The sequence below is a fragment of the Tachysurus fulvidraco genome, chromosome 20, assembly GCF_022655615.1.
Source record: "Tachysurus fulvidraco isolate hzauxx_2018 chromosome 20, HZAU_PFXX_2.0, whole genome shotgun sequence".
NCBI lineage: Eukaryota > Metazoa > Chordata > Actinopteri > Siluriformes > Bagridae > Tachysurus > Tachysurus fulvidraco.
In genome coordinates, this window is record NC_062537.1 from 18,435,436 (window position 1) to 18,491,265 (window position 55,830).

Consider the following 55,830-nt stretch of genomic DNA (forward strand, 5'->3'; position numbering starts at 1 on the left):
TCTATAACCAGAGCTCTTTCAGGTTTCTGTTACAAACCTGAAACGGACGAGTGGTTGCTTTCCTTTGCCGCAGAACCTTCACCCAGCTGTAAGGGCTCTAAAGCTGAATTTTGGAGAACCTAGCATGTATTAATTCTGCACAAGACATACAGACTTCCCTTTACAGAAACCATGCTGCTATCCTGCTCATTTGGATCTCTGCCGCTAATGCTGCAATTGAACAAGACTAGTGTGAAATGTTCTAAGAAATTTCGGTATAGATTAGCTAGTCATCACTTATGCTGATGATTTCTTGGCCACCATACAAGTGGGTAAAGCATTCATTTCATGTCTAAACTCAAGTCATTATCCTCAACTGTTACATCAGACTTACCTACTTTTTCACCAATTGTCTATGAGGAGTTACAGTTTAACATTCAGTTAGACATTCCCTGGTTTGCTGTGTCAAAATTCTCTCACTGATCACAGAGGAGACCAGACCAGATGAGTCACTAGACTCGTGGAAGATCTTCTCAGTGCCATGACGAATGCTGTATTATCCCTGGTAAGTTTTTTTTTGCTATGTTTTCATACATCTATTCTTTGTTAATCAAAAACAGGAACACTTTGGATCCAGGCTTGTTTTTTTTTTTGTTTTTTTGTGATCAGCTGAAGAACCCTGTGCTTGTTGCAGTCATTTGGGTCACAGGTATCGGGGGAACCTTCCAATATGGCTTCCACATTTCCGTCCTCACTGCACCGTCAGCCGTGAGTAACAGCGTGTGTTTCTGTTTGCGCTAGTTTGGTTAGTTAAAGGTGGTATGAGGGAAATGCTCAAGGATCTGTTATGGACACGTCAAGCATCCTTAAAACATACTTTATAACTTTTCTCTTCTTAAAATAATATTAAGTGCTTTTGATTTAATGAATTTACTTCATTTTACTTATATTTATATTATATATACTATTACATAGTTTAAAAGTGGGGTCATTTCTTTCTAATGCAAAGTTCAATTCAGGCAGCAGCAGGCACTACAAATTACACACTGCCCCTTTTTTTTTTTTTTAACAATCTAATGAATCAATCTGCTTTTGTTATCAGTACATTAAAGAGCTGGTGAACAGCACATGCGTTCAGAGATATGGCCTCTCTCTAGAGCACTGGCAACTCTCGCTTATCTGGTCCTTCATTGTCTCCATGTACTGCATCGGGGGTCTGTTGGGCACCCTGTGTGCCGGGCGAATCGCGGCAACCTACGGCAGGTAAAAATATACTGTCACGATATCAATAGTGTATATATGCTCACTTTTTATTAATAGAACAAAATGAAAATCTTGAATAGGAATGTAAATGATAGATATGTGGTGGGGTTTTAACTGGAATTAGAGCTGCAAAGTCGGCTAAAACGATCATTTTTCATGATTTCATTCACTGACATTTATTAGATTGCAGTGGTGTGGGGTCTCATCTGAAATGTACTAAAGATCTCTTTGTATATCCCGTCCTTTACCCATACAATGGGTGTGGGTCATTGTGATCTAAAGCTCTAGAATCCACTGTTACACATATAATAATCTGCTTGTCTCAGGACTTGGGCTACTGATTAGCCTACTTCTAATACTTTTGTTTATTAAATATTATTACAGAGCCAAGGGACATAGTTGAGATGAGTGTGTGATTAATAACACTAACACATTGCTAAACTGATGGCTTTAAATAGTACCTGCCTGAGCTGCATAAAGGTTTACTGTCATTTTTAGCTGAACTGCACCACTAATGTCATGTGAACTGAAGGGTGATGGTGGTGGTGGTGGGGGTTTATTACTGAAATACTATTCAATCAGAGGTTCTACCATATCAGAATGAATGACTAGCTTTGCAAGATTCAAGCAGATAAAGCATGTGGAAGATATAATAGCAGTATAAATCTGGAAGTTCAGAGCTTGTGTGTGTGTGTGTGTGTGTGTGTGTGTGTGTGTGTGTGTGTGTGTGTGTGTGTGTGTGTATGTGTGTGTGGGTAGACACAGTCGCATTGATAAGTTACAGACATCTTATAGTAAGTTTGACAGGAAGATAATTAAGCCGATGTGTTAATGTGTGAATACAGTAGCTCTGCCACTCGGATACGGTTTAGCAGCTCTCCTGATTCATGTCAGAAGTGACAAGGTGGCGTTTAATTGTCTTTCAATACTGAGAAGCACAAGAAAACATCCACCAGGTGTTGATCTGTCCATCTTAGGCAAATCGTCTCAGATTTAACTGGCTGCAGGTTAGTTATTTTGGTGTCATGGTTCTTACAGTTATTCACAGTGTTTCATCAGAAATGTAACCCTTACCACATTTTAGACATTTTCTGAATAGGGTTTAAAAGGTTTTATGGAAGAGTTGTCCTACTTTTTAAGAAACAACATTTTATTAAAACATTTCTTGTTTTATATACATGGATGCTTTTACAAAGATTTTGTAATACAGTTTTCTTTAATTTTTAATTCATCTAACTCTATTCTAACTCTTACTTCTCTACTGTAAATGTTTAATTCTGTGAAGATGTTACGACCTCAGAGTGGGGAAAATTCAAAGACAACACTTTCTCAGTTTGGAAATACTACTCGGAAACTCAAGGAAAGTCTAGTCAACCCCTGTGTAGCATCAGATCAACATGGCTGCTCGGAGCCTCGACAGTAACATTGCAGCACTTCCTTACGTTTAGAAGAGTTATGATGTATTTATGATGCATTAGTTATATGTATATGTATAGATATTTACTTTAGCGCAATCGACATACAAACATTTTTCACTTTCAATTTCACACGTGAAATAGTTTCCCTGGGTTGAATGTATTGGACAACTAGGATTGGATGAATCCAGTGATTGTCTGTTTTAGATAACATCTTGTCTCATGAGGAAAACTGTTAAACAAAATGTCCTCACTTGGCACTTTAAGCTCCCTGAGATGAACAAAGGCAATACAACAAAGAATTAATAAAAAATATACGACATTATTATAGAGAATAAATTATATATCAGGATATTACCTGAGGTAGAATCATATGCATATTTTTTTAAAATTCCTTTTAAGGATGCAAAGTGTTTTTATTTAAATTGTTTTTATCTTTCCTGTTATCTGACTGAAAACAACACCCCCACCCCGCCCCCCACCTTCAATAAAACACTAAACTATACATTTAAGTACTTTTATTTTATGTTGCACAAAAATACATTTCTTTTATATAAGGCAATAAGCGGAGTTTGGCATAATATTAGTCCAGTTATGGCACTTTTCTGGACCTTTTAAATAAGTTGTGGGATAAATTTGGTGGCATTTTAGCTCTTGTCTTGCTGACATCTGTGGATTCTGGCACGGTTCTGGGCCAGTTATGGCCGATTTTTGGTGACATTGTAAAGTTGTGGCTGAGTTTGGTCTGTTTCTGGTATTGGTCTGGTTAACCTTTGGCATTTGGGCCAACACTGGGCCGTAATTTTATGTGTAATGTGGGACAAAGTCAAAGCCGAAATCTCAAAGCCAGATCCGACCCATAACTAATTTGCTATCACTTGTACAGTAGCATCATTGTTTACCACTTCTTCCACATTTAGAAAATCATGAGTTGTTCCCAGGTTTTGCAGCCCAATATGGAGTCAACATTGCAAAAAGGGTTTCATAACCCTGGGTAGAACACAGTGATTTTAATTACCAAAACATCACTTCTTTATTATGAGTGTAAAGCTTTGTTCCTGGGCATGATGGCTTAGTGGTTAGCACGTTCACCTCACACCTCCAGGGTTAGGGGTTCGATTCCCGCCTCCGATTTGTGTGTGTGGAGTTTGCATGTTCTCCCCGTGCCTCGGGGGTTTCCTCCCCCGGTCCAAAGACATGCATGGTAGGTTGACTGGCATCTCTGGAAATTGTCTGTAGTGTGTGTGTGTGTGTGTGTGTGTGTGCCCTGCGATGGGTTGGCACTCCGTCCAGGGTGTATCTTGCCGTGATGCCCGATGACGCCTGAGAAAGGCACAGGCTCCCCGTGACCTGAGGTAGTTCGGATAAGTGGTAGAAAATGAGTGAGTGAGAGTGAGTGAGCTTTGGTCGTTTACTTGGGGTTAAAAATAGGGTTAATCTCAGTGTGAAAAGCCTTTTTGACTAAACTAAGCTGTTTTAAAGAATTAAAGTAAGTCAAACACTGAGGCATCCATGGTGTTCCCCACTTTAACTTTGTAAACAAAATCTTTTATTTAAATAGCTTATCGAGGTCCTTTCAAACAAGTAAGATTTGGCACGGGAGCTGTGGACATTTTATTGAAGTATTTATTAAATAAATAAGATTACTAGCACTTAAAATAAGGAAAGGGAGGTTTATTCATCACTGATATGTACTCAGTTTCTTAGGCCTACATATGATATTAATGTATAATTACTGACTTTAAAAATGTTTATTGACAAAAAATGAACTGAATATCGTCCTTCTTTATTTTATATACAACTGTATGTCAAAAAGATAAATTGTGTTTTTTATATTGCACCACAAGACCAGAATCCTGCTGTAGAGAATCTAGTATCTATTTTAGTGTTTACTGTTTATGGCTTCTCATTCTGTTGCTCTGTTATCAGGAAGAAATGCCTCATGTTGAACAACTTGGTGGTCATCTGTGGAGCCGTGCTGATGGTGCTGAGCAAAACGGCACGCTCGTTCGAAATGATCATGGTGGGACGGTTCGTCTACGGCATCAACGCAGGTCCGCTGCTGCAAAAACATATTCAATAATCTCTTTCCAACAGTTTGAAATAACTAGCATTTTATTGTTTTCAGAGCTCTTTGCCTTTTATGGAGTTAAATGGGTTTGACTAATGTCATTGTCCTAAGTAGTAGACAGAAATACAAAGAAAATTTGAGAAAGCTTTGTAAATCAAGAATCTGTAATACATCTTCATTCATTCATTTTCTACCGCTTATCCGAAGTTCTCGGGTCACTGGGAGCCTGTGCCTATCTCAGGCATCATCGGGCATCGAGTCAGGATACACCCTGGATGGAGTGCCAACCCATCGCAGGGCACACACACACTCTCATTCACTCATGTCTTTAGAACGGGGGAAGAATCCGGAGTACCCGGAAGGAAACCCCCGAGGCATGGGGAGAACATGCCAACTCCACACACACAAGGCGGAGGCGGGAATCGAACCCCCAACCCTGGAGGTGTGAGGCGAACGTGCTAACCACTAAGCCACCGTGCCCCCCTGCAATACAACTTAAATACTAAAATGTTAATTGTGTATGAATGTTAAGTGTGTGTGTGTGTGTGTGTTTCAGGTGTGGGTCTGACAGTCCACACCATGTATGTCCTGGACTGTGCCCCAAAGAGTTTAAGAGGGATGGTCGGTGCTTCTGTGGGCAGCTTCGTCTCACTGGGGAAGTTTTTTGGCCAGCTGCTTGGCCTCAGGTGAGTCATGTGACATCATCATCTGCTACAAGCACATATTACTTTATCTATTAACAAGTTTTCCCATGTTGTTTAAAGGCAAATGATAGATAGAATACAAGTCTTTATTTTGTCACAAATACATTAAAGCACAATGAAATACTTTCTTCAAATTTCCCAACTTTGGAGTTTGGGGTCAGAGCACACAGTCAGCCATAATACAGCACTCCTGGAGCAGAGAGGGTTAAGGGCCTTGCTCAGGGCCCCAACAGTGGCAGCTTGAATCCTGATTTTTACATTAAATCAAATTTACAGAATTTAGCAGATGCCCTATTCCAGAGCGACTTACATTTTTATCTCATTTAATACAACTAAGGTTAAGTTGTATTACGATCCAAGTGGCAACTTCTTGTACCTGGGATTCAAAATCACAATCTTCTGATTGGTAGAGCAACACCTTAACCACTTGGGCCACCATTGCCCCAAATATTGCAATATGAATATTATATTTTGCGGCAACATAATAAAATATGGTTTGAAAATTTTAATCTTTAAAGACAGGGTCTCCGATGTTTGAAAGCCAATGTCGACATTTGAAATCACCAAAACAAACACGCCCCTAACCCAAATGGGTCCCACCCCTGTATTGATACAGTAGCTCCGCCCACACATACATACGTAACCCAGGTGTTACCCACAAAATGATAACATTAAGCTTGATATTGTTTGTTGTGTTTTCTTTTATTTATGTATTCCTCTAGTGCAGAACTCACAATGTACACATTCGTTGTTGCTGTAGTTTAATTCTCAGAATTTGTTGTTTTTGGTTGTTTTTTTTTTTTACATTTATGTGTGTATACATGTGTACATGCGTGTGTGTGTGGTCAAACTGAAAAACACAAACAACTCAAAATTACTAAAGCAGTATTGCCCACATAACCAAATGCAATTTAGAACTAAATGCAATTTAGAACTAAATACAACATATATTGCATGAACATCCCGACAAAAAATACAAACCGGCAAACGTCTAAACAACATATATATGCATTAGCATTAGCCGTTTAGGCGCTTCGGCGCTAATTACAAATAGCGAACTAAATAACAACTCAAAAAATATCAATTCACTTAACATAAATCACTCACCACGCTGGGGAATATATAGTTTTGTTATTATTTTTAAACTAGAATTTTACTATTGGTCTAGCAAGGTTTAATATAACAACATATCTTTTCTCTCAGTGTCCTTTTTTTCTCTCTAACTAACTTTTTTTTTCTAATCAATCCCCTGAGCACACTGTACTAGCGTCCTTAAAGGGGCAGCACCCAACACCCCGGCCCCAATGACCCAAACAGGTCATTCAAACAAAGGAAGGGTGATGTCTCCATCAAGCTATTTCAACTGAGAAAGTCAACTAAGAAGCCTGGCTTCCAGGAGGCAGATTTTGTCAGCCGGACGGTTGAAGACACCTGTCTGTGTTTTCACTTCCACAGTACGCACAAGTCCATCTGCACCTGGATATACTTGAGTAATCAGACCTAATGGCCAGTGATTGCGTGGTGTGTTTTCATGCAGAATAAGCACAAGATCTCCTATTTGAAGATTCCGCTTTGGTTGTAGCCATTTTTGACGCTGTTGCAATGCAGGTAAATACTCCTTGAGCCATCTGCACCAGAAGACATCTGCCAGATATTGCACCTGGCGCCATCTACGTCTGTAGTTGTCTTGTTTTATGAAGGCTCCTGGAGGTAGAATTGGACCAGAACGGAGTAACAACAGATGATTTGGTGTGAGTGGTAGAGGATCTGTTGGGTCGTCTGAGAGTTTAGAGATTGGTCTACCATTGACAATAGACTCAACACAGCAAAACAGTGTTGTCAACCCCTCATCATCTGGTGCCTGCTGTGCTAGGACAATGCTTAGAATGGAACGGACGGTGCGAATTTGTCGCTTCCAAACACCACCCATGTGGGAGGCAGCAGGTGGATTAAAGATCCTTTGTACATTCTTCTAATCAGAAATCCTTTGTTGATTCCATTCACTAATGGCTTTCCGCAACTCTCGTAATCCACCGACAAAATTAGTCCCGTTATCCGAGCGCATTTCTGTGGGTGGACCTCTCCTAGCGATAAATCGCTGTAAAGCATTGATGAATGAGTCAGTATCGAGAGTGTGCGCAACTTCCAAGTGGATGGCTCTCGTAGTGAGACATGTAAACAAACATCCATACCTTTTGAGTTCACTGCGTGCCTTCTTAACCAAGAATGGCCCGAAGTAGTCTACCCCCACACGAGTGAATGGAGGCTCACCTGGTGTTGCTCTAGAGTCGGGCAAGTCTGCCATTTGCTGGATTTGTGGCTTGGCTCTTAACTTGCGACACTGTAGACATGACTTGAGAGTTCGATTAATGACAGCACGTCCCTTTATTATCCAGAAACGTTGCCGAATTTTCGCAAGTACCCTCTCTGGACCTGCATGACACAAGCGAAGATGGTAGTGACTGATAATCAGCTGGGTGACGTGATGATTGTTAGGTAGGATCACTGGATGTTTAGCCTCAAAAGGAATTGGGGCATGTGTTAGTCTCCCTCCCACACGAAGGAGTTGGTTATTCTCATCCTTAAAGGGTTTAAGCTTGAGAAGGGAACTGGTTTTGACTTGAGAAGATCCAAAAGATGCAGTTTGTATCTGGTTGAGAATAGCTAACTCTGCTTGTTGGAGCTCACAAACAGTGATGGGGTCAGAAAGATGCACTCTTGTTTTCTTGCGTAACAAAGCCTTGACACGCAACAGGATAGCAGCAGCTTTTTTTAATCGATGCCAACTGGAGTATCACTCCAGTAGTCTGTCTATTGCATTTTTCATCACTTGGTTTGGTTTTACGTTAGCTGCATAGATTTCTTTGGCTCCTTTGATCTCTGCTTCCTCCGACAAATCATTTATGATCGGTTGAGCAGGCCAGTATTCCTCCTCAAGTTGTAGAAAGCGCGGACCAGATACCCACTGTTCACTCGACAAAATCTCTCCCATGTTCATTCCTCGAGAGACATCATCCGCAGGGTTAGAAGCAGAATCAATGTGTCTCCACTGGCATGGTTCTGAACTCTCATGTATTTTTGAAATGCGGTTTGCGACGAAGGTCTTAAAACGACAATGCTTGTTGTTGATGTATTGAAGTATGATAGTACTGTCTGTCCAAAAGAAAGTCCTTTTAATTGGAATTTCCAAGTGGCGCTTGATATGCTGATCCAGCTCTGTAGCAACTACCGCTGCTAGTAGCTCCAATCGTGGTATACTAACTGGCTTGATTGGTGCAAGTCTGGCCTTTGACATCACCAGCCTGCAAGTGCCACCAATCCTGATGTATGAAACAGCACCATAAGCCAGTTCTGAAGCATCGGAAAAATGATGGAGCTGGGTAGCTAACAAGCAACTAGTGGATGTTGGTCTGAGACATCTTGGAATTGTCAGTGCTGACAACAGAGGCAAGTCGTTTAACCATCTGCGCCACTGTGCAGCCATGTCCAGCGGTAACTCCTCATCCCGGTCGACTTTCATGCGGCACAACTCTTGGAAGATCGCCTTTGCTTTGAGTACAAAGGGGCTTGCAAATCCTAAAGGATCATAGATAGAACTGGTAGTGCTCAATACTCCTCTTTTTGTTACAGGTTTGTCCACTGCCTTGATGTCAAAAGTGAAGCAATCTCTTTGCACATCCCAAAGAACGCCCAGTGTTCATTCAAATGGCAAATCCTCTTGGTCTAGGTTTACCTCATGCAGTGATTTTGCCCAGTCCTCGGCTGGTATTGATTTCATCACTTCCTTGGAATTGCTTAACCACTTGGTTAATCTAAAGCCTCCACAGGCGAGCATTTCCTGGAGTTCGGAAGCAAGTTTGATGGCAATCTCCTCTGTTGATACCGACTTAAGAAAATCATCGACGTAGAAGTTTCGCCTCACCGTTTCCACAGTGACATCAGAGAAGTTTCCAGAGTTGTCTTCAGCCACTCGTTGCAAAGCAAAATTTGCGGCACTAGGACTCCAGACACCTCCAAAAAGGTGTGCAGTCATACGATGTTTAGGTGGTTTGTCTGGGTCGTCATATTCCCACCACAAAAAGCGAAGCACATCTCTTTCAGCTGGTGGTACTCGGACTTGATAATACATGCTCTCGATGTCTGCATTCAGAGCAACTGGTTCTTGCCTGAACTTGAGAAGAACTCCAAGTAGCTTGTTGGTAAGGTCTGGGCCTTGGTGAACATGATCATTTAATGAAGTACCTTGGTACCCTGCTGCACAATCAAAGACAATACGAACCTTCTCGGGCTTGCGTGGATGTAGCACTGGGTGATGTGGCAGATACCACACACAACCCTCTTCTTTGTCGGGGTCAATGACCTCTTCTGCGTATCCTTTCAGCAAAGAGTCTCTGATACCTTCTGTATATTTCTGACGCAAAGTTGGGTCTTTCTTTAACCTCTTTCCTAAAAGGTCTAATCGATGTTTGGCCATTGTGTAGTTATTAGACAGTCGTGGTGGATGTTCTTTGAAAGGAATTGGGAGTGTGTAGTAACCATTTTCTTTGACTGATAGCTTGTTCCATAAATCCACAACTTGCTCATCAACTACTGACAATGAGTCAGTGTTAACATGCACTGGATCATCCAGTTTCCAAAACCTTTCAACAGCTTGTTGTAGAGAGTGGTCAGCTTGAATGAAATTGGCAGAAATTGATGTTGGACCATCAACTACTGGTCCATGGAGTGTCCACCCCAGGCCAGTCAAAATTGCATAAGGCTCGCCTGACTCACCACAGCGTGTGTCACAAGGAGCAAGTATGTCTGGTTGATCTAGACCTATCAACAGGTGAACTTCAACTAAATCAACATCAGGTAAACTAATTTCATCGGCAATTTCCCTCAGATGTGGCCACTGCAACGCCTCATGCTGTGTGACTAGGTTCTCTAGACTTATATTCAGGTGATCCCGACAGAGTACTCCCTTCATGAGGTAAGAGTTTCTTTGTTGAGCATCTTCAACTTGTAGATCCACTGCTAGCGTGACTACATTGAGATTTTTGGTCTCCATGGTGTTCAGTTTAATGTTCATTTTGCGTGACTCTAGCTTAAGAGCATGAACTAGCTTCTTAGAAATAAAGGTTCCATTAGAGCCACTGTCAAGCAAAGCAAAGGCGTTCATAGAGAAACGGTTATGTTTGTCTGAAACCACTACTGGCAAGATGGGAAGTGCAATCTTCTTTCGACTGACTTCAATTAACTTTCTGGTAGCATGTGCTTGAATGGAGTGTGGCTGGTCAGCAGCTGGCTCATCTACAGAAGCTTGATTAGTAGATTGGCTTTTGTCATTTTTAGAGGCCACAATAGCAGAGTGCAGCCAACTGTTGTGTTTTTTTCCACATCCAGGCACTTTACATACCCAGCTGCGAGTACAGACTGTGCTGCGATGACCTTTCATGAAACAGTTCAGACAGAGTTGGTTTTGTTGAACAAAGGCTAAACGCTCTTGAACAGACAGAGCTCTAAAGGCTTGACATTGGTTCAGAAAGTGTCCCTCAGAGCATTTTGGACACTTAAATCTTAATGTTGTCTTTGGTGTAGACGACATTGTGGATTCATTTGTAACAGACAATGTTGCGAATGTCTGCCTTTTATTATTGACACTTGACTTAGTACTTGATTTAAAACTTGTTGGAGAGTTTCGAATGGCAGGACTAAGAAGATTCCTGAAGATAGGATCTGCTCTCTTGGCAGCTTCCGATTCAACAAGACTGACTATGTCATCCAACTTTGGCAAACGGCTGGACTTGATGATCTCATAGTTTATTGTGAGCCATCGTTTCTTTAAGTCTTCAGGTAGCTTTTCTACAATCTGCAGCAAAGTGCGTCCACTATTCAGCTCTTCCTCACACTTCATTGCCTTTAAAGTGTCTCTGCAACTGCACAGAACATCAGCGAAGCTTTGCAACTGCTTGCTGTCTTTAATGTCTTTGTAATTAAGCACCTTGTCAACCCATGCTTGTGATATTGCATATGGATTGCCAAACCGTCTTTTCAGAATAGCCATAGCTTCTGCATAGCCCAGGCTAGAGTTGGGGTTGTACAAGCAACGTGAGATAGCATCTCTAGCTTGGCCGACAGTATACTGATGCAGTCGAGTGAGTTTCTCTTGATCTGGCACTGTCTCTTTATCTATCACAGAGGAGAACAATCTCATGAACAGCCAGTATTTTAAGGGTTCTCCATCGAACTCAATGATGTTAACAGGTGGTAGATGCATGGAATCGATGTGTGACTGATATTGTTGTCTTGACAGCTCTAGTAGTTGGCATAAAGAATTCTCATTCACTGTTGAGAAGGATGGACGAAAGTTAAGGGATGGGTTACCTGAGACAGGAGTTGAAAAGTCTTTATTTATTGTTAACTCAGCCTTTCGACGATTTTCCTCCATCTCAGCATCTTTGAGTTTCAGTAAGCCTTTCAGTGCATCCATTTCACATTCAACATGCTGAAGTTTAATTTAAACTCTGCACGCAGACGTTCATCCTGTTGAGCGATTAGCATGGAAAGCGCTTTCTTTTCTTTCTGTCTTAGATTTTGAAGCCCTTGAAGCTGGGTAGATGTTCTACAGAAGACATTGGAGGGTTAACAAGTTCATCAAGCACTGGCTCTTCCTCTTGGAAATTAAGTGCATCTGATGATTCAATGCTTGGATCCTCCATTGATGGCTTAAAGTCGTCTAGCCAGATCAAGACTGTATGTTGCAGGTCTTGAACATCACGCAGGACTGATGTTAAATAGCCCTTAGAAGCATCAAGGTCATCATCATCCTCTAATGTTTGTTGGTATGTGTTGTGAATCTCATGAAACCCTATTACAGCCTCATCCAAAGCAGCAAGTTTAATTTCCACCTCTTTGGGCTGGTTACAGTTAATAAAAGTTGTGATCTGTGTCATCAAGCGTGTCACTGCAGCCTTTGCAACTCCACGTTGACGCTTGAGACATGTTTGTTGTTGCTCAGGTGTTGTAATTGTTTCTGAATCTTCCTCCATGTTGTCATTAATCTTCTTAATTCCTCGTGTTTGACTTTAATGTTACCCACAAAATGATAACATTAAGCTTGATATTGTTTGTTGTGTTTTCTTTTATTTATGTATTCCTCTAGAGCAGAACTCACAATGTACACATTCGTTGTTGCTGTAGTTTAATTCTCAGAATTTGTTGTTTTTGGTTGTTGTTTTTTTTTACATTTATGTGTGTATACATGTGTACATGCGTGTGTGTGTGGTCAAACTGAAAAACACAAACAACTCAAAATTACTAAAGCAGTATTGCCCACATAACCAAATGCAATTTAGAACTAAATGCAATTTAGAACTAAATACAAGATATATTGCATGAACATCCCGACAAAAAATACAAACCGGCAAATATATAACTAACTTTTTTCCTAATCAATCCCCTGAGCACACCGTACTAGCGTCCTTAAAGGGGCAGCACCCAACACGAGGCAACTAATGGAAAGAAAGCTGAAGGGAAGAACAATACGATTGCAGATAAACAAAACAGCAAAAATGCCACACAAGCATAATCATGTAAAGGACAAAGGCATATATTAGTTCTGTGTAACAAAGCAAAACCAACGTTACTCACCTATCGAGAAGGAAAAAAGCGCCTCGGCGTCTTAAGTAAAGTCGGCCACATATTCACAGGTCGGAGTTTCCCGAGTCAATAACTCCTGAGCTAAACGGCGTTACTACACAAAACGCGGTTGTAGCTGCCTCTCTACATTACTACGATAGAAAAGAGGTGTTATTTGTGTAGTAACAGCGTTTAGCTCAGGAGTTATTGACTCGCGAAACTCCAACCTGTGAATATGTGGCCAACTTCCTGCTCCTTCAGTTCTCTCCAGCGCTGGAAAGCTGATCCTATATTAACACGACCTACTTCTTGCCTTATCGTAAGTCTTTCTTCTCTTTCTTTCTTTATTTTTATCCTCCATGTCAATGTTAAAACCGCTTTCTGCTAATGTCACACATGCACACTGAACACTCTCTCCGCCGCATATTGACAAGCCCCGCCCCTTTCTGTTCATTGGCTACACCTTTGTTTTGAATTTTTTATTATTTGGCCTGACTCTCCGATGTTTTCTGAAGCATTTCTCAAAAATCCCTTCCTTTAACATTAATTGAGAAATGCAGATAACCATAAGAGATAATTGTTTGTTTCTTGTCATCACTACATCATTAAATCGTCATGCACATCATTATCATATGATCTATTTCTCACACCATACCCTGTGTGTGTGTGTGTGTGTGTGTGTGTGTGTGTGTGTGTGTGTGTGTGTGTGTGTGTGTGTGTGTGTGTGTGTGTGTGCGCGCGCGCGTGTGTGTGTAGTGAGATAATGGGAACAGAAGCTTTGTGGCCTTTTCTGCTGGCCTTTAGTGCTTTGACTGGTCTTCTGCAGCTTGTCTGTTTGTACTTCCTACCTGAGTCTCCACGCTTCCTGCTCTTAAACCAGGGAGACAAATCTGCCTGTGAGAAGGGTGAGACACACACAAACACACACACGTACCTTTGTGGTGAGCCTGTTTAAATTTGACCTTTGTGTGTCTGTATGTAGCTCTACATCAGCTGCGAGGTTCTAATGCTGACTGCAGATCAGAGGTGGAGGAGATGTTAGCAGAGTGTGTGGCCCTGCAGACTGTGAGGAACCACAGCGTGCTGGAGCTTTTCCTCGCCCGCTCCGTCCGCTGGCAGCTATTCACCATCATAATTGCCTTCATCACACTGCAGTTATGTGGTATCAATGCTGTGAGTCTTAAACACACACACACACACACACACACACAGCCATAATGACTTAATGACCATAATGACTGTGCAAAAGTTTTAGTCAGGTGTGAAAAAATGCTGTAAACAAAGAATGCTTTCAGAAATATAAATAATGAGTGTTTATTTCTGTCAATTTACAAAATGCAAAGTGAGCAAACAAAAGAAAATTCTAAATCAAATCAACATTTGGTGTTAGTACCTTTTGCCTTCAAACCAGCATGTGATGACACGTCCCCCACTGAGCCCTGATCTCAACATCATCCAGTGTGTCTGGGATTACATGAAGAGACAGAAGGATGTGAGAAAGCCGACATCTACAGAAGATCTGTGGTTAGTTCTCCAAGATGTTTGGAACGACCTACCGGCCGAGTTCCTTCAAAAACTGTGTGCTAGTGTACCTAGAAGAATTGCTGCTGTTTTGAAGGCAAAGGCTGGCCACACCAAATATCGATTAGATTTAGATTTCTCTTTTGTTCATTCACTGCATTTTGTTCATTTATGAAAATAAATCTTTAACACTTCTATTTCTGAAAGCATTCTTTGTTTACAGCATTTTTCCACATCTGCCTAAAACTTTTGCACAGTACTGTAAAACTAGAAAAAGTAATCTGAGTAAACATAACATGTGGTTCTAAAATGAAATTTCATCTCACGCTAGTCCACTGTTTCCGGTTCTGTTTATCTCAGTCCAGTATGTGTTGTGTTTCTACAGGTTTATCTCTATGCCTCTGATGTGTTCCGTGCTGCAGGAATCCCAGCACACAACTTGCGCTACGTGACTTTGGGAACAGGGTTGTGTGAATTCTCCACCTCAATCGTCTGTGTATGCTCTTCAAACTCACAACACACACACACACACACACACACACACACACACACACACACACACACACACACACACACACACACGCACACACGTTTCAGGTGTAAATCATGAACATATTAACCAGTTAAAGTGTGAAACCTCCTTGATTCAGCTGAAAGGTGATAGCTAATGTATATAATGTGAGTCAGCAAACACTCATCAGGATCCTGGAATTGTGGTGGAAATAATGTATAAAAAACAGCTTGGTTGATGTGTGTAGTTGTTAGAATGTGTGTAGCTGTTAGAATTCTGAAAGAGTTTTGTAGCTTGGGCTGTAGTTATAGGTTTGTTTAGGTTTCTCAAATCATTATGAAGTGAACTGATGAAAATTTGTTGATCAAAATCTTCACACGTAAACAGAGCCATTGATTGTTGTGGGTGTGTTTGTGTGTTTTAGGGGCTGGTAATTGAGCACACAGGGAAGAAGTTATTGATGGTTTGGGGTTATGTGAGCATGTCTGTTGCACTGCTCCTACTCACACTTTCTCTGTACCTGCAGGTCGGTTCATGTCTCCTCACATCTCTTCTCCTCTCTTCTCCTCTCCTCTCCTCTCCTCTCATTTCCTCTCCGCACCTCTCCTCTCCTCTCCTTTCCTCTCATCCCCTCAAATCTCTTCTCCTATCATTTCCTCTCTTCTCCTCTCCTCTTTTCACCTCTCCTCTCCTCTCCTCTCCTCTCATTTCCTCTCCTCTCCTCTCTTCACCTCTCCTTTCATCTCATTTCCTCTCCTCTTTGTGTGTTGATCACGCTGTGACTCTGTTGTTGAAGGTGCACGTGTCCTGGATGCCGTACTGCAGCATGGTGCTCATCTTCGTCTTCATCATCTCCTTCTGCAGCGGACCCTGTGTGTACTAAATGCATTTACATGACATATAGCGTGTACTGCATTTGGAATTGTGTCCATTGTGGCTTCTAATATGTCATATAAATATTAACAGTGCACTGCAAGTGAGTTATTCTCTCAGAGTGAACAAGAAGACATGACTCCACCTCTCTCTCTCTCTCTCTCTGTCATTTTATCTCTCTCCATTTCTGTGTGAAACAGCTTGTATAACAGCACCCCTGCCTGGAGAGCTTTTCACACAGTCCTTTCAGTCAGCAGCGTACACTGTGGCCTGTACTCTTAACTGGATGGGGCTGTTCTTGGTGGGAATGGTGTTTCCTTTAATAGTGGTGAGTTTATAATCTCTCACATTGACCGAAAATACACAGAATTTATCCTGAGGAGGTACATAGCTTTTTATGTTTTGCTTTGTTAGTAGGATTGTCAGGGAATTGATTTCTGCTTCCTGACCATTGCAAGCCATCTATGATTAATACATAAATTGATCAGACACAAAGTGATTGTATATTGTTTTCATTCCACGTTATTACATTTTTTCCCTTATCTTTTGTTTTCTACCCAAACAGGAGCATTTAGACTATTTCTGCTTCCTCGTCTTCTTCGTATTCTGCTTTTGCACTGCTGTGTTCGTGTGGTACCACGTACCTGAGACGAGAAACAAATCCGTAGTGGAGATCACTGCCGAGTTCGATAGAATGCACAACAAAGCAAAACACTCAGAGACCAACCTGAAAGCTCTGAAAGACGCAAACACACAGAACGGAAAATGCACCAGGCTCTGATTCCACAACCTGTTAAATGTGCAACATGTAGGTTGTGTGATAAACAATACACTGTATACTCTGAGTGTGTTTCTCACTCACACATTCATCCACTCATTCAACCACTAATGTATCCACACATTCATCCACACATTCACAAACTCATTCATCCATTCATCCACTTATTCATCCACTAATGTATCCACTCATTCATCCACTTATTCATCCAATGATGTATCCACTCATTCATCCACACACTCATTTATACATGCAGCCACTAATGTATCCACACATTCATTCACTCATCCAAACTCTCATTCATACATTCATCCACTCATTCACACACTCATTCATCCATTTATTCATCCACTGATGCATCCACTCATTCATTCACACACACATTAATACATGCACCCACTAATGCATCCACACATTCATCCACTCATCCAAACTCTCATTCATACATTCATCCACTCATTCACACACTCATTCATCCACTTATTCATCCAATGATGTATCCACTCATTCATTCACGCACTCATTTATACATGCAGCCACTAATTTATCCACACATTCATCCACTCACCCACTCTCATTCATACATTCATCCACTCATCCACACACTCATTCATACATTCATCCACTCATTCACACACACATTCACACACTCATTCATACATTCATCCACTCATGCACACACTCATTCATACAATCATTCACACATATTCACACTCTCATTCATCGGCTCATTCAAACCAAAAGATAATTAGTATATACAGTCCATTAATTGTTATGTTTTTGTGAGGTTGGAGGAAGCAGGAGAACGAGGAGACACTGAGAACATGTGGATCTCCGGACAGTATAATCATACTCTTAGAACAACAAAACTTTTTTACAGACTACAATTTGGTAGTTCGTGATCACCACCACTAGGTGGCAGCTAGAAAAAAAAAAAAAGACTGCATTTATGTTTGTTTTTGTTTGAACATATTACTTATATGAGTCGCAGTTCAATAATAAACCTCAGGTACCCAAATCGAGCCCTACAGCTCATCACGAATTAAACTCACACTCACAACAGGCTTTAATTCATTATTTATCTACATAATTTTTAGCTTCTTCTTGACAACTGTCCATTAACAGTTCCCTATCTTTTGCATAAAAAAAAACCTTTGACACATTTTTCATTATAACTTTGAACAAATGTTTTAAACTCATGGTATCTTAACTATGTAACCTAGTGAGCCAGCATTAATGTATTCAATGCTAGAGATTTTAGCACTTATGGACGTCGCTCTGGATAAGGAAATCTGCCAAATACTGTAAATGTAAAAAAATGTAAATGTAACAGAGAATGAACTGGGCCTGGAGTTAGATCTGGATCATCTCCATCCTCAACACAGCAGTGGCATCAACTATCATGGTTAATGTACATGGTGTTCATGGTACGAGTGTCACTGCTGTGTTGAGAATATTGTGTTCTTGCTGTGCTTTCTAGATAACACAATCTCCATGTGAAAACCGTGCACTCTGCCCAAATTACACTCACACACCCACGCCCATCTCACGCACTGTCAGTGTCACTGCTACACTGATAGCACACACACACACACACACACACACACACACACACACACACACACACACACACACACACACACACAGAAACACAATATCAGCTCAATAGTGACACTATGGGCGAGTTATTAGGAAATAAAAAAGGAGCTGTGATTAGTTTATTTACTGGATAAATCATTATTATACCTCAGTGATGCTGAACTCTTGAATCTGATTGGTCAGAGGGATTATTATTATTTTCAACAACAGCAGATATGGCAGTAATTTGGATCACAGGTTTATTATATGAATGCACAAGTGTTATTTCTAGGGCTCGCTTCACTTATAAAAAACTTACTGTTGTGGTTTAATTTTTTGTTAAGCAATATTTATATAACATTTATGGAAGGATGTTTTCAATGTATTAAGGCTTATTGTCTCAAGTACAATAAGCTTTTAACCAGGTGGACGTGCTACTGGAAAATACTAGTCTTAACCAATTCAGTGTAAGTTAAACAGTTGATCATTTTAAATGTAACCGGGTATTAAAAATTAAATGTCTTTAACTGGTGTGATTACTTTAATAACATGTTTTGCTTAAAAACATTATTCCACCTCAAACATGTAACTTTGCAATATTTGCCAACTTTGCTAATTTTATTTGTAAGCATCTTAACAAGATATATAGAACAAAATAATATGTTTTATATTACACAAAAATTCAAGATTAATATTAAACTTTATTTATCCTTAATAAACAAGCCCGAGGTGACTAAGGTGACTGTGGTGAGGAAAAACTCCCTTAGATGGAACAGGAAGAAACCTTGAGAGGAACCAGACTCAAAAGGGAACCTCATCCTCATTTGGGTGACACTGGAGGGTGTGATTATAAACTGTTATGAACACCAGAGAGTGTTATTATAAATAATGTCCTTTCTACAGTCAGATACAGTCTGATAATTGTTGTATTGATGAGGAGGTTGTTGTCCTCAAAGACCACATGGAGTATGTAACGTCTCATTGAAGGTCAGAAATCTTCATGAAGTGGAACACAACCTGAGCTGGTACAATCTCTAGATGCCTCGAAATGGGTCAAAAAAGAGAAGCAAGTGGAGAGCAATTAGTGTAGCTGCTGTTCATGATATTAACCAGCACTAGATAGATAATGTGCATGTAATCAGATCTACTGGAGAACAGGGTTATGGGATGGATTATGTGTATGTCTGGCTAAAAAGATATGTCTTTAATCTACATTTAAACTGGGAGAGTGTGTCTGAGCCCCGAACACTGTCAGGAAGGAGATTCCAAATAGTCCTGTGTTTTTATGTAGCACCATGGTCTTAGACAAACGTTGTATGATTTTACGTTGCACTGTACCAGCCGTATATTGATGAAATTACAATAAAACTTCTTGACTTCTAATGTGAGTGCCCTGTGTTGTAATGTCCTGCTGTGTAGAGCATAAAAGATCTTCAGGGTGATTGTCATGGTAAAGAAACGTCTCCTGAACTTGATCTGAACTTCCTTCCTGATGGCAGAAGAATGAAGAGGTGATGACTGGATGCTCTTCTCATCAAGCTACACGCTTCCATGGTCGAGAGACTCGCTGTACCATTTTATATCAAAGCACTTAATATTTCTTTTATTTTCTATAGTTACAACTTAGCAAATAGATAAGACTGAGATTTTTTTAAGACGTTTATTTTTGTTTTACACGACAAGCTGCAATATCATCGACACCTTATTTAAACTTTTATCTCTGTGAACGTGCCTGGGTAGGAATCTATCATGTTTACTCGAAATGCCTAGGACACGTATTCGAAATGTTATGATGTAGAGGGTGGGATTCTGCACACACGCACGCACGCACGCACGCACGCACACACACACACACACACACACACACACACACACACACACACACACTGCTGTATTGCACATATTTTTCAATACCTCATCACACTGCTGCTGCTATATAAGTTTGTATATGTTCACAATTGCTCTAGTTGCACAATGTACTTTATAATATACAGTATGTACACTATTCAGCACTATTGCACAATGTTGCACACATTGCACTTTATGTCCTTAGCCCTGTGTTGTTGTGTGTAGTTTTATGACGTTTTTGTGTAGCACCAGGTTCTGGAGAAACGAAACACAGTTTCATTTCACTGTGTACTGCGTCAGCTATACATGGTAGAAATGCCAATGAAAGCTTATTCACACACACACACACACACACACACACACACACACACACACACACACACACACACACACACACACACACACACACACACACACACACACACAGGGATCGTCGCACGCTAAGGGGGCGTGGCCCGGGTTCACGCAGATCTGCGGTGCGGCCGGTGCGGCTCGTGCGCAACGCAAACACTCAGGCAGGCGCGATGCTTCTGTTTAAATAGTGCAGCTTGATGCCGAGGGTCGCAGAGACACATCTGAGACAGCATGGATAGAAACGGGGGCGAGCACGAGAACGTGGACGTGTTCGCGGTGAAAGGAGATCTCCAGCACAGGTGAGGAAGAGACAAGACACCTGTCCTTCTGTCTGTCTGTTTGTCAGTCAGTCAAGGTGTGAGTTAACAGGAGAACTAGAGAGGAAAAATTATAAACATTTCTGTATAATCTGATTAATCACTCACCTTGGAATGTACTACTACTACTACTACTACTACTAATAATAATAATACACATTTATTAATACTAATTATACAATATAGTGTTGGCATTAAGTTGCATAGTTTTAACAGGAAACACTACAGTGGTTCTAAAGAGACCTTTTAAAGGTTCCTCAGGAGGGATGAAACTACGCAAACAAAACCTTTTACATCTCTACACTCATCTGTTTTTCACCTGAGTGCATTACAGTAATCTTTAGTTATTTTAATACTTTTTGTTTGTTTTCACTTTGCACTCTTGAAATTATTTATTTATCCAAATTGAAGTTTATTCATATGTGTTGTTTAATTTGAGTTTGAGTTTTTTTTCCTGACCGCTGATCAGGTTTTAATTCGGCACATCCTATAAGATACAGTTCTGTTAATATAAGTGAATTGTACTTTAAATAAACTTTTAGACAAAAAGGCCGGAGCTGAACCACTGCTGTGTCTCTAATTTGTGAAGGCTTTAAGTTTTATAGAACCATATAACAGATTGTTGGGTATTAAGGATTAAAGGAGCAAAAGGATCCCTGAAGAAGTCACTGTTTAAAAAAAAAGAAGCATTTTGTATAGTTTTTAAAATGTTACTAGTCATATTGTTTTATTATGTGCTTACAATGTCCTAGGAAAGTGTCTGTGACATTTAGCATCTGTTTCATTTTGTTATTGTTCTTATTTATTGGATTTAAAGCCTAATATTTGAATACCTATTGATGAGTAACACGTGTGGTATAAGGAATATTGATTTGGCTCACAATGTAAGGAAACAAACCTTTCAACTCGGAGAATTGATTTTTCCTTAAAAAATGTTCATGTGATTCGTTTACATCCTCTGTTTCCGGTTTGGCCCGTGCCTCAGCTTGAAATCTGGTGAGCTGGGTGGTTCATCTGTAATAAGTACTAACGTGTACGCTGGTCAAAAACAGCGTCTTGGCAAATCCCTGAATAATTGATAATGGCATTTATAGTACTAGGAAGGTGATTCATCTTCATTACACTGGCACCGATGGCAGTGGGTACAATTTCTTGCTGGCTTCCAGAAGGTTGTAAATTCAACTCCCAGGAGTGCAGAGAGTCAATGTTGTGTCCTTGTGCTTGGATTGGGTTCTGCCTCGAGTTTAATATGGGATCTGATCCTGAACAGTAGGAATAGGTTTATCTCTGCATGTGCAAGCAAAAGGTCTGCAGCTCGATTGAGTTTGCCGGGTTGACGACACAGGAGCTGTCTGGTAAAATATTAACTGTAACTCTATATGCTATGAGCTGGTCCACAGATGTGAGTCTGTTGTCTTTAACTCCAGTCTAACAGACATCCTGATGTTTTTAATTCCTAATATGAAGAAATTGATGCATTTTATCTTAAGACTTATCCACTGACAATTTATCAGAGGTGTGTGAAGCTCTGTAGAGTCATGCTACAGCAGTCTGAATAGTTCACCTTCTAATTTTCACTCATGAAGCTGTGTAGATGAAGTCAATGATTACGTGCTCGAATGAAATGCTGCTCCCTCGATGACGCAATTCCTTAAATTCTCCTCTCACGCGAGCTGAGATGACGTCACCGTGTGCGAGGTTGTTGATAAGAACCACATGAGTGCAGCATCCTGATATGAGGCGCATTAGCGAGAGCAATACAAGGCTGAAGTGTCAGTCTTTGCAGAATCAGTGTAAACAATCTTTTTTATTAAATATTTATAGCCATTAATGTGAGACAAGAGGTTGATATATGATCAAAGAGAGGAAAGGTTTCGGGGCGATTGAAACCACTGATTATTTATTTTGCTAATTCAAATTCATTTGTACTGTAGAACAAAAGTAAAGTTTTCTCAATCGATAAATTGTTCCATTTTAATGCTAGTTTCAATTGTGCTAGTATCAGTTTCAGTTTCTTGTATAATCACAATTTTTAAAATAGTTTTCCAAGGTGTGTACCTGTCTGAAGATATTCTCAGGAGTGATTTATGCTCACTTTATGACTTATTTTAATTAAAAAGTAAAAATACTGATGAATTCAGTACAAGTCATACTTTCAGTACTCAGTACTTTCATGGATAATCAGTGGGTTTTAAGAACAGCATTAATTTGCTAGCATGGCCTGCTTCCTTTCTCACTTCACTTCTAAATTTCTCATCTGCTCTTCTTGTCTGTGACTTATGAGGAAATTTAAGAAAAACAAAATAAAGGAACTGTTGTTTGCATGCTCTGTAAAACAACATGCTAGCTAGTTAGCTAAACACACTGTGGAGACAGTTAGCTAATTTAGCTAGTTATTTATAAACTATAGACAAGTGGCAGATTGTTATACAAGCCATCAGTGATTAAACTATACCAAAAAGCTTTAGGATACTTAATATAACTCCAAATGGCATTTAACTTTGTCTTCTTTAATTCCAGGGTGTTTGTTAACAAGAGTGTGACTCTGGAGAAAATAAAGTGCTATGGCTTCGACATGGACTACACTCTCGCTGGTGAGTGCACTCATTATGCTCTGAATGGTAGTGATAGCCTACTTTCTTTTCTCTGTCAATCACAGTGAGAATCACGTGCCTCTTTGTGGTGATGTACAGTATACAGATGATGGAGCAGTTTAAAACTTTATGGTCCCTGATTTGTAGCTATATGATATGTGCTATGTGACTTAAATGAGGCGGTTTAGGTGCATTTAGAGTTAAATACAGCTATAAAAGGAAGCAAGTTTAAAACCTTAACCTGTTCAGCTTGGGTTTTCATCACCCTGACTGACTCTGAGGTTTTTTTCACATGCAGTATACAAATCTCCTGAATATGAAGGACTGTGTTTTGAGTTGCTGAGAGACAGACTGGTGTCCATCGGATATCCGCACGAGCTGCTGCGCTACGTGTACGACCCTTCCTTCCCCACACGGTGAGTACTGAGAGAGCTTTTTTAGACTGGGTTTCAGTCATAAAAACAACTGGGTTTATGCAAAATAGCCACTGCTAGAGGCTGCGGTTTGATGAAAAACCGGTAAGAAGATGAGTGACAATACTGAGCAGGATCTATTTTTGGATCTCCTCCAACATCTATTTCTTTACCATGTGCAGATGTTTGTGGGGAAGTCGTGGCCTAATGGTTAGAGAGTTTGACTCCTAACCCTAAGGTTGTGGGTTCGAGTCTCGGGCCAGCAATACCACGACTAAGGTGCAAGGCACAGAACCCCCCCAACTGCTCCCCGGGCACCACAGCATAAATGGCTGTCCACTGCCCCGGGTGTGTGTTCACGGTGTGTGTGTGTTCACTGCTGTGTGTGTGCACCGTGGATGGGTTAAATGCAGAGAATGAATTCTGAGTATGGGTCACCGTACTTATCTGTATGCCACGTCACGTGTGAAGAAAAGGTGTGTTTAGGTATTACAACCAGTAGAAATGACATTAAACCAGGTTTAATAATCAGCATACTTCAATGTTTATCACCATTATCAGCATTTTAAACGTCTCACTATGTCAGGATTCGATTAACTGTGCCACTACAAACCACTGTATTTTAATGAAAACATTTCCTTAAAGACTATTGGACCTGCTTGTTTAGTTTTCATCTGTTTTCATCTCTCTTGTCTTTTTATTCTTCTTCATGTTTTTTTTCCTGCTGTTCTACAGAGGTCTGGTGTATGACTCGACCTATGGGAATCTGCTAAAAGTGGACTCGCACGGAAATGTCCTGGTGTGCACTCACGGCTTTGTTTACATGAGAGGGTGAGTGAGATCCGAGTGTGTGCTGAACGGACACGGCGTGAGTAACAGCTCCGTCAGACCTTAGTGCTGAGCTAATGGGAATATCTGACGTGAAGAACACAATAATGAATCTTCAGAGATGCAGCAGTGCAGCGTGAGACAGTCAGTACCTCAGATGGAGTTCAGGAAAAGAGTTAACATTCAAGTGCCATACAGATATTTTTTCATAAACCTACATAAATAAAAACCTGGAACAAAGTACTGCTGGTGTATTATCACTGTGAACACTGGATTCCTGAATTTTTTTCAGTGTTTGAAATCATCTAGCTGTTTATGATGGATATGTTTACGTTGTATATAATCCTCTGTGGTCCGATCAGATTTGATCGGAGTATATGAAAGCTTCGATGGTTTCTGTGCAGGATAAACTGCTTAGGGATTTGAGAGTGAGAGCATGTGTGTATGTGTGTGTGTGTGTGTGTGTGTGTGTGTGTGTGTGTGTGTGTGTGTGTGTGTGTGTGTGTGTGTGTGTGTGTGTGTGTGTGTGTGTGTGTGGGTTTGTGTGTGTTGCTGATTTTTCAGATTTTAATTTAAAAGTTGTCGCTCTAATTTTTATTCAGGTTACTGAGTTTAATTTCAGATCAAAAAATGTTTTGGTTTGTGATATGAATCTAAATTATTATTATTTAATAATAATAATAATAATAATAATAATAATAATAATAATAATAATAATAATAGTAGTAGTAGTAGTAGTAATAATAATAATGATGATGATTATTATTATTATTATTACTACTACTATTATTATTATTATTTTATTTATTTATTTTTTAATTCCTATACCAGTTTGAAAGCAGTTGTGTATAAATGATTCAGATTTTATTTATATTTTCAAAGTTTTGTTCTATTCTAATCGTAATTTATAAGTTTTAGAGTTTCAGTTGTTAAGTTACTGAAATAATTTTCCCAAACATTTTAATTGGTCATCCAAGTGTGAGAATTCCAGCCGCAAGTTACAAATAACTGAGTACAATACTAATGGGAAAAGTTGGAAAACAATTGTCACTCATTCCAGTAACGACTCTTAGCTTCAGTGTTTAGGTTGTAGACAATATAAATGGCTTTTTATTCCAATCCCAGTTTGAAAACAACAATAATCCTAGTATAGAATTTGAAGGTTTTTGTTTCAAATTTCTGAATTTGTAGGTCACAATTCGAAAGGTTTGCTTTTGATTTTAATGTGATTTTAGTTTTTAATTTTATTTTTACAAAATTAGTATTTATTTGAATAGTTAATAGTTCAATAATGAAGCTTTCTTTATTTAATGTATTTATTGAAAAGTTATTAAAACGATTGGGGTGAGAAGCTTGCAGTCTTGTCAGGTTGGTAATGGAAACTCTTTACCTTTTTTTTATCTTTTTAATTAAGTCTTATTTCTGTAGAGCAGGGAGTGAGCTCTTGTGAATATTTTATTTTTGTGCGAATTACAAGTATCAGGATTGTCAGAAGTTAGTAAAAGTACGTGAAATAAAATAAAATAAGTAAAAATTCAATTCAATTTATTTGTATTGCACTTTTAACGATTCACGTTGTCACAAAGCAGCTTTACAGTATAGATAAGTAAGTATAGATGCCGAAAAAAGTTTCAAGTTTAAAATGAAGTTACTATTTATCTCTAACATTTATCCCTAATGATCAAGCCTAAAGTGATGGTGGTGAGGAAAAAACTCCCTGAGATGATATGAGGAAGAAACCTTGAGAGGAACCAGACTCAGAAGTGAACCTCATCCTCATTTGGGTGACACTGGACAGGAAATAATGTCAATGTAAATAATGTCCTTTCTACAACTGTTTGTGGTCCAGTGGAATTTCTGAGTTCATTACAGACACAACACAAAGTCTTCAAATGATCGCTGATGAAGACTCGACCAGCTTTTCAGTTTCTGGGCTTGTGGCACATGAATGCAGCTGTAAACTTCACTGAGGAGAAAGTTAGATTCAGTAATTAATACAAATCTTGATTTTGGTCCCAGTGGTGAATTTATCTTAAATGGCATCATCAGTGCACTTTAATTAGCAGTACAAGCAGAATTAGCCTAAATTTGTCTGCTATCTAAAAGCCAGCAGAAAGTTCTGGAGAATCAGACATTACGGTTTATCCAAAGATCTTGTGTTGTCAGTGTTGTTCAGTTTAGTGTGATTTGTAAAGAACTTTTAACAATAGACATTGTGGTAAAACACTTTTAAAGGAATATATAACTTGTGTGTGTGTGTAGAGTGGAGATTCAGGAGTACTACCCCAATGGATTCATCCAGAGAGATGACACAGCGCGATTCTACATCCTCAACACACTCTTTAACCTCTCAGGTAACAATGACACTTTCTACCTGCAAACAAAAAATCTTTTGTGATTTAGTGAAGCAAGTTTGTTCGATTTCATTCAGGACCACAGCTGAGCAGATATGGATCTGTAGTGTGTGTGTGTGTGTGTGTGTGTGTGTGTGTGTGTGTGTGTGTGTGTGTGAGAGAGAGAGAGATTGTGTGTTTGTGTATGAGCTTGTGTGTTTGTGTGTGATTGTGTGTGTGTGAGATTGTGTGTTTGTGTGTTATTGTGTGTTTGTGTGTGTGTGAGATTGTGTGTTTGTGTATGAGCTTGTGTGTTTGTGTGTGATTGTGTGTGTGTGTGTGTGTGAGATTGTGTGTTTGTGTGTGTGTGATTGTGTGTGTGTGATTGTATGTGAAATTGTGTGTTTGTGTGTGTGTGATTGTGTATGTGTTTGTGTATGAGCTTGTGTGTTTGTGTGTGATTCTGTGTGTGTGTGTTTGTGTGTGTGATTGTGTGTGTGTGTGTGTGTGTGTTTGTTTGTTTGTGTGTGTGTGATTGTGTGTGTGATTGTGTGTGATTGTGTGTGTGATTGTGTGTGTCCCATTTTGTTGCACCGTTGCACTCGAATTCTTACTCTCGTATTCTGTTTTTCTGTCTGTCTGTCTGTCTGTCTGTCTGTCTGTCTGTCTGTCTGTCTGTCTGTCTCTCCCTCTCTCTTACTGTCTCCACTCTTTTGCTCTCTGTCTATCTCTCACACTGATATAGTTTTGTTTGTGTGTGTGTGTGTGTGTGTGTGTGTTGGTATGAGTGGTAGACTAAAGGCTAAAAAATCAGTTACAAAACAACTGACATGTAGAGGATGATTAACACACACTGTGCAGAAAATTAAAGTTGAACATTAGTATCTTCACCTACAAGATGAACAACATGGTAGGAGTGTGGAATAAAATGCAGCGAGTTTAAAGGCACAAATACATCCGGTGGTCTTATGATGGTCCCATTAGTCCCAGTGTATAGAATAAACTGCCTACTAACTTTAGGAATGCCTTCTGCCTTCTGACTGTTTAAACGCTTTCTCAAAACAGAGACTTACCTGTACGCATGCCTCGTGGACTTCTTCACCAACACCTCCAGATACCAGAAGTGAGTGAAAGATGTTTCTGTAGCACAGAAAACACTGCTACATCCAACATATTAGTTTCCTGAGATCTTTTAACACTTCAGTAAAAAAATTTTTGTAGCTGTCTGTCTCTAACTGTCTGTCTCTCTGTCTGTCTGTCTGTGTCTGTATGTGTCTGTATGTCTGTCCTCACTGCAGCTGCCTTAAGGGATTTAAGCACGGTGACCTTTTCATGTCGTTCAAAAGCATGTTTCAGGACGTGCGAGACGCAATGAATTACATCCACGACACGGTGAGACTCCATTCAAACGGTAGCACAGGAGCTTAATGTAAGTTAAGAGGCGCTACTAGATGTCAGTTTGACATCATGCAAACAACCTCACATGTAAATCATGCATACTGACAGACTTTGTTTACTGTGTTAACACACACACACACACACACACACACACACACACACACACACACACACACACACACACACTTTCATGGTCGCTTCCATGGAGCCGAACTTGTAAAAGACATCGTTCTGATTTCACACATCCCGCTTTCTCACAGTTGACAAATTAAAAGAAAAACAGCATCTTTTTTTAGACATTTCTTCGATGACATCATATGTACCACCATATAAAGGAGAACAGAACACGTCATTTCATTCCCATTAAGCTACCGAACTGTGACACACTGCTCAAACTGGTCTGGTTCGAACGCACTGGACTAAAAGAAGATTGTTCTCTTCTTTTGTTTCTTTTGAACTACAGGGATCTCTGAAGGAGAGAACGCTGCAGGATCTGGAGAAATATGTGTACCGGGATGTAAGTGATGATCCCTCCAGTGTGTTTAATGAGACGTAGATGTTAACTGAAGGTCTTGGTGTTGCCAAAGGTGACACCGAATCAGGGACCGTTCATCTTAGTCTCATTATTCTTTCTCATTTGCTTCAAGTATTGCATCTAATTAAGGTTATTTCTAAGAAATTCTCTCCATCTTGCTCACACTCTGTCTGTCTGTCTCTCTCTCTCTCTCTCTCTCTCTCTCTCTCTCTCTCTCTCTCTCTCTCTCTCCCTAATCTCTCTTAATCTGTCTTCCTCTCTTCTTCTGTCTCTCTCTTGACCTGTCTCCCCCCTCTCTCAACCTGTCTCCTCCTCACTCTCTGTCTCTGTCTCTCTCTCTCGACCTGCCCCCCCACACTCTCTCTTTCCTTCTCTTCCTCATTTTCTCAACCTGTCTCTTTCTCTCTCTTTTCCCTGGGTCTTTTTCTGTCTCTGTCTATCTCTTGACCTGCCCCCCTCTCTACCTAACACCCCCTCAACCTGTCTCCACTTACTCCCTCTCTCTCTCTCTCTCTCTCTCTCTCTCTCTCTCTCTCTCTCGACTTGTCCCCCTCTTTCTCCGTCTTTTTCTGTCTCTGTCTCTCTCTACCTGTCTCCTCTCCACTCTCTCACTTCCCCTCTCCCCCTTCTATCTCTGTCTCTATCTTTCTCTCTCGACCTGTCTTCTTCCTCACTCTTTCTTTCTCTCTCCGTCTGATCCAGCCTCGAATTCCTGTACTGCTAACCCGCATAAAGGAGGTTGCAAAGGTGTTCCTGGCTACCAACAGTGACTACAGCTACACTGAGGTGAGTGTCTCATGGGATTAGAATTAGTTTTAAGTGAGAAAAACTGACCTGGGATCTGTTTATGTAAATAAACTCACTAACTCTATAACCTGATAAATAAAGTCATGTCTTTTTCCTTTTCTAAACAGGCCATCATGAGGTATTTGTTAGATTTTCCACATGGCTCGAAGGTGTGTAATCACTTTATTTGAACAATTGAATTGATTTTTTTTATTTACATTTTGACTCCTATCTGATTTGACTCATATGAGTCAAATTATCTGATCCCCTGAAAAGAGTCAGATAATTTGACTCATATGAGTCGACTCTTCCAACTTAAAGCATAAACCTGGCTGTAGATTGTACAGTATATACACATAGTGAATGCAATTCGATTCCCTTTTTATATGAGAGTATTTTTATATGAGAGTATACAGTATAAACTCATGGTTCTGTGAATGAAATAAAGGCTGGATGTTTTTCTTTTAGTATCCGCAAAAGACATGGCGGATGTTTTTTGACCTGGTGGTGGTGGACACAAGGAAGCCGCTGTTTTTTGCCGGGGGGACGGTACTGAGACAGGTGGACACGGTAGGACTTCTCTACTGGTTCCAGTTTGTTCGCCAGATTAAAGGATTCATTTTTATACATATATACATCTGTGTGTGTGTGTGTGTGTGTGTCAGAACACGGGGAAGTTGAAGATAGGAACATACACAGGACACCTGCAGCATGGCACTGTCTACTCTGGAGGTAGGAACAGTGAATTATTGAGTTTCTACAACTAATGTTGAGACTGGATTGAGGGTTGCCAGATCTGCATGATTAATGCATCACAGGGATCAAACTAAAGACTCAGACACCATGACTCCTTTTACATTCACTTTCCACAATGTTTCACTGTCAGGTTCCTCAGATATCATCTGTGACTTGCTAGACGTGAAGGGGAAAGAGATCCTGTATGTAGGAGATCACATTTTCGGGGACATTCTGAAGTCTAAGAAGCGTCAGGGATGGAAAACCTTCCTGGTGGTGCCTGAGCTGACCAAGGAGCTGCAGGTGTGGACCGACAAACACGGTGAGCTCTCACACAGTCCCAGTGTTATTTCTGAAACACACTTGAGTATCGTTACGAAATCCAGCTTGTGTTATTTTCTCATTCCATCTCACTTTGAAATAAATACACTCGTACATAATATTTTTATACGTGCACCCGAACGGCTTAAACCCTGATAAATGCTGCTAGCATCTTTATTTACTATTTTATCATTTAACATATGATATTTAACAATTTATCATTTTATTCAAATGTATGTACAGCCCTTTGGTTGTTATTAAAGTGCTTTATAGATAAAATTGACTTACTTGCTTATTATTACGGCTGCTTTTATAAAAAAAAGGAACACGTCCTGAGGTGTAAACTGATGGTCTGTTGTTATCAGATGTGGTTTTATGTGATATGTTTTGACAGGACAGAAACAGGTGGAAGGCAGCAGCAATGTTTAGAACATTTTTAGGCAGACACTTTGAATGAAATTGACTTTGAACTGCGCCAGAATATGAGCCAAGCCTGGGACTGAGTAGAGTACGTAGAGTAGCTCTCTTACCGTGGTGCTCCAGTTTATAGGAGCAGGGAAGTTTTTTGTTTTTTTTATCATTAACACACATAAGAGCTGTAAGGTCAAACGAGCTAGCTGTGACTTGTTTTTAGATCACTTTTAATGTTCACGTTTGAATTCAGAATGAAATGTGTTGGACATTGATTTAGTCCTTAATGATTTAGCAGAACTTGTCTTACAGCTTGGATGTAAATTGTGTATTTGATTGTATTGAGTTATAGCAGAATTGTGTTTGCTCTTTGCAGGAATGTTTGAGGAGCTGAGGCAGCTTGATATTTACCTCGCTGAGCTTCATAAGTGAGTACGACATGGTCACACTCTCGCTTCCATACCAGATACAACAGTATGACGTGTTAATATCTGAGCTGACCAGCAGATGGCAGGAAAGTCTAACACACAAACACTCTGTGACTCATCACCTCCTTAATGTCATTCCAGGGATTCAGACTTCGGAAATGGATCGGATGCTAATCTCATCCAGAGTAAGATAAAGGTGAGACCTGCATCTTTGTGTGTGATTCGTATGATCAGTGTGGATAGGTTCAGATTTTCAGCCTGTGTGTGTGTGATTTACAGACGGTGACGTACGGGATGGAGCACTGTTATGGAAAGATGGGAAGTCTGTTACGCAGCGGCTCCACAAAAACCCTATTTGCCAGCCAGCTGCTGCGATACGCCGATCTCTACGCTGCGTCCTGCCTCAACCTGTTACACTACCCCCTCATCTACCTGTTCAGAGCGCCCTTCGTCCTGGTAACTAATAAGGATGATAATAATAATAATAATAATAATAATAATAATAATAATAACAATACAGTATATTTTCATCTAGTGCAATGCACAAATGGAGTATATATATTGTACCATTTTACTGCATTTTCTGCAATGGAGGATTCTTACTACTACAGTGTCATAATTGAGTATTTTTTTTAAAACATTTCATTCATTATTTGATCTTTATTATGACCTCCATAGCAAAGGGACCAACATAGAATAGAGTGAGTAAAAGCCATTCATTTACCAGCAAAACATATTTAAACTAAAATAGTATGTAATAATAATAATTATAATAATAATAATAGTTCATTCATTCATTCATTCATTTTCAACCGCTTATCCGAACTTCTCGGGTCACGGGGAGCCTGTGCCTATCTCAGGCGTCATGGGGCATTGAGGCAGGATACACCCCGGACGGAGTGCCTACCCATCACAGGGCACACACACACTCTTGTTCAGTACTAATGATTAAGTTGAGATCAGACTAAACTAATGAAATCCTGAAAACATTTCATCCCCAAAAAGTGTTTTGAGGAACATATTTTGAGGACCATGACTCAATAGAAACACACACAGGATCATAGACAATATGGCCAAAAGTTTGTGCACCCCTGACTGTCACAACGATATGTGCCTGCTAAACATCTCTCTCCAGATTTATTCCCCCTGGCTGTCATAATAAGCTCCACTCTTCTCTTCTGTGAAGGTTTTTCACTAGATGTTGAACTGTGGCTGTAGGAGTTTGTGTTCATTCAGCTACGAGAGCATTAATGAGATCAGACACTAATGCTGATGATAGTGAGAATGTCTGGATTTCAGTCTGTGTTCCAGTTCATCCTAAAGGTGTTCAGTAGCGTTGAGTCAGAATCAGGGTTCTGTGTCCTTCACAGAACTCATGTCTTCATGGAGCTCAGGGGCTTTGTTCACAGGAGCATAGTCATGCCGAAAGAGTGTTTGAGCCTCTTTATTAAAGTGAAGACATCACAAAGACATCCTATACAATTATGTTCTTCTAACTTTGTGGCAACCTTTTGAGGAAAAACCGCATACTATATGGATGTGATGGTCAGGGGTGCATAAACGTATGCGTTTACTTAAAAATACAAAAGATGTGAAGATAAAAAATAACAAAACACTTTTCACATTTACATTCACCAGGTCTCCTTTTCATGCTTTATTTGCATATTGGACGTGATTGGCTGTTATATGTTATGACACAATAAGCGTTCTGATCCACTTGAAGTTCAGCCATTGAGCCTCAATAAGAATGCTTTAAAATATTAAATCATTAATAAGTTTAAAGAGAAATGCATGTTGTTCGGATATTCAGGCTGAGTGTGTATAATGTGCTTTTTCAGATGCCCCATGAGTCGGCTGTGGACCCTCACACCAAAGACATACCCGGCCCGGATCTCTCAACCATCCTCCGAAACACATCCATCAAGGTGCGATACAGTGAATTTACCTCACATTCATTCCGCAGACACGATGATACTATACTAACGATCTGTATTTTGCACATTGATGACACGACAAACAACAAACCAAATAATTTTTTGAATCTTGAATCAATGCTTTAGACTTTAGACTAGTGTTCGTCGTCCCAGCTCTACATTCATCTTCTTTTTCTGCCTGAACAGGGGCGATGTAAGTGTGATGGTGATAACTGTGGGCTGGAGAACTGTGAACAGAACAGGAGAACGCAGCCGTAACCACGGAGATGTGAGCGGCGTTGCTTTTGTTTTTATTTTAATTATTTCACTGTTAAACTCAAAGATCCAACACAATAAACTGCACTTTTCCAACTAGGAACAGAAAAATGTTACTTTTGCTAATTAAGCCTATTTGGCGCGAACCTCTCAGCATCTGTAACTCACCACTCCGGGATGTTATTAATGACGAGCTGCATTGTTGTATGAATTAATCCCTGGAGCGCTTAAATTCTGTTTCAATGAGAGGATTTTAACCCTTTGGTGATCAAAGTAACATTTAAAATGTCACATGATGGAAGGTTCGGATTATTTTTCTATAACAGCTCGAGCAAGATTGACTTAAATGATTGAATGATTAACAATTTTCTTTTAATTATTATAAAAATCTATTTTTTTGTTTGTTTTTTAAAAAAAAGAGAAATGTTGCATTTAATGTTACTGAATGTTCTTAAGACGAGTCCTGATCTCGAAGCTAGATCTAGTTTTTTCCTCACAGCCTTTCTATTTTTGTCTCTCTTGCAGTTCGATAAAAAAATTAATAAATTAATAAAATAAATAAAAAAAAGCTTGACACGTTACTGAGAAAAACCTGAGGGAACAAAGTCCTGATGGGAAACATGAATATCACACGGCTCTGACACCGGAGACCCCTTCTATGAAGTTCCATGAAACTCCACCATATCACTTTTGCTACAGAAACAATGATTCATTAATATAATTTTTATTCATTCGTTTTTCCACCATAACCACTGATGGAGAAAAATTACTCAACACCTTCTGATCATTCAGATTTGAGATAAAGGTTATTTACGAAAACACACACACACCTGAAAAAAAAAAAATCAATGTTAACACAATGTCAGATATTTATGATTACCAGAATAGTGTAGTGTGACTAGCTGTTGTGGCTTGGGGTGTGTTACCAAAGAAACCATTAAGACGACACACCTTCCTGTTGAATGTCATCAACGTAAATGCTAAAAGAAATTCTGACATAGGGAGGTGAAGAACTGATAAGCTCACAATTGATATAAGTTGTGAGAGCACAAGCTCTCGAGGAAACGAGACTGCAGAGCATTAGCTAGCTAAACAGTAAAGCTAATGATTTAGCAGTGTTTGCTAGCATGTAGCATGTTTATACACACAGTGTCAAACCAGACAAAACACTGAAGAATAACAATCCCTCAGTTCAAAATATAAAATAATCCAGAAAAGACAGAAAGTACAAAAGCTCTGTAGTGAGAAAGATCAGAATTACGTCCAAATTTCGAAGGTGTAAATAAATTGTAGACTTCTCGCTTTGTAAGGTTTAAACCTTACTAAAGACAACACCGTTACACATTCAGCTTGCAGTAAAGTGGCAAATCTTTCTCTTTCCCAAGTGAAAGATGAATAAAATAAAAGTAGCACCTCAGTGACAGAAAACTACAAGTGAATTAATAAGAACGCATCTCCCTTTGTGCAGTCGTTTATTTTCAATCTTTGCCGTGATCGTCCTGATGGATCTTAGACGACTTCTCCGTCACAATCGTAATAGCCCCGATTACACACAAATTTCTTCCACGTTTTGCAGAGGTCACCTTTAACACGGTGTTCTTGGCATGGAGGACGGAGGACGAGCCTCAGGTTCAGATTGTTGTTTTTGTGAGTAAGTGTGAGGTGTGAGAGGTGTTTATGAGATTTAACAGATTACATCTTAACTCCCAGACATGTCCATCAAACCTTTCTGAATCGTTGTATGTACATATTCAGAGCTGCATTCATGAGAGTCAAGTAATTTAGTGTTAGAGCTACAGATTTAACATTGTTTTATTTTATTTTAAAATTGAAAAAAAAATCCTGTCAGAAATCTAACCAAAAAGTGTATACGTATATTACTTTAAATTATATATCTGTATATTTCTGCCTGAGGCCTTAAAGACACTCCCACTCACAGCTGTTCTTTATATATATATATACACACACATATATAGCTTTAAAGACGAGCTCATATTCCTAAAGCTTTGCCGGAAACCTTTTTTACCTCTTTGTATAATTTTCTACCTTTTTTTTTTTTTTGTACATTTCTGTACAAACACTTCTTATTTCTTATGGCACAGTCTAAGCAACAGATTTTTATCTCACTGCATATAACTCTGTGTGTGTGTGTGTGTGTGTGTGTGTGTGTGTGTATGTGCCTGTGCACGTGTGTGTGTGAGATAAAATCCTGAATCTTGAAACCTGTCCATTGCTTGAGCCGTTGCTTCTGAAAGTGACCACAGGTCTTTGAAACGCTTTATATAAAAGAATATTAATAATAATAATGAATATTATTATTAAGAGTCTCAGGATTTTTTTTTATGTTTAGATGTGCGTCATGCCACATTTCAGATAATCTTATGTTTATTAAAACTAAATTTACAACTTTATTCAAAGCAAATCATTTGTGTTTTTAACGCCGGTGTTTATATTTCTGAAAAATTAAGCGTGTTCGTACAGTATTCAGATTTTAATAAAAATATTTCAACCCTATTGGATTTATTTCACAAAATTCATCTGTTCTATTTTTTATTTATGTTTTTAAAAAGATCTAATATCTACAGAAGAGGTGACTTCTGTAAAAAATGTTTATGTAAAAAAATTAATAAACTTTAAGGATTAGTGTTTATAAAAATGATAAAGTTTTTATATTATCACCAGAGCAAAATGGGGGGGGGGATATTAAATATGTTAGGACACAAAATTCTATTTAATAATGTATTTATTTTCACATTATTTCTAATTTCATAATTGAACGTTATTAGCCGAAGGGGCAAAAATAATAAACATATAATTTATAGACACTTGTGTTAATCTCAGGTAATCGTGTCCAATCGTGGAATTAATTATGTCCAATTCTTACATTTAAAATAATAGAAATGAGACGAATCTCTAGACAAACTTAAACAAACAGATATAAATGAATATATCTGATATTATACTATAACTTGGTAGAATTGATTAAAGTTTTAAGAATGTGTTTTAAATGTGTTTGAGATCTCGTACTTTTTTAAGGTCGAATTTCTCAAATCCAGTCGCGTAGCTTCTGTCGCCTCTTTCATGAGTATTTTAAGATCTTCTATTTTTAATGCGTAAGCCCTTGAGTTGTTGGGCGGTCAGGAGACATTCCCATGAATTTCTACCAGATTTTTATTTTAAAGTTTTACTTATGTTTGAACTTTTGTACAGCAGTGAGCCACGAGACAAAAGCTGGAACCAAACTGTGATTTTACAAATAACTTTAACGTAAACTAATATCTTTAAAACCTTTTTCTTAAACAGAATCCTTCTGCGTATTTATCAAGAAGTGGTGTAGATATTTGCGATATCTCTATTTTCTTGCACAATTTCGATCTAATGTCTAGTTTTAATCAAACTGACATTGTGCTAATTGAAATGCACAAGAATTTAAAATAAAATCGAAACGTGTGTGTTATTTACGTCTAACAGCAGTCTGCATGTTGAGATGGTTTTTATTCAGTTCTGCTGTAAGATTATAAAATCCAGAACACATGAAACTCATATCATCTCTATGAGTGTTTTAAATTTAGGAAATGTAAAAATATCCAATTGTAAATGAACACTCGGACCGGATATTTAGACGTAACGGGATATTTTAAAAGTAAGCAGCTTGGGTTTTTTACCTTAAACTTCCTTACACGACACTTTTACACATGCTTTGTGTCATTTATTATAACATCGACATAATAAGAACGGTTATTAGTACCACCGTTATCATGTTTGGTCCTACCCTGCAGCTTCTTACACACACACACACACACACACACACACACACACAATCGACCGTTCCTCACATTCCACAATTTCCCAGCAGCCATTTCAAACACGCCCCGACAAGCTGCATTCTTTCCCGAAGTGGCCGAGGGTGCAGCGTTCCTTCCCCTCCTCTCTTTCCCACCCTCCCTTCAATCCTATAGATAAACCGAGTTAACGTTTAACCCGACACATATCCCGTAACCTCACCGTGTTCCCGTCCTGTTCACATTAAACTACAACAAAAACGTTTTTCGGGATCCGAAAGAATCTGAATTTCATCTGCACAATTTTAACCAAATATTTTTCAAATTCTCATTTTTTTAGACGTCGAAGAGCGAATCAAACGAAAAGCCTCAAATGCGACATGAACTAAAGAAACGGATAAAATGTAGAAATACATTGTTCTCAACAGTTCCTTCTACACTTTTGTGTTGTTTATTTATTTATTTATTGACTTGTATGAACATAATCCCAAAACCATAATTACATCCACCTTAATAGAAATTCCGCAGTTTCAGCTTTAAACCAGAATAACAACCACAAACAGCCAGAAATTTCCTCTTAAATCTTAAACTTACTATAAAGCATTTGTTCCAAATTCTAGTTTTCTTTCAAATACTATACATATTTTTATGTCCAGCTGGATGTTAATTTTTTTATGTTACTTTTTCAATTATAAACTCAAACCTATAATTTGGATTTGAACATGGTGAGATTTTGTGTGCGTGCAGTTCCTTTTTTTTTTAATGGGACAGTTTCGGTTTCAAATTCAAGTCTGAAAAATTAAAAAGAATAATATTTATAATATTAGTAATAATGAAAAGGTATCATTTATATAGTATAAAATATTTTAATGTACACAATATTTATACACGGTATAATATTTGGGGTGGCTTTAGATTTTGGTTTTTATTATCATCATCATCATTATTAAATGTCTTTTCGGATCAGATTCTTGTCTTTTATGTCTTTTCGGATCAGATTAATGCTTACAGATCTTCAACTTTGAAGAAGTGCAGGAGTTTCTTTAACACATCTCACAAAACCATTCATTAACTTTCTCCTGCAGACGATAAAAAAAAAACAAACGATAGAAGATGCTTCACTTAAGTCATCTAGATTTCATCAAAACCAAAACTTCCCACAGTCAAGAGACAGAACGTGTACAGACCTGACACAGTTTTATAGTTACAGCACCTCTAGCACTTTCTCTCCCTCTCCCTCTCTCTCTCACACACACACACACACACACACTTCAGGGTATATAGTTTAAGCAGACTGGGGCACATGGAGGTTGTCAATGATGCAGAGGCATTCGGCAGTCCCGCTCCGGGCCGCGTCCTCATCCCCTCCCCCATCGTCTCACACAAGTGGACTTCTCTAACCACATTCCTCTGAAAACACTCACCCTTCCCAATGCCACAACACAACAGGATCTCACTCTCTCTCTCTCTCACACACACACACACACACACACACACACCTCTATCACTGCTAACACCGGGTGTCATCACATGACCCATGAGATCAGCACAAACTCACCCAACATTTCCCAAAACGAATAACAAGGAGCTCAAATTTTTATTACAGAAAAAAAAAATTACAAATATTCCAAAAATTGTAAACAGATTTATAGGAACTAAAAATGTTTCTGACCACACATCGAGTTAACCGTGTCAGCTCACATCTACCATGTAAGTAAATAAATAAACCCATCACAGATAGTTGAATACAAATTGAACACTTTTATTCGTTCACAAATCAAACTACAGGAACTGCAGCACGCCTCTGCTATTCTTCCACATCCTGCAGGCGGTGAGCTGAGCGCGGCCGGAGGTTAAATGCTATGACAATACTATTGCACTGCTAGAATGGATGGTACAGTAGTGCAACATCGTCAGAGCAGCTGACCTCAGCACATCAGCATGCGCACGCCGGAGGACGCCATCTTCCCCGGGCATGCTTCCCAATGTCCCTCTACAGGTTTGGGTTTAATTTCCCACCCCCATTCCTCCAACACATAGAAACTTGATTCAGCACATAAGTATGTACACACACGAAAACCAGGAATGCAACACATGGCTCTCACACAAGAATCGAGAAATTCAGGAGATCTGAATGTAAATAAAAAAATCTTAATACATGATATTATCATAGGAAGGAAAAAAAAACAAAAACAAAACACCAGCAACAAACCATCACAAGAAGGTGACTAAACAATTATTGTCCCTCTATTATAACTGACAATAAACAAACGAAAAAACAAACTCATTCATTAAATATTACCAAATTGTTTAAAAGATGTTTAAAACAAACACTTGTCCTCATGGCTTTTCATGGCTGGTTAAATATTCTAATGAAAACTATGGCAAATGTTCAACATGAAGCTTGATCTAAGTTTAGATTAAACACTGAGGAGCGAGTTAATTTTCACACGAGCAAGACAATCCATATTTGATTAAAGTAATAGATATAAATATCTAAATACATCAATTACACTGAGGGAAACTTTCACTATGTAATTTATCTATAATCTCTAAAGTGGATTTTAAGTGTCAACAAAAATCCACTTAACCAGCATTCAAAGGTCAAACTAAACGTTTTCCCTTTAGTTTCCTTCTTTAGACAATTTTATATTTTAGAAATGAGTGAGTATTAAGATTTATTTGTTTATTCAGTGCTGAGAGCTTGTTCGGTTTTAATTTCAATCTTAAATACACTAGAATCCATTCGGTATAAGAGCTTTTACTTTTACATGATATTCATTTTAGAATTTGAGGATTAGAAAGAAAATTCTGATAAAAATTTGAATTTGGGTTTTTACCCAAACAAAAATGTATCATTTAAATAAAGATTAAATAAATAAACAAAAGAAATAACTATTAGTGAACGAGTGTAAAATCTTTACTACACAAATGAGTTTGGTAGAAATTTTGTGTTTTTCGATTTTCTGTCAAATTCTGATGAAAGAAAATCGATATTAACGTCCAGTTAACTTTCATCAAGCGCTCAATATCGAAGCTGATGAAGTGAAATTAACTGATTATATTGCATCTAAACTCTGGAAGCTAGCGAGTAGAAAAGCTTTTCCTTTAGTGTCAAATCCACTTTAAAGATTAAACTGGAGATGAAAGTGGATCGAGATTCAACTCCAGAAGACGTTTTGCACTTTTTGCTCGAGAAAGAGTTCGATACACAGACAGCAAGAAACTAAATGACACTTTTAATGAAATTAAGTTTAGGTAAAATAATCAAATGGGTATAAAAGTATTCTTCTTTCGAGTCAAATCCAATTTGTAGCTAAATAAATTATAGAAAGCTCCTAATAAACTGCTGCAAATTGTAAGAATAATTTTTCACCAAAAAAACAACAATATTCACACGATTAATTCATTAAAACCTTAGCAAAACCAATCCATCTTAATTAAACCCTTAAGATAATCGATTATAAATATAAAGATACAGAAAACCTTTGTGTTTTTCACCCAAACAAAGATTCGACATTCAAATGCTAAAAATAAATAAATAAACAAAAATTGAAAGCACTGGAACTCGAAGGCGCACAGTGTAAAATTTTACCCTTTTTGCCTCAAGTCCACTTTACAGATTAGAAAATAAAATAAAATTATTCCGCCTTTGAATAAACAAACATTCGAAACCTTTGGTTTAATAATAATAATCGGTTTTTAATGCAGTTTGAATCTTTACATTTTTACTTTAGTGTCAAATCCACTTTTCAGATTGTAGACTAAATTAAAAGTTAAGATCAAACTCAAACTTTATTTATTATTCTTTATTATTATTATTATTATTATTATTATTATTATTATTAATTATTATTTTCTTCTCCCAATCAGGCGGTCGATAACCAGCTCGGATTCTTTAATCCGTTTCGTTTGTACCACTGATGATAAATTTGAAACGGAACGAGTTCGGATTAAACTTTACGTCACAAATGAATTAATAAAAATGTTAATAAGTTAAATGTGAGGCTTCAAACTGTCAGAGCTCGTGACCTGACAGGTGCCCCTCCCTCCTCCTCCCCCCTCCCCCTCAGGGCCCTCACTGCATTTCCACATTCCACGCTCGAGAGTGTCACAGCACACAGAGGTGAAAGGCCACGGCAACATGGAGGACTCGGAGGTCTGTGATCTTCCAGCCAATGCCCTTTTAATATTGCACTGCTCTTCTGGACGCTCACAGTAGTACAACAGAAAAAGGGCAACGGACGAAGACGGGGCTCGTGCTTTAGGGCCCCCGCCGTTTCTCCAGCCAATCCCGTGGCTCCGTGCTGTGACGGAACCAATGAGCGCGCAGCGGTTTACATTCCTGAGGAGGAGGAACCAGGAGGCACAAAAACACTGAGTGCTGGAACGTTACAACACTTTTCATCTCAATGCACATGACGTGAGAAGGAAAAGTCACGTGTAAAAGCGTGCACAATAAAATAAATACATAAATAAAAACCAACAGATGTATGATGAAAAAACAAACAAACACGCATCTAATATTACTGGAAACATGACGAAATCCAACAGCACGTACGAAGTGCATGCTCTTTTCATCCATAAATCAGTTTATAAAAAAGAAAAATAAATCGAATAAAAACAAAAAAAATTTAACTAAATTGTTGTAAACATTTTTAACCATAAACCACTGAAACAGACCCAAGCAGCCGCACGAGCCCTAAAAACTACTGAACAAGTCCGAGGTTAATTTTAGAGTTGGGCAACACTTTCATCACACACACACACACACACACACACACACACACACACACACACACACACACACACACACACACACACTTACTTCTGGGACTTTAAAATGCGCATTTAAATCAAACCCTAAATATATAAAGGATCCCAGCACTTCAACAGGTATCAGTTTGTTCTGTACAACAAATGACACTGTAATGAAATAAAAACGGGTGCATTTTACACACATATGGGTTACTATGTAAATCTTTTCATTGGCAGTAGTTTATATATATTATTTTGCATAGATCAATGAATGACCCGATGTTGTTTGTGCTTCTGTAATTAATTAGATGCTGAAGGTTTGTTTTTGATAAATAAAATCGATTTTTTGATAAATAAAATACATTAAAAAATAGACCATGCATTTATAAATGTGAAGCTGTAGGATAAAAAAAATAAATTCTCTCCTGGAGACAGAAAGAACAATTTAACAGATTATCTTGGATAAATTCTTACCTGATCACATTACATCTACAAATACAACGGGTTTTTTCGTCCCCTCCTATTTTTTGACACGCAATAAATAAAAAGATGAGCTTTTTAAAAATAAAAATAAAAATCCATGCACGTCTCAGTGACGGCTTTTCTGAGCATTTTGGATTCGTACCGTGTTAGGAAGCGTGGTCCCGCCATTCTCGCTCCAAAAACGTGTAGCTTGCTCGCACAAATAGGACCGAATGAATCCTCCCTCCCACACCCTCCTAAACAGTCATGAATGGTAGGCTGCCTAACTAGGGAAGGACCGCGGCTCTGTCCCAAACCGCACACTTCCCTAAATAACTAGGGAAGGACCGCGGCTCTGTCCCAAACCGCACACTTCTTTAATAACTAGGGGAAAAAACCACGGCTCTGTCCCAAACCGCACACTTCCCTAACAACTAGGGAAAAACCGGGGCTCTGTCCCAAACCGAACAAGGCAAGGTAGGACCGCGGCTCTGTCCCAAACGCGACCGCGGCTCTGTCCCAAACCGCACACTTCCCTAATAACTAGGGAAGGACGCGACCGCGGCTCTGTCCCAAACCGCACACTTCCATAACTAACTAGAAACGACGCTGAAAGAAAACCGTGACCGCCTCCGAAACCGCGCACTACACAGTACTAAAGCAGCAGGTTCACACTGTACACCTAAAACTGCTCTTTGGTAAGGGTGTGATTTAGGACACAGCCTCCCTTTAAACGGGAGAAAACGAAGAAGAACCATGAGGAGCAGCAGCAGCAGCAGCAGAAGCAGAAGAAGAAAAGTTGGCTAGAAGGTGTGAACCCTTCGAGCGTCTATAGGCCTGTTTGTACCTCTTTTCTGAACCTCTTTTCTATTATATAAATAAAACAAATCTGTCAATTCATATCTTCTCCACACCGGTTGAAACGAAAAACAAGTTAAAAATACAACTGTAGTACAATCTCTCTGTGCGCGCGCTTCATGGCTTTTCCCAGGAAACGTTAAGGCTCCATCTTTGACTAGTTGACATTCAGATCCCTGCCCGAGCGAATTCCTCATTTGCATGCCGCACGTCTATTGGTCATTTCTTGCGCTAGTCTTCACCACCCGACGTCCCGATTGGTTCAATTTTCATCTTCTCGGCGTGCCTGGAATGAATCACGTGACTCGACAGGCGCCACTGCGCATTTTAATTGGACGGCACAAACGCGGCCGAATGTTTCATTCACAAATTTTTTTCTGAACAGCGGCCATATCGGTGTGACTTGACTTCCGGTCCCGAGCAAACACTTTTTCTACTATTTAGGCACCGAGATAATTGTCACTGTAAAGTCGGCATAAGGTTTGTATGCTCAATTTATATACTGAATGTGAACGAAATTAGTTTGTTAAGAATTTGCTCGTACACTAAACATAAATAATTTATCATTTACATTTTGTGTTTCTTTATAAACAGGAATAAAATTAATATCAGATTATTAAAAACACGTTTTAAAGTCCATTTTAAATTGTATATCAGTACAATTCATCGGTGCTGCTTATAATTAATCATATGTGTCTGTGTGTGTGTCTGTGTGTGTGTGTCTGTGTGTGTGTCTGTGTGTGTGTCTCTGTGTGTGTTAACACCACATAATTTTTTCATTTCTAAAAACAATCTATTTTAAGCTAAAACCACACACACACACACACACACACACACACATATATATCTCCTGTTCTAGACAAATAGAAGCCATCCATCAACAAACAAGCACTAAAGTCGAACCAAATATTGTGTATAATAAAAATAATATATAATAATAATAATAATAATAATAACAATAAATAATAACAATGAATAATAATAATAATAACAATAATAATAATTATTATTATATGTATTTATTTATCACTATTATTATATTATTATACAACATATTTGATCATAATAATAATAATAATCCAAGTATTATTATTATTATTATTATTATTATTATTATTTATTTATTTATTTATTTATTTATTATAAATCATTATTATTATTATATTATTATACAAAATATTTGGCTATTATTATTATTATTATTATTATTTTATTTTAGTATTATTTTTTATTATTATTATTATTATATCTAATAGTATTACACCATTAATGTGAGAGTAAAGGGATCACAGTGTAGTCTGGTCTACTGGACCAGGGGCTTGTGGATGTGGAGCTTCAGGGTGGGCCGAAGTAAAGAGGGTGGTGCCTGAACTCCTCTTCATTGTGCTTTGACTGACAGCTGGAGGAGGGTAGTGGGCTGTGAAATCTGGCATTCCTGGCCAAGGGAGCTGAAATAATGGTATTGTCTGGTGGGAAAAAGGCCCACATTCCCGTCCCTCTTTTCCTCCCTTCATCTGAAGGGATCTGATTGTGCAGTTAATCAGGGAAAAAAGTGTTTGATGTGAGACTGGTGCAGGAATTCAATAGGTTGCTAAGAAAAAGAGGAGGGATGAGCGTCTCTCTCTCTCTCTCTCTCTCTCTCTCTCTCTCTCTCTCTCTCTCTCTCTCTCACTCTCTCTCTCTCTCACTCTCTCTCTCTCTGGTTGCTGATCAAACCTTATAATATAGATAAATAGCTCATCTCGATCTCATCTACACACTCAATGAACTAAATCTACAATTGATATTTTCAAATCAAAACTCTCCTCAGAACAAGTCCTTAGACTTTATTTTAAAATGTAAATCAGAATCTTAATATAAAATAAAATGTTTAGACAAGATATTAATGACAAGACAAGATATTACAAGATAAGATATTAATGATTTAGGTAAATGTCAATAAGCAGGTATACAATAAACTATAATATTTAACATAACATTTAACATATAATATTTGCCTCTGAAGCGATTTTAAAAAGTGTTTATTAATTAAAAGTTTTGTTCATCAGCGTTTTTGCTTCATGTGATAATCCCATAATAATGTTTACCAGGATAAACTTTACATTGAGATTAAATTTGATCATTTGGAAAAGAACAGTTCGGATGAAATGAAAGATCCCACCACTCGTTCACGACCACTAATCAAGAAAGGATTCTTCAGATTAAACCGTTCTGCTCTGGACGTCTTGTTCATGTTGTTTGTTTGTTTGTTTGTGAATTTGTTTTCTAGATTCTGTGTGACATCTGTAAGCTGAACATTTTCACTGAAGCCATAAAAAACCTTTTATTCACATGAACACGTATCATTCATGACGAACACTTGATTCGTTTTAAAGTATTTAAAGAAATTCCTTTAGTACAATTGTCAGTTTAGGAGTGCGAACATTTCCACTTTAAGGTTGCTGACCTTTACATTTACATTTACAGTCCTACAGACAAATTAAGATGAAATAAAAACAATAACTACTGGTCAGAGAACCGAATTTGTGTAATGAAAAAAACAGTTTTTTTAAACATTTAAAATTGAATAAACAGAGAAATAATTATTTTATAATTATTTAAATCTATTCAATTAAGTTTAGAGTCCTCTGTTTTTCTTCAGCTCAAAATGTGTGTTTGTGTGTCTCTGTCTTTCTCTTTAGACACATTTCTGTCTTTTTTTAAATAAGAGGTATAATTTGGATTTTGGTTGAAATTTCCAGCTCAGAAATGGTAAACAATTTTCTTTCTATTCCTGAAAATTATTACACAAATTCTGTGAGATTTACAATAAACATAATCTATTACATATATATAATCCTGATTTCTATGAATGTGCTCGAGTTATTTTGCATAATATAAATCTGTCTTGTTTAAAGAAAGTATTTCTACACTTATAAAAGAAATACTAAGCTTTTTTATAATTTAGTAATCGAGTGAACACTAGAGACAATTTACTCAAATCTTTTGTAAATCATTATTGCTGAAAGGAGTTTAAATGAAATTTAAATTAAACTGAACAGAGCAACAAAAACTGAAACATCAAAACATTTCTAAAGAAACAATGAAATATTTTACATTTAATGCAAACTTACTAGAAGAAGAAATGCAGATGAAGTTTGCTGGAAAAAAATCACGACTAATCTGTTTGTTTCATCCGTTTATTCGAGTTGTATTTAAATGTTTCTTTGATTTGTTTTCCTTGTAGTAAGAAAAGGAGAATAAAAAACAATTAAGTAGATGTTTTATTATATCTATTTTCTCTGAGACATGATTGGTTTGTTTCTGAGGGAATGTTAAATAAGTAAAAATAAAAAGTTTAAATTAAATGTGATTTAAATTTGGTATTGAAATAAATTTGGTTTAGAACAACTGGACAAAAATGTCTTTTTTTTTGTATTCGGTGTCGAATATTAGCACGTTTTATGTAATACCTTAATTTATTCATTTTTTAAAAATAAATTCTAATCTGCAAAATGTCCAGTTTAACACTTTTTCTAGAAGTGAAAGACTTTTTAAAACTTGCTGATAATCTGCTTTAAAATGCTTTAGTAACACAGGAGCTGAATATTAAAATGTTTCTGAAGAGGATTATTTCAAATCCTTAAATGTTCCCAACAGGAAAAAAAACATGGAAGAAGATTTTGGTGAAGTGTTTAACAGAAGATTCAGAGGCTTTAGAGCAACTTTCCACTCGACCCAAACGTGAAGTGAAACTGTAGCTGCTGCTCTTATCAGTCCTACAGTACATGTGTAGCCTGAAAGAGACCTTCAGTGTCTTGGGTGGTTTGTCCTTTGTTATTACCCCAATCTAATTCCATCCCTTCCTCCAAAAATGTTCCTCCCTTCTTCCTGTGCCCTTTGACCTCTCCCTTCCCCAATCCTTTCCCTCCTGAGCTGCTTGTATCTTCAGGTTTCTTGCTCATCGATAGCACCAGGAGCATCATTAATCACTTCTTTATATGGAGCAGTGGATTTTCCTGGAGCTCGTTTGTGACGCTCCTACACCAGATAATCAGGTTGAGAACTCAAGTCAGCTCTTGGACTTATATTTAGAACACCACCTCTAGATTTTTTTTTTACTACCGCGCACATGCCCCGCATTCCTAGCATGGGGGTGCAGGGGGTTATAGAGGGGGTAAAGAATTTCGCAAGAGGAACGTGACTGAAAGTGAAGTGTCGCAATCCGGACACGACTGTGTGAAGCTCCACGCTGCTGGAGGAGGGAACGTGTAAGGCGACAAGATGGAAATGTATAATTAAGGAAAGTTATTACGCAATGTGTGTGTGTGTTTTTTTTTTTCAGAAAAGATGGGGAAAAAACTACTAGGAGCCTCACAACCTAGACATGACAATCCATATTGTGTATTAAGATCAGATTAAAAATAATTCATTGTCATTTTATAAAATGTAAAGACACTTCAAAAGCAGCAAGGACGAATGATTTAATCCATGAGTTAAAAAAAAGAGAATGAATTAAGAATAAATAACAAAGTAATATTTGCAAGATCGATTGAAATGGATCTGATTTTATTTATTTATTTATTTATTTATAAAGCCATTAGAGGTGTTTAGTTTAAGTAGTCTTAGTTAATTAGTTTAATTAGTTTAAACTCACTTTAAAATCTACAGAAGTCTTTTGCATCTTTGTTCTTTTTTTGTGTTAAATAGAAGTTCTTTTTACTTTGCAAATAATGTGTAATGATCTTTGAAAATGATAAAATTCACTTACTTTTAACTTCATCCAAAAACAAACAAAAAAAAAAACACAACCATCCAGGATTCTGGTTGGATGTTAAAACTGTATTTGCGTATTGGAATCAGATGTCAGGCTCGTCCATTTTATGATGTAACGAAACGCACCTGTTACATTTATAAAAAAAAAAAAAAGAAATTTCCTCTGAGACATAAAAGATAAACATGTTTTCCTTAATTCAAAGAATTACAATTCCCATTGACATTTATCTAGTTTGATTTAAATTATGAACTTATGTGAAAGGTTTTAAGAATAAATAACATTTGATGGTTGTTCCAATTGTAAAGTGACTTTAAAGTAAATTCTGAATTTTATCTATCTATCTATCTATCTATCTATCTATCTATCTATCTATCTATCTATCTATCTATCTATCTATCTATCTATCTATCTATCTATCTATCTATCTATCTATCTATCTATTTATTTATTATTTGAGTTTATTTGTGTTTCAGAAACATGGGCTTGAGGTTGATGTTACGAAACGATTCCGTGAATGTCTTCTGCATTTACAAACGAATTAAAACATAAAAAGTGATAATTGATGTGTGATGAAGTCAAACCTGAAAAACGAAATCTGCAAGTTCGATTGTGTAAATTCGTTTGACTCGACGTGAGCTCCCGTGTCATAACATTTAAATTAATACCTAGAAATTAAGTGTTGTAACTGGGCCACGACCATCTTAACATAAATGTCGTGTTCAGGTCCTAATAATTTGTGTACCTTCTTAAATAAAAGCGTACTACTACTACTACTACTACTACTAACTATTATTATTATTATTATTATTATTATTATTATTATTATTATTATTATTATTATTATTATTATTATTATTATTATGTAATAATTAATTTACATAAATAAATACATAATTATTTTTTTTATATTACTTTAGATTTTGGAGTTGATAGAATAAATGGTATTTGTATATATTTGATGAAATCTGTTGCCAAAGCCATCAGCACTTAAGTGTTAAAGTCAACAGTATCTTCAGAAGAGTGACTATAGAGCAGTGAATGATAGAAAACACTGATTTTTAAGCAATAAGGAAGATAACATGGTGGTGCAGCGAGTAACATTGCTGCCTCACAGCTCCAGAGTTCCCAGTTTGATCCTGAGCTCTATGTACGGTCTGTATCGAGTCTCTTTCCCAACATCACGCCAGCACTGTAGACCGTACACTAAACTGCCTTTAGATGTAATAATATATGCATTATATAATGCTCATACACTATCTAAGGTGGGTTCTCACCTGCTGCTCTTCCCAGAAGATCCTCTGAATCCCTACAATGTTCAGTTCTTCCACGATAGTCAGGGGAACTCGCACTCATTCGAAATGAACAACAAACGTTCAGACAAATCTCACTTCCATTCACATCAGCACAGCTCTCATAGCAAATCATTATCATGTGTATTCACTGCTAGGAGTTTCAAAGAAGAATCATGTAACTGTGATTTCACCGAGACATTTTCTACAAAAGAAAATGAAACATTTTTGTCCGTAACAATCACAAAAAAAAAACCTCCGGAAGACTTTTACTAATTTTCTCATTAAAAAAAAAAGGTCCTTAATTTTCTTGCTAAAAAATAAGCCTTTTATTTCGAGTATAATACTGATATGCAGTGAGGAGACGTTCATTCATCACTTTTGTTATGAGTCTCCATCGCTAGCTGTGCTTTTCAGTTTTTAAACAAAGCTGAATGACAGGAAATCATTTTTCTCATTAAATTCAAAAGTATATGAGGAAAGATGTTTCTAAGCTGCTATTAGGAAAATCATATAATAGTAACAGAAGCTCATGGTGTTAAATGTAACTACAGGGTGTTTGAGAAACAGATACTTTATATAAACTTCATTTTGGTATTATTAACAGTATCTGCTTTTAATGTTCAACTTTACACGCTCCACATTTTGTATCTCAGCGTTTGCATCATTTGCTCGATAGAAGATGTACAACCCACTTCAGGACATGCTGTTTTTGGGAAACAAGCACACAAACTTTACATTTCTGACCATATAGTACACAGTTACAGAAAGACAAATGATTTATAATCATACTCTCTGGTGTCAGCTGAGGATGGGATCCTTTTTTATGTCTGGTTCCTCTCAAGGTTTCTTCCTCATGTCATCTCAGGAAGATGTCGCCTCTGGCCCGCTCATTAGGGATCAATCAATCATTCATTCATTCATTCATTCAGTGCCAACACATCGCAGGGCACACACACACTCTCATTCACTCACACACTACGGACAATTTTCCAGAGATGCCAATCAACCTACCATGCATGTCTTTGGACCGGGGGAGGAAACCGGAGTACCCGGAGGAAACCCCCGAGGCACGGGGAGAACATGCAAACTCCACACACACAAGGCGGAGGCGGGAATCGAACCCCCAACCCTGGAGGTGTGAGGCGAACGTGCTAACCACTAAGCCACCGTGCCCCCTCATTAGGGATCAATTACAATTAAAATTTTACATCCTGAATTTACACATTTTTTTAAAGCTGCTTTGTGACAATGATCATTGTTTAAAATGCTATACAAATAAAACTGAATTGAATTGTGTCAGGCTGCATCGCGTCACTCTGCCACAGATTCTTTTCCTATAAATCCCACCACGATTGTTTCATTCCTTATCTATCAGCTTGACATACTATACTGTAAGGAGAATCTTTTTTAATGGTTTTCTCCCATGAACAAACCCAAATCCCATAAATCTGTGCTTCCTGAAAGGTGTTCAACAAAAATAAATATTTGGGTCCCTTCTGTTTTCTGTTCAAACGTATTATAGTGTGCGTAGATTCATCATCCGGGGAACATGATCAGAATTAGCGTTCACATAAATCATAATTTATTCCATCTCTATTCACCTGTGAGAGATATTACATTATAGTTGCTCTAACTGTCCAAGTTCTTACCAGTGGCTAATAAAATGTATGCATACTTCCGCTTGTAATGTGTTTATTACACCAGTCTACTGCCTTGGAGAATTCGTTCCATAAGTCAAGGTGTCTTTTGGTAAAATTTTAACCCAAGGTCTTCCTCTGGTGGGAAAAAAAAACGGCCCTAAGTAGACTTCAGAAGAATTCCTCACTTCAGCTCACACCCTACTCATGGAATGTTCACGGGGTCAAAGGGCAACAGGCTCAAGGGGAAAACCAATCTCGTGCAGTGGCGATGAAGTTCTTATTTAAACAAGCCCAGGAAAGCAAGACAGCGTGCTGAAAAAGACAAACCTGTAATTAGCGTATTCGTCATCTGGCACGGATTTTGCGGCTCATTCATTCGTTAAATTAAGACCTTTTCGTGTTTAAGATTCAAGATCTGCTTTAAGAGTCAAAGACTGCATAATTGCATGTTTTTTATATTTATTAACTCATTTAACCATCTGGATCAGATATGGGCAAAGGTTTTACAATCCTTTCAGAGTTTTTACAGAATTACAGCGTATGATACAGCAGATCTTTGGGTTATATTTGTCAACTTTTCTGTTTATTTTCTTGCAGTATTAATTGAAAATTTTGCATAATTCTACACTTCAATGTGTTGAAACACAAAGTTCAACATAGAAATTGCAGTCTTAGGTTTAAGCCAATAAGGAGTTAAATAGTTGATGTGTTGGATGTTTACCAGTTCTTAAGTGTTTCATACTGCTGGCGGAATGGAAATGGACTCATGGGACATTTTCAATCACTTTAAACAAACGAATGATTTTATCACCACAAGTCTGATCTAAAGTGAGTCAGGACTTGTCTTTCAGTGTGAGATGTGTGTTTTACCCTCTGTTGTTAAACGTACACAGAATTTTAGTAAATTTAAGCCGCTTTTAGATGAACAAACAGTTGGAGCATCTCAGGGAGCAGAAATGAGTCTGATATCAACATTTACTTAATGTAAATATTTATGAAACACTACAAAGTCCTGAGTATCTACTTTTATATGAGGTTCATATTAACACCACTGTGGAGTGAGACATGATGAAGAGGTTTGATCAAAATAAACACAACAAAACAGGAGCAAATTCAATCTTTTTACTACTAATATTGAAAATCTATATAACAAAACCTATAAAAATGTTTTAAAATGACATATCCCAGATCATTCTGCATTTTATTATTTCTCTAACTGCCTCAAAGTCATTTGCATGTATCATATTTGCATACTGTGGAATAACAGCAAGCTCTCACGTCAAGAGGTATAGAAAAAGTTACACATTTATTAAATTAAATTTTGTGTAGTTTTTTGTAGTGTCATACAACTTTATTTATCTGAAAGAAATGCTCTCATTCATTACAATTCAAAGATCATGAGGAAGAAAATGATTAGAGCATGAAGATGAACTTGTTTGGTAACTAGTAGTCTTGCTAGTTTGCTAGCTTGCTCTAGACTCTAGATAGTAAAACATTATCGGATTAGAGTTCACAATAATATGACTTATGTATCCGATATTTATGGCTATCTATTTATATCAATGTATTTGTTCTAAAATTAAAAATAGGGCAATAGTGTTTGCTGCTGTGAATAAATCTTCATTATCTGTCAAAAGCTAGAAACTTCCGGGGTTTTTCTAGTTCAGTGGTTCTATGTAGAATCCTATAATAGTGTTTACCTTTTAGTAATGGCTCCTAGCAGAACCCCTTTAGGACCACGAAAGCCCAAGTGTCTAAAGCTAATGTACCACCAGATGTATCACCAGATGATGCCAAATCTCTCTAGTGTAAATGACACCGATATGAGAAATGAGGATTTGTGAGTTAAATCCTGATTGTTTATCATTTATAACCAGTGAGCTGACCATGTGTTTGTGTTTCCTTACAGTACGTATGTTACTGTAATCTGTACAACACAGTGCATTTTCTCATCTCTTACAAACACATTTCTTGCCTTAAAAGAAGGGTTTCTTAAGATTTTTTTTTTATCAATGAAGTTTCTTTACTTTTTAAAGAGATTTTAAACAATTCAAACAATTTATATGATAGCTAAATGAGATATTATTATTATTATTATTATTATTATTATTATTATTATTATTATTATTATTATATGTATATGAGGTATATAGGTATATATATAATATATATATATATATGGTAATAATGAGGTAATAATAATAATAATAATAATATCTGAATATATGGAAAGCATAAAATTATCTTAGAATATTAGAAGGGGAGGATTTGGGGTGTTATATTTATAGAAATTGTCTTTCAGTGTGAATTAAAAAGATTTTACAAATATTGTAAAAATAATTGACCATGATCAAATACGTGGAGTCCAAAGGTCTGAGACCACATTGAAATCTTTTCTAAATATGAATCTTTTCTAAATATGAATCTTTTCTAAATATGAATGAAATTTGAATAAATTTTCCTTTTTAAATAGAAATAGAACACTTTAGAATTTTTAAATAAAACGAAAACAAAGAAAATAAATGTTTAACATCTTGAATATTTAGATCTTTGTATTATTTCTAGGCATTTACATGTAAGAAAATGTCTGATATTGACCATGTTGGAGGTCAGATTCTCCTCATGTCTAATCTCTTCTACTGAAGCATACGTTCATATGAAACTCTGATGGATTTGATGTAAAATGGATCGGAAGGTTTTGCACAAACTTGTGGAGTCCGTGCCAGCTCGAGTCACAGTGCCTTTCAAAGCAAAAATGGGACGAACTAAATACTAAAAAACTCTGAAATTTGTAAATACTTCTGCGATTGTACTTTTCAGATGTTGTTGTCTGTACTAAATAATGCTGTATTGAAATAGAAATGAATGTATAATAGAAGCATTTTCACTATTGCTCTCTCAAATGTGTGCATTTTATAAATTATAGCACAGAAAAGAAAATAATTGTGCATGTATTTGTGAGTAATAGTTCATCATTTGTTAAAGCTAGTAACTGATTCTAAAAACCCATGGCCAAAACCCTTGCTCCTCATGTATGTTTTCTTCTATACTGTAGGTTAGGTAGACTGCTAAGCTGCAGTACTTCAATCCCCACAGCGCCATGCGAATTCTTGTACACTCGTCCAGCCAGTAGTGTTTTGGTCCTTTAACCAATAAGTGATCAGGGGTGGACCCGAGAAATTCCACAGTCCCGGTGTCTCTGCTTTGACCTTGACAACCCCTATCCCCCTCCACCTGATATTATTGCTCCTGAGCATCATGAGTGCACAGATTTCTCATAAAAATGAGTGCTGCTTGTTCAGCATAACTTAATTACCAATTACTTGATTACAATCTTATCGAATGTGCTGTTTAACTCTGGATTATGGTGGACAAGAGCACCTGAAAGCATATCTTTGTGTTTAGTGAATGTCAAGTATCAAGCATAGCTGAACTCTTGAGGTGAAAAATTTCAAAATTTCTAAACATCTAAAATTTTGAATATTTTGGAAGATCGTTAATTTCATGCATTCACCTCATCTCATATTGTTTAGACATAGATTTAGCTTTACTATTCATTATTGTAAGTATTTACACAGCTTATAAATGTGCTAAGTATGTTTAAAGATTCATCTTTATAGCAAGATTCAGATCATTTTCTAATATTATGTTGATGTGCCAATTACAGAATAAAACCCTCCTCACCCAGTTTACCATAACACATTAAAGTGTTTTGATTTCAGTGAAATATTTGCGATAAATTTAGGGTGTCAGTTTGTTGGTTGAAGCTGTTTTTTTGCTATCGCCTTGAGATGTTAGTTTTTCCCTCTGAAACCCTTTCACTGTGAGATGTTAGCTGTTAGAGTGGTGTTTAATCTGAGAAAACATTTCAACAATCTAAAAGATGCTAGCATATCTGACGATCTAGTTTGAGTTAAATGGGGTTAGGGTTAGCTACCTACTTTCGTTAGGTAGAAATTAGAAGAGGGCTAAATCGTACTACAACACTACCAGCAAATAGTCGAGGTGGAAAAGCTAGTCAGTTTGACTTACACAAGTTAACTCAAACAAGATTTTCAGCTCTGCTAGTCAGCTATCTACGAGATGATGGATGTGATGGACTGATAAAGAGCCGCTGCTACACTTTCATAAGGTAGAAATGAGGTGAGGGTTAAATCGTACCGCAACACTATCAGCAAGTAATCGAATGGCATTGTGGATAATGTAGGAAACCAGTAACCAAAACCAAAATACATCGTCAACGAAAGAAGTTTGAGTTTTTAATGAAATAAAAATCCCTGAAGAAGCCCTGAGAAACACATCATTACAGCATATTTTTACACAACCTGGCATCCCTTCCCCTTCTCTGGTTGACCCATTAAATAAACACTTTAAATTTAGTGACTAAACCCACTTGTAATTTGTAACCCTTGTCACATAAACATGCTTATTAACTACAAGGTAGTTCATGAACTCATTTCTCCCTCTAAGTGTTAAATG

General features: G+C 37.8%; 2 protein-coding genes across 4 annotated transcripts; both read left to right on the forward strand.

Annotated features, from left to right (window-relative positions):
• The first annotated feature begins 402 nt into the window (after positions 1 to 402).
• On the forward strand, positions 403 to 19,035 carry slc2a11l (solute carrier family 2 member 11, like). The gene is made up of 12 exons (XM_027175334.2): positions 403 to 544; positions 649 to 747; positions 1,082 to 1,242; positions 4,587 to 4,711; positions 5,285 to 5,414; positions 13,809 to 13,957; positions 14,035 to 14,225; positions 14,959 to 15,069; positions 15,509 to 15,610; positions 15,881 to 15,956; positions 16,158 to 16,285; positions 16,523 to 19,035. The coding sequence occupies exons 1-12, from the start codon at positions 521 to 523 to the stop codon at positions 16,736 to 16,738; spliced, it is 1,512 nt and encodes a 503-aa protein (XP_027031135.1). The 5' UTR covers positions 403 to 520; the 3' UTR covers positions 16,739 to 19,035.
• A 1,619-nt stretch (positions 19,036 to 20,654) lies between these two features.
• Positions 20,655 to 36,214, forward strand: nt5c2l1 (5'-nucleotidase, cytosolic II, like 1). Of its 3 annotated transcripts, none has more exons than XM_027175353.2 (18): positions 20,655 to 20,814; positions 23,353 to 23,426; positions 23,725 to 23,842; positions 24,575 to 24,670; positions 26,930 to 27,021; positions 28,066 to 28,123; positions 28,299 to 28,392; positions 28,862 to 28,915; positions 29,636 to 29,719; positions 29,848 to 29,889; positions 30,188 to 30,289; positions 30,385 to 30,451; positions 30,606 to 30,776; positions 31,563 to 31,614; positions 31,756 to 31,810; positions 31,894 to 32,070; positions 33,453 to 33,539; positions 33,675 to 36,214. In XM_027175353.2, exons 1-18 carry the CDS (start codon positions 20,747 to 20,749, stop codon positions 33,684 to 33,686), a joined length of 1,503 nt encoding a protein of 500 aa, XP_027031154.1. In that variant the 5' UTR covers positions 20,655 to 20,746; the 3' UTR covers positions 33,687 to 36,214. The 3 variants fall into 3 exon arrangements, with proteins under 3 accessions (XP_027031154.1, XP_027031153.2, XP_047660592.1); XM_027175352.2 differs by having other exon boundaries at positions 33,735 to 36,214; XM_047804636.1 differs by lacking the exons at positions 20,655 to 20,814; positions 23,353 to 23,426; positions 23,725 to 23,842 and adding an exon at positions 24,188 to 24,315 and having other exon boundaries at positions 33,735 to 36,214.
• Positions 36,215 to 55,830: the final 19,616 nt, after the last annotated feature.

What these genes read in the sequence shown, in the direction of transcription:
- slc2a11l (XM_027175334.2), top strand. Translation starts at nt 521, where the DNA reads ATGACGAATGCTGTATTATCCCTG. An exon ending in ATCGCGGCAACCTACGGCAG is followed by an intron (nt 1,243 to 4,586) that starts GTAAAAATATAC and finishes CTCTGTTATCAG; the next exon opens with GAAGAAATGCCTCATGTTGA. An exon ending in CACTTTCTCTGTACCTGCAG is followed by an intron (nt 15,611 to 15,880) that starts GTCGGTTCATGT and finishes CTGTTGTTGAAG; the next exon opens with GTGCACGTGTCCTGGATGCC.
- nt5c2l1 (XM_027175352.2), top strand. Translation starts at nt 20,747, where the DNA reads ATGGATAGAAACGGGGGCGAGCACGAGAACGTGGACGTGTTCGCGGTG. An exon ending in AAAGGAGATCTCCAGCACAG is followed by an intron (nt 20,815 to 23,352) that starts GTGAGGAAGAGA and finishes CTTTAATTCCAG; the next exon opens with GGTGTTTGTTAACAAGAGTG. An exon ending in GGCTTTGTTTACATGAGAGG is followed by an intron (nt 24,671 to 26,929) that starts GTGAGTGAGATC and finishes GTGTGTGTGTAG; the next exon opens with AGTGGAGATTCAGGAGTACT.